The 60,948-nt window shown below is 26.5% G+C and overlaps 13 protein-coding genes and 2 non-coding genes across 15 annotated transcripts; 6 read left to right on the top strand and 9 right to left on the bottom strand.

Annotated features, from left to right (window-relative positions):
- Positions 1 to 1,435: 1,435 nt before the first annotated feature.
- RPN3 (26S proteasome regulatory subunit RPN3, putative) lies at positions 1,436 to 3,293 on the top strand (the record flags this gene model as incomplete). Its single annotated transcript, XM_029006471.1, has 2 exons — positions 1,436 to 2,593; positions 2,946 to 3,293. The coding sequence occupies 2 exons, from the start codon at positions 1,436 to 1,438 to the stop codon at positions 3,291 to 3,293; spliced, it is 1,506 nt and encodes a 501-aa protein (XP_028862956.1).
- Positions 3,294 to 4,835: 1,542 nt separating this feature from the next.
- PmUG01_12026600 (60S ribosomal protein L6-2, putative) lies at positions 4,836 to 5,528 on the bottom strand (the record flags this gene model as incomplete). Its single annotated transcript, XM_029006470.1, has 1 exon — positions 4,836 to 5,528. One exon carries the CDS (start codon positions 5,526 to 5,528, stop codon positions 4,836 to 4,838), a length of 693 nt encoding a protein of 230 aa, XP_028862955.1.
- A 3,861-nt stretch (positions 5,529 to 9,389) lies between these two features.
- On the top strand, positions 9,390 to 11,082 carry PmUG01_12026500 (elongation factor 1-gamma, putative; the record flags this gene model as incomplete). Its single annotated transcript, XM_029006469.1, has 2 exons — positions 9,390 to 9,440; positions 9,847 to 11,082. 2 exons carry the CDS (start codon positions 9,390 to 9,392, stop codon positions 11,080 to 11,082), a joined length of 1,287 nt encoding a protein of 428 aa, XP_028862954.1.
- A 1,035-nt stretch (positions 11,083 to 12,117) lies between these two features.
- PmUG01_12026400 (SprT-like domain-containing protein, putative) lies at positions 12,118 to 15,210 on the bottom strand (the record flags this gene model as incomplete). The annotated part of the gene is made up of 8 exons (XM_029006468.1): positions 12,118 to 12,353; positions 12,540 to 12,701; positions 12,952 to 13,033; positions 13,231 to 13,344; positions 13,655 to 13,732; positions 13,872 to 13,940; positions 14,101 to 14,234; positions 14,562 to 15,210. The coding sequence occupies 8 exons, from the start codon at positions 15,208 to 15,210 to the stop codon at positions 12,118 to 12,120; spliced, it is 1,524 nt and encodes a 507-aa protein (XP_028862953.1).
- Positions 15,211 to 16,902: 1,692 nt separating this feature from the next.
- On the top strand, positions 16,903 to 19,128 carry PmUG01_12026300 (conserved Plasmodium protein, unknown function; the record flags this gene model as incomplete). The annotated part of the gene is made up of 1 exon (XM_029006465.1): positions 16,903 to 19,128. One exon carries the CDS (start codon positions 16,903 to 16,905, stop codon positions 19,126 to 19,128), a length of 2,226 nt encoding a protein of 741 aa, XP_028862952.1.
- Positions 19,129 to 20,025: 897 nt separating this feature from the next.
- On the bottom strand, positions 20,026 to 23,254 carry PmUG01_12026200 (conserved Plasmodium protein, unknown function; the record flags this gene model as incomplete). The annotated part of the gene is made up of 3 exons (XM_029006464.1): positions 20,026 to 22,303; positions 22,719 to 22,922; positions 23,139 to 23,254. 3 exons carry the CDS (start codon positions 23,252 to 23,254, stop codon positions 20,026 to 20,028), a joined length of 2,598 nt encoding a protein of 865 aa, XP_028862951.1.
- Positions 23,255 to 25,718: 2,464 nt separating this feature from the next.
- Positions 25,719 to 27,899, bottom strand: PmUG01_12026100 (conserved Plasmodium protein, unknown function; the record flags this gene model as incomplete). The annotated part of the gene is made up of 1 exon (XM_029006463.1): positions 25,719 to 27,899. The coding sequence occupies one exon, from the start codon at positions 27,897 to 27,899 to the stop codon at positions 25,719 to 25,721; it is 2,181 nt and encodes a 726-aa protein (XP_028862950.1).
- Positions 27,900 to 30,613: 2,714 nt separating this feature from the next.
- Positions 30,614 to 34,240, bottom strand: PmUG01_12026000 (CPW-WPC family protein, putative; the record flags this gene model as incomplete). The annotated part of the gene is made up of 10 exons (XM_029006462.1): positions 30,614 to 30,648; positions 30,827 to 30,884; positions 31,069 to 31,283; positions 31,443 to 31,594; positions 31,862 to 32,360; positions 32,517 to 32,619; positions 32,745 to 32,765; positions 32,901 to 33,032; positions 33,122 to 33,450; positions 34,003 to 34,240. 10 exons carry the CDS (start codon positions 34,238 to 34,240, stop codon positions 30,614 to 30,616), a joined length of 1,782 nt encoding a protein of 593 aa, XP_028862949.1.
- Positions 34,241 to 35,555: 1,315 nt separating this feature from the next.
- PmUG01_12025900 (serine/threonine protein kinase, putative) lies at positions 35,556 to 38,339 on the bottom strand (the record flags this gene model as incomplete). The annotated part of the gene is made up of 1 exon (XM_029006461.1): positions 35,556 to 38,339. The coding sequence occupies one exon, from the start codon at positions 38,337 to 38,339 to the stop codon at positions 35,556 to 35,558; it is 2,784 nt and encodes a 927-aa protein (XP_028862948.1).
- A 5,087-nt stretch (positions 38,340 to 43,426) lies between these two features.
- PMUG01_12025800.1 lies at positions 43,427 to 43,498 on the top strand. Its single transcript has one exon. It is a non-coding gene (tRNA).
- A 2,186-nt stretch (positions 43,499 to 45,684) lies between these two features.
- PMUG01_12025700.1 lies at positions 45,685 to 45,756 on the bottom strand. The gene has a single exon. It is a non-coding gene (tRNA).
- Positions 45,757 to 53,150: 7,394 nt separating this feature from the next.
- On the top strand, positions 53,151 to 53,969 carry PmUG01_12025600 (conserved Plasmodium protein, unknown function; the record flags this gene model as incomplete). The annotated part of the gene is made up of 1 exon (XM_029006460.1): positions 53,151 to 53,969. One exon carries the CDS (start codon positions 53,151 to 53,153, stop codon positions 53,967 to 53,969), a length of 819 nt encoding a protein of 272 aa, XP_028862947.1.
- Positions 53,970 to 55,764: 1,795 nt separating this feature from the next.
- Positions 55,765 to 56,570, bottom strand: PmUG01_12025500 (conserved Plasmodium protein, unknown function; the record flags this gene model as incomplete). Its single annotated transcript, XM_029006459.1, has 2 exons — positions 55,765 to 55,907; positions 56,270 to 56,570. The coding sequence occupies 2 exons, from the start codon at positions 56,568 to 56,570 to the stop codon at positions 55,765 to 55,767; spliced, it is 444 nt and encodes a 147-aa protein (XP_028862946.1).
- Positions 56,571 to 57,452: 882 nt separating this feature from the next.
- Positions 57,453 to 58,534, bottom strand: PmUG01_12025400 (60S ribosomal protein, mitochondrial precursor, putative; the record flags this gene model as incomplete). The annotated part of the gene is made up of 4 exons (XM_029006458.1): positions 57,453 to 57,476; positions 57,622 to 57,720; positions 58,026 to 58,114; positions 58,420 to 58,534. The coding sequence occupies 4 exons, from the start codon at positions 58,532 to 58,534 to the stop codon at positions 57,453 to 57,455; spliced, it is 327 nt and encodes a 108-aa protein (XP_028862945.1).
- A 590-nt stretch (positions 58,535 to 59,124) lies between these two features.
- Positions 59,125 to 60,946, top strand: PmUG01_12025300 (conserved Plasmodium protein, unknown function; the record flags this gene model as incomplete). Its single annotated transcript, XM_029006457.1, has 2 exons — positions 59,125 to 60,655; positions 60,894 to 60,946. The coding sequence occupies 2 exons, from the start codon at positions 59,125 to 59,127 to the stop codon at positions 60,944 to 60,946; spliced, it is 1,584 nt and encodes a 527-aa protein (XP_028862944.1).
- Between the last annotated feature and the right edge of the window lie 2 nt (positions 60,947 to 60,948).

Here is a 60,948-nt window from a genome sequence, read left to right as displayed (position 1 = left end):
AAACTTTACTAATATTTATATGTGTGTCATATGAAACGGAATAAAATGGAATGGTCTTTACATAGTAGTAGAATGTAACACCATGGATTATGCTTTTTTACTTACAAGAAGAAAAAGGAAAAAATAAAAGTATAATAAATATTTAGGCTAACAAAAAGTGACTAGTTTATATTTTTATTTTTTTTTTTAAATCTTATTAAGTCTTAAAGTATGAAAAATATGGATAAAATTGTATATGTTTTCCCATCCATATAGCAATGTATTTTTTTTTTTTCTTTGTACGCTAATTTATGTTTTACTTATTACACAATTTCTTTTTTTTTTTTTTTTTTATTTCACGTGTGCTTGGCATGAAAAATATTACATAGCGCCTGTTTAAGTAAACGGAGTTTTGTTTTTATTCCTTTCTTTCGAGAGCATATTACTACTAAAGAAGGAATGCCATAGGCATGTACGCATGTACGTATGTATGTATGTACGTATGTACGTATGTATGTATGTATGTATGTATGTATGTATGTATGTATGTATGTATGCATGTATGTATGTATGTATTCATATGCATAGATATGCATGCCCCATTATGCTTGAAAAAGCACATAAACTAAAATAAAGGAAAAAAATCAGTAGGTGCTTCATCATACATCTCCGAGTAAGCAACTTCAATCTGTAATTAGTAATATACGTTACGTTATACCACGCTATATTATACTTTTTACGATACATTAATTTTTTTTTTTTTTTTTTTTTTTTAATAACAAAAAAGATAGTTTTTATCATGTTTGCCTGGTCATGACTCGATCGTACACTTTCAAATAATTTTTGTAAAAACGAAGCAAGATTATACCAAGAAAAAAAAAAAAAAAAAAAGAGGTACCATTATATTTTTATAAACCCATATTCTTAATTTTAAATGTTAATTCTTCATAATTAGAAGGATCTGAAGAATTATAAGGACTTGAAGAATTAAAATAATTATAATAACTAGGAGCGTTAAAATAATTATAATAACAAGGAGCATTAAAATAATTATAATAACTAGGAGCATTAAAAATTAAAGTAAGTCACTCTTAAAAGTTTAAGGGGGAAAATTCTTTTTTCACTGATACTTTTATTTTGCTATAATAGGTAGTACGAGAGAAACACACACTGTGTAGCTGTTATGTACATGTTTGTATGTATTGATGTATGTTCGGATGTAAGTACATATATATATTATGTGCAATAGCCCGTACGCGTAATAATACACATTTGCACGAGCGAATAAGAGAGGTAGCATTAGGGAAGAGGCATATGCATATGCATATACATATATATATATATATACGCACATATACATATAATATATACGTACATATATAGATACACTTTTATTCATTTCTGTTCATTTTTTCTCCTTTTCGTTCCGAAGCTTAGACCGAAGTGGAAGAAAGAGATGAAGGAGAAGGTGAAGAAGGTAGAGTACGCAGAAAAAGATGTAGAGATAAAGGAAATAGAAAAGGATGAAGGGAGCAATGTGTTTGTAAATAATCTATTAACAAGTATTAATTACATCAACAATGCTATAGTATTTAAGGATAATAGATATATCCTGCGGATGTTAAAATATATAAAGAGTATGAGATTAAGTATAAAAAATGAGAGTGAGATTTTGATGCCTATAATGATAAATTTAATAAAGAAAATTTTTAAAGAAAATTATCCTATATATACTATATTAGATAAATATATAAATGAGTTTAAAGAAATTCCTAATGTATTAAATGAATTTGGAAATATAAATGAAAAAACATATATATATTCTTTACCAGAAATAGAAGTATTTTTTTATATAATGATACTACTATATTTATTAGACAAGAAATATTATGAAGAAGCAATGGTATTATCAAGAGTAATAGTTAATAGAATAAATAAATTAAATAGGAGATCATTGGACTATATAAATGCAAAAGTTTATTTTTATTATTCATGGGTACACGAGTTAGGTGGTAAATTATCTTATGTTAGACAAGAATTATTATTTATTTATAGAAATGCATGTTTGCATCGTGATATTATGACTCAAACAGTTGTTCTAAATTTAATCTTAAGGGATTATATTAAACATAATTTATATGATTTAGCTGTCAAGTTTATAAGTAAAACATCATTTCCAGAAAATTTATCTTCAAATGCACAATATGCTAGGTACTTGTATTATATTGGTAAAATATTAGCAATCCAATTAGACTATAGTGAAGCACATAGTAAACTTACTCAAGCTATTAGAAAGGCACCTCAAAATAATCAAAGTGCAAAAGGGTTTAAACTAGAAGCGACAAAAATGGAAATTATAGTAGAGTTACTTATGGGGGATATACCAGATAGATCTTTATTTAGTAATAAAATTATGCGCAATAAATTAATTCCGTATAAACACGTTGTTACAGCTGTTAGAAATGGCGATATAAACAAATTTTCCAAAGTTATGCATGACTACAACAAGCTCTTTATGCGCGATGGGGTCTACCTCCTCATTAAGAGAATTCATCATAATGTAATCAAGACTGCCCTTCGGATAATTAACTTGTCTTACTCTCGCATTTCAATCGTAAGGGAGATGAGTGGCTAGTGGCGGCAATATTTACACACGATAGTGCAAAGATGTAATGGCCGTATATCGTGTCTTGCGTGGTACGCACAGGACGATATCCTTGTCATCGCGTAACGCACGAATGTGCCGCACATATATATATATATATATATTTACATTTTGTATATGTATATTTACGTGTATGTATATCTGTGTGTATCTATATTTACGTATACATATGTGCGCTTGTGGAAGTACAATGTTGCTTGTTCCCCGAAAATGCTTCCACCATTCTATCGCTCTAATATTCTTGTGCTATACGCTTTAGCGATGTACGCTTCACCCCATTCCCATTTTTTACATTTTGCAGAGCGATATTGGGAAGAAGATAGGAGTGGAATCTCCCCTGGACATAGTAGGAATAACGGCGAAGGCAATTCACGATGGAGTGATTGAAGCCACAATTGACTATGACAATCAGTATGTAGAATCAAAATCTAATAGTGATGTGTACATAACAGGGGATCCTATGAAAACCTTTCATAAAAGAATAGCTTTCTGTTTACAATTATATTCTGATGCTATTAAAGCAATGCAGTACCCAGATGAAAATGAAAAGAAGGAAAATGAAGAAGCGAAGGAGAGAAAAATTAGACAACAGGAGGAATTGGCGCAGGCAGAGGAGGGCGATCTAGGAGATGACAACGATTTGTTGTAACGGCAGAAGGGTTCACAACTACATGAACGTATATGTGTGTATATGTACGCGTGTATTTGTATGTACATGTGTATATACATGTGTATGTGCATGTGTATTTTTCCCCCTCTTAATGTTTGGAAAATTACCATAAATCAACAGCTTATATGAGGTAGTAACGCTCCCCCTTTTATACTTCCCCCGCATGCATACCTTTTTGCATAATAATTATATATTTTTTTTTTTTTTGCTCCATATTTATCACGCGTTTTATCATGATTTTTCCAGAATTTCCACGGTGATATATTTATATGTATATATATGTATACACATATACATCTACATTTTTATGCCCCACATGTTAACACTGCATTTTGACATACTCCTCATTCCGGCATGCTTCCCCTTTTTTTAAGTTATTATGACAAAAAAAGAAAAGAAAAGAAAAAAAAAAAAAAAACTAAACATGGCTTTATATACAAAAATGTAAATATAACATGTATTGCTTATATATGTCCCCAAGGGATTATCAGAATAATTTTTCGTAAGCAAGTTTTATTATTTTGTATTTCGGTAATATACAAAAAAAAAAAAAAAGAAAAACGAACACACGAGCATAGAAACTGGTACATACACACACACACACACACACCCAAGAGCTCGGCTATTTTTGCCTAAGTAATAAAGAGACGGCGCGCAAACCCCTCCTTTAGATGTACATCAAGAAATGGTCTTCTACATTTGACGTCGAAGTAGTTAGGAATATTATGTGCATGAGGATAATACCTTACAAGGTAATGTATTTTACATATATATAATAAATAACCGTATTTCCGCTTTAATACGTAATTTTCTTGAATCCTGATAGTTGCCAATAGGTTAGTGTTGTTATACACATGTACATGTATATATATACATGCATATACATATATATACATATACATATATATACATATACATATATATATATATACATATAAGCGCATAATTCAATTTTTATACTACTGCAAAGTGAACTTCTCCATTTTATACGTTCAAAACAGGATGCTACTCATAATTGCTCCATTTGAAAAAAGCATAAAACACTATTCATGTCTATCAACCGGTGCGTATAATATTGCGCACATGAAATTATTCTACGTATATTATATTTCTTTTAAAACTTAATTTTTCTTATCATTTTGTTGTTATGTAAAAAGGGCTTCCGTGCAATATGACGCGAGTGTAAAAATACGCATGTACCCATGTACACGTATGCATGTGTGTATATGTGAAAAAAATATAAGCAATGAGACAGTAAAGGATTAACTCGCGAATACAAGCGATTATGTGTACGACTTTGCAACGGGTTCTTCGTTTATAGAAGAGTAAAAAAAAAAAAAAAAAAGAAAAAAAAAAAAGACGTATACACATACCTCATATATGTGCAATGGCAAAAAAAAGGAAAGTATTTACACACGCTTCATATAAGTGCAATGGCAAAAAAAAGGAAAGTATTTACACACGCTTCATATATATGCATTGGCAAAAAAAAAAAAAAAAAAAAAAAAAAAGACTACAAATTTAGAATCTCATTTTATGCAAAGCCATATCATTTCTCAAGGTAAACCTCGACTGCAGATAAGCGGTAAAAACTTTATCTTTCAGAATTTCTGGTTTTAATAATGCTCCAAGACTTTTTTGTATTTTTTCAATTTTTTGTACTTTGGGGTCTTCTTTTCGAAATTGTCTTATTTTTGCAATAACATCATTCATAAAAAGAGCTTCATTTTTATTTTTAAGTAATTTCTTTTGTTTTTTTTTTAAATCCAAAGACTTCAAAAATGAATCATCATTAATATCTTCAGTTAGTTTGACAAATTCATCTTTTAACCCTGAAATATTTTTAAATTTAAAAATGTCCGTTGACGTAACAACTATATATCTTGCATCAACTCTTTTTAATGGTACTCCATTGACTTCATATGGGCCAACAACTGCTAGTAAACCTGATTTTAAAATTTTTGTTATTATACATCTTTTACCCATGTGTTTTCCTGTTAATATTATTGCAATCTTTCCTACCTCGATTGATTTTCTTATTTTTCTTTGAACCATATATTTTTTTTTTGATGCTAATTTCCTCCCATAATATTTTTTAGCTATTGTTTTTTTAGCATTCACTGGAATTAACACTTTTTTCTTTCCTTTCACAATATAGTATTTTTCTCCCTCGTCATTTTTTACACTCGTTTTTGCCTTAACTGGCTTACCCATTGTGATATGAAATAAAATAAAAAAAAAATAAAAATGGGGGAAAACGAACAATTATAATATACTGCAAGTTATGTGTTAAAGCGATAACGAAGCTTGACCTCTTTAAAGGGAAAAACGAAATAAGAGAAATGCCTTTTCAAACGAGAAAAAATGTAAACATATATGCATATATATGTATATTAAATATGTATATATATATATATATATATATATATATATTTTTTTATGTCGTTAAAATTCAGCGATTGTTTGTACATTTACAAAAACGATACAATATACAAAAATTTTAACAAAAAATGTAATAAAAAATGATTATACTTTTTTTGCTATTTTTTTTAATATAAAATGAAATCCGCGCATGTTTATATATACATGGGATATACATATATTGGGGGAGGGGTTGGAAAAAAAAAAAAATGAATAATTGAAGGAAGAATTTTAATTTTTTCTCTTGAAAAGCAATTTAGTTTGAAGCAGAAGATCGTATGGGTGTTTGTTACGCATTCAATATATTATATATACGTATAATAACATACCCTATGAATGTATACATATATATGTATGTAGGTGATTTATATTTTTATGAGTTCACATGCACATGTTCATAAATAAATACTTGTATTTAATTTTTTTTTTTTTTTTTTTTTTTTTTTTTTGGCCTTAGGAGAAAAATAACACAGGTCGGCAGGGTGCAAATCTGTTTTGAGCTCTAAATAAAGAAACTACGTCAAAATAATGAAAAAAATAGTTCAAAATGGATAAAAATGATTAAAAACAATCCAAAATAATTCTCAAATTTATTAACAATTCTCAATATTCCTCAAAACGAAATTAAAAAAAATTAATTTGTGTAAAATTTAATTATGAAAGCAGGTTTTCTATTTTGCATATTTTGCCTTAAAAGAAAAAATAATATTTTATTTAAATGCAAAAATCGAAATAATTTCAACGTATCTGTTTTTATAACCCCTTATTTTATTTCAATTTTAAAAAATAAGCTAAGAATTTTTTTGCTTTTTACTTAAAAAAGGTAAACTCTTTTGTGTTTACAGTATTATGGAAAACTTTTGTTATTCTTACGTACAACAGTATTATCACGTATGCAGTTTTTATGATAATCCATTTACACTTACACAAACAGATGGGGAAAAACAAAACAAAATAAAGCAAAATGAAATTGAAATAGAAAAAATAAATAAATAAAATAATAGGAATTAATTTTTTCTAAGTGAATATGCATTTTGCTACCCATTCATTAATTTTTAACGTTTTTTGCAGCTGTTTATATGTTGTCGGTAATTATTTCGCGCTAGTGGGATTTTTTAACTCCGAATTGTAACTACTGAGGAGCTTAATTTTTTGTTTTTTTTAATTTGTATGTGTACATATATATATATATATATATATATATATTTATACATTTGTATGTATGGCATGTACACGTGCAATTATTTTAAGCCTTTATTAGGAATATTTTTCAAAAGTACACCACTTACGTACCCGTTATTCATTCATTACAAGTGCATAATTTTTTTTTATAAAGGGTCGGGGTATTATCAATATTTTTAATTTGTTTTATTTTAATTTTTTTACAACAAAAATGGGTCCTTCCATAAACATATATACATACATATATATATATATAATTATATACCTTATGCTACTATGCAATGTGTGCGTATTAAGGATACTCATTAAAGCATATATGCTTCATTTAATATGTAGATGAAAAGAGAAAAGAATACAAAAAGAATACAGGACACATAATTCATATTATTTTTTTTCAAACTAAGAATCATTTACTATATCGAGAAAAACACATCTGCAAAATTATAATAAATTTGTAAAAAGCATAATAAACAAAAAAATAAAATAAAACATTGATATAATAAAATATGCACAAAAATGTACGAAATTTCATTTTACGTACATAATAACAATGCCTTTATTAGTATATACACATATATATACATTTATATATATATGTATATACCCATCCTCTGTTACGAATAAGTGAAGCAACACAATTTTTCATACAAGTGTAACGTAACTTTTATAAACATTATATTATAAAGAAAAAATATGAACATGTCAGGAAAAAAAATAATTTTATCCTGATAAAAAGAAAAAAAAAAATAAACAAATTAATAAATAATTAAGTTAATAAATAGATTAATAAAGCAGGGAAAACAAAACCTTCTATATTTAAAGACCAATAGAGTAGTAATAAATATACATAAGTATGTATGTATTTATATACATATATATGGACAGTTTTTTTTTCTTTTTATATTTAATTTAACGCCTGAATGAATACTCTTCCAATTAATAAAAATATAGCTCTCGTAAATTTAATTTATAAAGGTTTTCACTTTATATTTTGTTTAGAAATTTTAATTTGCCAAACAGGTGTTCCTTTAAGAATAATTTTAATATTTTCTTTATATCATCCGTTTACAGTCAATCTTTAATCATGCTAATATAAAGATGTTTATAAAGGTATAAATATTATATACGTACGTTTGTACATTTATCTGCATATATATGTACACGTACATAAATTTAGATTAAAAAAAAATATATATACATACGTATATATATATATTATGTATATATACTTTTTTGTTTAAGATCATTTTTATCGTAATATTAACTGGAGAAAGCAACAAAAAAAAAAAAAAAAAAAAGCAATACACAAAAAATAAATTAAACCAGAGACCCTGAATTTTCATATATATATATATATATATATGTATATAAATATTATGCATATATAATTATCTGTGTTTATGTTCGTTTTTGCGCATTGTTCAGTATTGTGTAAGTTTTTTAAAGAATTATATTATTTTTTTCTTTTTTACGTATGTGAAGAGTTGGCAATGATATATTTACTAATCTGTTTTTTAAATAAATGATATGATTTCACCTTATTTTATTTTATTTTATTTTTTTTTTTTCATCATAATTTTATTTCATCATTTCGTTGCATATTTATGCAAATATAAATGAATTTAATAAATTATTAATGTAATTAAGTGCTTTTAAATGTATTTAATCAAAGATAAATGTAATTGCGCAAATATAAATTTATGTTTATGCATAATTATATGTACTTAAAATTAGTAGTAATAGTTCTTAAAAATTAAAGCGTTGAAGCCCCCAATCGACTATTTGAAATTTACGTAATTGTTTTTTTTATTTTTGTATTATTTTCGAGAACTGTAAAATTATTCGTTTAAACATATTTAAGGAAAATGGATTTTGTAAGAATAAAAATTGCAAAAAGAGAAAATCTCTATGCATATAGTTTGCGTAGTGTAGTAGTATGTACAGTGTAGTTGTATGTATAATGCAGTAGCATGCATAGTGTAGTCGTATGTACAGTGTAGTTGTATGTATAATGCAGTAGCATGCATAGTGTAGTCGTATGTACAGTGTAGTTGTATGTATAATGCAGTAGCATGCATAGTGTAGTCGTATGTACAGTGTAGTTGTATGTATAATGCAGTAGCATGCATAGTGTAGTCGTATGTACAGTGTAGTTGTATGTATAATGCAGTAGCATGCATAGTGTAGTCGTATGTATGATGCAGTAGTACGTATAATGACATAATGCGCGTGATATGCATTTCGTATGAACAAAAAAATGAAGCAACGAAAAATATAAGCAGAGTATGTGATACTCATAAAAGGCATAAAGGCAAAAGCACAGTACCTAATCTATGTGCACTATGCACAGTAAATGTATTATTGTAGGCATTTGTATAAATTAGGGTGTGCATAAATTTAACGGCTGTTTTTATGATTTACCATATTTATACAATATGCACAGCAGGAAAAGAATGTTATCATAAGAAATGAATGCTATTAGCTACATCGAAGTTGTGCATCTGTGTTGATGCATGTTCATGTGTAAGCATATGTACAAACGTTATTGTATGCATATTACGGTGCTTCACATTCGGAGGTGCGTTTGGGTAATTGTGCATATGTATCTTTCCCGCAAGGGAAGATATCATATTGAAAGAAAAAGGGAAAGGGAAAAAGGATAAAGGGGAAATAAAAAACAATAAAATAAAATAAATTAAAAAAAAAAAAAAAAAGATGCATTATTTTGTAGTGTGTATAAAGTGCCACATAGAAAGAGTTACTCATGCTTATGATAAATTAAAAAAATGATGAGACACACACAGACACGCACTTTTACACATACACTCTGCTTTTTGCTTTTGTGATGCCCATTTGCATACACATGTACTTGCATGTTGTTTCCTTATGATTTCTTTTTTCCCTCTCTTTTTTTTTTTTTTCCTTGCAGAAATTACTGGGTCCAAAAAATGATATACGATCAATGAAAGTGCAAGCTGTAGCTTCCTTTTGTAATATAAAGTTGAATATACCTCAGTTCGAAATAGGAAAAGATAATAAGAGTGAAGAATTTTTGAAATATTCCCCATTGGGTAGGTTACCAGTGTTAGTAACACCAAGTGGGAGCTTATTTGAAAGTAATGCTATAAGTAAATATTTGTGCAGTTTGAGGAGAGAACAAAATTTATTAGGAAAAGGAGTATTTGAAGAAGCAGAAGTAAATATGTGGGTAGATTTTAATACATATGAATTAGAAATACCAGTATGTTGTTATATTAGTAATAAATCGAATGAAAAATCGTTAAAGCATATTAAAGATACGTTTACCTGTGTTAATAATCATTTATTATTAAATCAATATATGGTAGGTAATAACATAACACTTGCTGATATTTTTATTTGTGTTATTATTAGTTTTGCTATAAAATCAGGAAAATTAGAAGAAAGTTTAGTTAAGAAATATACAAATTTGTATAGGCTATATGATACTATATTTAATCAAAAACAATTTAAATATTTGTTTGCATGCCCACAAGGTGGTAAAAAAGGAGCCCAAGAAAAAGGTACCAAAGGAATGGATAAAGGGACAAATGAAAAAAAGAAAAAGAAAAAAGGGGAAGGAGATAATAGTGATAATGATGATAACACCAACAATGCAGGTGATTTACTAAGTGATGAACTTACTGAAAAAAAGCAAAAAAAAACAAATCCTTTAGATTTGTTACCTGCTTCCACATTTTCTCTTGATGACTGGAAATATAAATTTAGTAATGAAAAAGATTTACTTAATAATGCTATGCCATATTTTTGGAAAGCATATGATGATAAAGGTTTTTGTTTATATTATATGAAATATGATAAATTAGAGGATGAATGTCAAATATCCTTTGTTGCATGTAATATGGCAGGAGGGTTTTTACAAAGACTAGAAAATAATTTCTCAAAATATTCGTTTGCTGTTATATCAGTGTTAGGGGAAAATAAAAATTACGACATTGAAGGTGTATGGTTATTCAGGGGTACAGAAATACCTTTTGAAATGAAAGATCATCCATCTTTTGAATATCATATTTTTAAAAAACTGGATATAAGTAATAATGATGATAAGAAAATCGTTGAGGAGTACTGGTGTTCCAAAGAGACAATTGCAGGTAGGCCCCTTGTTGACAGGAAAGTTTGGAAATAATGTCGCATATTTTTAGCCATAAAACATTGGTACATTGGTGTGATACAGTCTCTACCATTTGAAGGAAAAGGCAGTATTTTTAATTGAAAGATGTGAAATAAAGAAGCGTAGAAATGAATAAAGTAAAATTTGCTCCGAAATGGGAAAATTTACATGCGAGAATGCATTTGGTGGATGGAGCGGAATGATTCAGATTTGTGCTTCGTAATAGTTGAATTATTTAAATTTGTATATTATATATACCTCCTTTTTTTTTTTTTTTTTTTTTTTTATTATTATTCATTTATTTACTTTTTTCTTTCCTAATTTCTTCCTTTCATTTTATCTGACTTAACTAAAGAACACAGTTATGGATGAAAAAGAGGAAAAAAGAACGACAATTTTGAAGGCGTAAAATTACTGAGAGGTTAGATTCATAGTGTATATTATTAATAAGTACACTTCGTTAAATATGCAAAATGAAAATTGCAGATTTTTTTTTTTTTTTTTTTGCATATTATTCATCAACATGATTCGCAGTTATGTTGAAATTTACGTCTGTTGGGCGGAAAATAAATTCGGAAATATTCCGTTTGGCAATTTGTTATTATGTTTAACTCTATTATATTTTATCATATTGTATTATATTATACTATACTATGTTTTACTAATATTATGTTTTATTTTATTTTTTTCCCCTTTCCTTCCGCGTAAATTGCTACAGTTCTATGCAGTAAAATCTGCACGCGCAGGGAAAAACAAAATTCACGAATACGTACTGTATACATTTATATAAATACGTATGTAAGTGGCCATAAGTACATGCATAAACGTTGGAACGTTTCGGGTAAGCATAAAACGAAATTGATAAGAATGTATTAGGTGAGAAAAATGTACATTTAAAAATATAATACTTTTTTTTTAAAAAAAAAAAAGAGAAAAAAAAAAAAAAAAAAAAAAAGTATTACTGGGGTATAGGCAGGATGAACTGACAAATTGCCTAAAAAAAAAAGCAGATCGAAATGTAATATATTGTTACCTCGTGCTGTACTAAGCTTAGTCTATTTCAAAATATTTTTTGCTTTCAAATGCTTTATGGTAATCAATAGAAATATCAGGGAATGATAATATTTTATCTTGGTTATCGTTAAATAAGTTTTTAATGATGTTAATTATGTCTAAATTATCTTCATCTAATCTTTTTTCTGAAAAACTTTCTTTTGAGTCTAATATAATTATGGCATCGTTAACTGCTTCCTTATCCATATTGTCATCTCTTTTTTCAAAGAATTCTTTCGTATGAGTAGTAGAGGTTGAGGGAGTACAGCAGTCATATTGAAATTTAAGTGGAGTAAAAGTAGTGTGAGTGCATGAGTACAAGAGGTGTGTGTCTATGTTGGTATGTATTATGCATATATAGATGTATATATGTATGCACATACGTACATATACAAACACACGTTTACAGCTTGTATTACCATTTTTTTTTTTTTTTTTCTCCTTTATTTTATCTAATTTATTATCGAATGGAACAACGACTTGAATTCCCTTTTGCTGATCTCCTAACTCCTTATTTTTAACATCCTCGATTTCATTAATTTTGACGAAATTGCCACAACAGTACGATGAGTGTCTTCTCCCTGAACATGTTAAGAATTTTGTTTGTATTTTTAAAATTTCCATTTTAAGGTTTTCTAAATGGCTTCTTCGTTGCACAATTGTGTGTGTGTTGGGTGTGAGGAGGAGGTCAACATATGAAACTTTTTTTTTTTTTTTTTTTTTTTTTTTTCCTGTATTGTTTCGTTTATATTGCCACCTCTCTATTACCACATCTCCATTGCTTCAACTTCATTTTTTTTTTTTTTTTTTTATGCCTATGCCTTAACTTACACCATTTTTCCTTTGGTCCCGGGGGCCTGTTCATGGATCTCTTGACATACCCAAAATGAGGAGGGTAAGTTCGGCAAACCCCCTTTTTGCAAAAAAGAAAAAAAAAGAAAAAAGAAAAGAAAGAAAAGAAAGAAAAGAAAGAAAAAATTTTAAGAATACATAATTTGTTTATCATACTTTTACTATTTTGTTTATTGGTCCATTTTTGTCTATATATTATATGTTTTTTTCTTCTCTTTTTTTATGTATATTTTTTGTGCATTTTTCCGCTGTTTTTACCGTGCACCTCCAGACATGATTTCTATAGAAGTTGACTTCGTTATGAAAACTATGATAAATCGTAATACATAGTCCTGTTGCTTTATTTATTCTGTACATGTGCTTTTTAAATTCCTTTTTTTAAGCGTAATACAAAATGGGTAGTAGCATATTTCGATTGTTAATGTAAACGAAAATGCGAAATTTTTGATCCACACACACAAAAAAAAAAAAAAAATAATAAAATAAAAATAAAGGTAATAAATATATAAATTCATAAATAAATATATGCATAAGTAAATATACGCATAAATAAATATACGCATAAATAAATATACGCATAAATAAATATACGCATAAATAAATATACGCATAAATAAATATACGAATAAATAAATATATGCACAAATAAATAAGCAGATAAATATATATGTATCACTATTACAGGTCCATGTCCATCGTGTCTAGAGTTATGTCTTGTTAAAAATAAAAACGCATGAATCATTTCATGAAGTAACGTCTCCTATAAAATAATATATATGTATATATATATATATATATATATATATATATATATATATACATATATATATATTAGCATAATATAGCACAAGTAAAAGGGGAAAAAAAAAAAGGTTTGTAAGGTGAAAATTAGTATATACTCTGTATTCCTTTATTTTTCTTAGCTTCAGAAGGGGAAGTGATAACCGAATGCAGCAGTAACCCGATTTCTATAAAATAAAAGTAAAGGTCATTAAACCCATTGGACATAAGTATTTGTGTGGAAGCAGAAATGCAATTAAATAATGGTAGCATTTATTCGACTTGAGCGTAAAATGTGTATAAGTGAATGTATGGGTATATGCACAAGTAACCGGGTGTGTAGCATACCTTAAATATACATATCCCTGCGCACAACTTCATTTTATTGCTCCATTTCACTTGTACTGATTTTAATTTGCTAAAAAAATATTTCTCATTATACTCTGAAAATAATTCTTGCAGGTCAGGAAATTCCGTGTCCTCTTTTGAAAAGGGGGCGTGAAACATATGCAAAGGGAAAGATGTGAAATGGTATGAATGGCATATATGTTATGAATGGTAAAAAAAAATAAATAATCCTTTTTCTCATTTTTTCTTTTCATAAATGAAAAGAGTACTCCACAACACAACTAACAAATTCATTTTTCTCCCCCCCTTCCCCCTAAAGGTGAAGCAAAAAAGCAGTGTCGAAGTACGTACAGTAGTAGCAATATACATATCATAAATACTAACCAAATAAATGAAAAAAAAAAAAAATAAATATAATAAAATAAAATAAATTAAAATTAAATCAAAATGGTATATTTTACTCGATTCATCATATACGACTGCATCTTCAACACATTCTACATCGGAAGTGTCATAAATAAGAGACAAATTATTTTTTCCTCTCTTTTTTTTTCTTTTTTTCTTTTTTTTTTTTTCTTTTTTCTCTTTTTTGGAATTAATATTTTCTTTCTTATTATGAGCTATTTTATCCTTATTACAATTTTCATCATCTGATTCTATTTGGATAGAACTCAGTTGTCTAATAACTTCTAATGTGTCGTAGTCCTCTTCCGAGTTTTCCTCTTTTATGCCTTCTTCACAATTAGAATCGTTTGTACAACTAGAATTTTTTACATAATTAGAATATTTTACACAATTAGCATCTTCTACACTTTTTGAATCTTCTACACTTTTAGAATCTTCTATACCATTAGAATCTTCTACAACATTAGAATCTTTCACAACCCTGTACTGTTCTCTCTGCTCCTCTTCTCTAAGGTTATTATATGTCTTCTCTACAGCATCGTTAACTCCAATTGATATATTTACTTGATCTATAATTCTTGTATCATTTACTTGATAATCATAAGAAATTTCCTTATCTGTTAAGGTTTTCTGTCTTCTTTTCTTTCCGCTCTTTTGTAAGTACTCACTCTCAACTGATGTTAGTTTGCTAATCCCATAACTCATTTTAAGAAATCCCTTATCCTAATTGCATATTCTTTGTGTGTTTACTATTAAAATAGTATTGTTATACGCTTCATATATTATCTTACCGTACCATATAGTATACCGCATAATTTCTTATGGTATGGTGTGGTATGGTATAGTACCGTATCGTATGGTATATTTTTCTTTTTTTCCCTGTAAACACCTCTTTCAAAATATGCAAAATATTGAGTACTCCTAGATTTCTTTTATTTTATAAATAGCTTTCTTCTCTTAACAACGATTGACTATTCTTCGTTTTCATGAAGGCAATACGATATTTTGCTCTTTTAAAGACAATGCAAAATGGAAAAGATAAAAACTAAAACATTCATATAGAAGAAACTGCTTTTATTTTAGCAAAGATAAAAATAGTATGATTACAAGCAATAAATGATATAAACAAACGCTAGAGCGGTTCATCATACGTACATATGTATATGTGTATATATACATAGTCTATCACACATCGTTATCATGAGGTTAGGTTAATAATGATATTGAATATTGCACTGCTCAGCTTCTCTTTCCTCTTTTCCTCGAATCGTTATATAAGGAAACAATAAGAAAAAAAAAAATAAAATAACATAATGAATAAAAAATAAAGTAGATGAAAATGTGGATGTCTTTTTTTTTCTCTTTTTTTTTTCTCTTTTTTTTTTCTCTTTTTATTTCTCTTTTTTTTCTCTCTTTTTATTTCTCTTTTTTTTCTCTCTTTTTTTCATTTTCTTTTTTTTTTTTTTTTTTATTCTATTTTCAATTATTATAACAAAGGATGGAAAAGTCTAGAAACAAAATGAAAGAGATTATCCCATCTGATGAAGAGGACTCATCACGACAGTAGTTTTCCCTATTTGTGGTCCTCCTGCTCTTTTAATTCTGCTACACACAAGAGGGATACGCTTTGTGCATTTTTTCCGTTCATTCCATTTCCTCTTTTTTACGCTAAATTGTTAAATTCAGTAAAATTAGAAAAAAACTCACAGTGGCTTGCATCAAAATGTGAGCATCATATATAAAGGCATAAGAAAAAAAAAAAAAAGAAAAAAAAAAAAGAAAAAAAATGTTTTTGCCCCTTTTTCTGACTTGCATGTATAAAGAGAGAATTTCCTTAATTTTTCTTAAGCATATTGACGTAACCTTGAACATTTTTTTGTGTATATCGAATTTTATTTACTCTTTTCATTTTTCAATTAGGTTTTTATATGGTAGAAACAAAATGAAACAATGAACTGGTTAAGAGAAAAAATGGCGAAACAACAGCGTGTAGATGACGACATCATGGTGTGGTCAAGAAAATGTATGATATAGTTGCACAATAAAGAGAATATAATGTAGTATTGGACCGGTTTATATTTTCAAGTGCATGTATTTGTGCTTAATTTTAAGCATGTTAAGGATCTAGTATTTTTTTTTTTTTTTTTTCCCCTGCTCGATGGTATATTATAACATATTTTACAAAATTGGAGTATACAATAAAATTGTACTCTTCTTCTTTTTTTTTTTTTTTTTTTCATCTTTTTTTTATTCCTCGTGTTCCATATATCATGTATATAATTTACAAATTTTTTCTCTATTTTTTTTGATAGAAATATACGAAATATATCTACGTAACTCTTATGCATCATGTTGTAATTCTTTATAAAAATGCTTATCACTTGTAAATTAGTGAGAATGGCACCTTTTTCAAAGAAAATTAATTTATTTCATCCTTACTTGTATATTTTAAAAAAAAACTATCTTAATTTAACAGCAGTGAGTAAGAGCAATTTAAAGTACTGCCACTATGATAATAAAAAGAGGCATATTACAACATGCATCGAAAAGAACAATTTTAAAAAAAGTAGGAAGGCAAATCTGTTTGATGAAGAATTAAAAAATATATTCAAAGAATATCCAATTTTGAAGGTAACTAACAATGGGTGTAAGAATGAAGAGCTACTAATAATAGTGGATGAGGAAAGAAGTGAGTGCAAAAAAATAGGAGATATTATTAAGTTAGACGCTCATTCGTATGGCATAGTTTTACAAATAAATAGAAACAGCATTGTATTTGGTAAAATAAATGAAAAGAGTTTTGAAATGAGTGAGGAAAAAAAATTGAAAAATAAGGATCAAAAGAATGGAAAAAAAAAGACGAGTGAACAAATGTCGGCTAATGTAGAAGAAAAAAAAAATGTATTTTCCCCGTTGGAGTATTTAAATTATATTTTTTTTAAAAAAAATAAAAGCGTAAACTCATATTTAAACTTAGAATTAAATTCTAATATAAATATAAATTTGTTTAGTCAAAACAGCAAAGAAATATACAGCAAAAGAGCCATAAAAAAACAATTATATAGTAGCCTTTTCCTTAACGATATTTTCAATAAAATAAATTATGGACAAAAAGTGTGTGTAATAGGAGGTAAAAATCAAGGGAAACAAAGTGTGCTAAACTCAATTATTTATGAAAATTTGTTAGTTAACTTAATTAAAAAAGATGAAAATTTTTTTATCATTTGCGCAAATAGCTGTAAATCAGAAATTGTTAACCTTTTTCAAAATTTGTATGAACGGTTCAGAAATACGCACAACTGGTCATGTGAAAAAAAAAAAAATTGGTTATATAAAAAAGAGGAGGAGGAGGAGGAGGAAAAAATGGAAGAGATGGAAAAATTATACTCAAAAAATTATATATACGAAAATGTAAAAATCCCAAATGATATAATATTAATAAATTCAACGGCAAAGGACTCTTCCAAAGTTTCAATTTACGTTTCCCCTATTTTGTCCTTATATAATTTAAACGAATATAAAAAAATATATAAAAATGTTATATTCGTTTTTTATAATGTAACCACATATAGTGAAATTGTTTTAGAATTGCAAAACGAAATGAACACTTTAATAAAAAATTATTATCACAGAAATGAAAAAATAAACGAAACCAAATGGTTGTGCGTTTCTGCACTCCCTTTATCTATTTACACCATCCTTTCGAAAATTTTCTCGTTTTCCGTGTATCCCCATTACGTGGTGGATGTTGAGGAAAATGTGCGAGCGGGTCGAGGTATGGACTGCAAGGGAGCATCATCCAGAAGGGTTGCCACAGGCACGACTATTACGAGTTCTACGGATACTAATACCACTGCTATTAGAACGACCAATAGTGATAGCAAATATAGCGGCGTTCGATGCATCGCCCATTGTGAGTACTCGTTAGACGCCTTCATGTACTCGGACATGTTACATATGAAGGAGGAGGAAAGTCCGGATACCATATCAAACAGTGTAACGACTTTGTGTTTTTTTGATGAAGGTGAAGCGGTGAGTAGGATAAAAAATGATGCATTGTCATTAAGTGAAAATAATATATATTTATTAAAAAATGATTTAAATATTATCCCAGAAATAAATATTAGTCATATAATAAAAAATGAGGTAATTGAAAAAAATAAAATCTGGAAAATTATTAAAGATGAAATAAGACACATTTTTGATAAAAGGAATGAATTAATCTCATTAATAGAAAATAAAAAAATAATGAATATATATATAGATCATTGGGAATATGAAGATATGATTTATTATAATAATATATACTACATATTAGTTTATAAAAATTTTGAAATATTTAATTTAAATTCATTTGAGCAGTTAGTCTTTTTACGAAATTTGCTAACATATAATTTCACAAATGAAGTAATATCGAAAAACAGTATTAACACTTATTATAATCAATTCTTTGCATATTATTTTCATCATATTAAATACTTTTCTTTTTTACAAACTGAGTATTTTAAACATTTGAAGACCTTTACTCAGGACAAGAATGCGTCCATGTTTCTTCACACATTAGACACAGTTCTGAAGAATGTCAAACCGGCTTTCATTTACACCCCCCAGATGAAGCAGTAACGTAAGCAAGCGTGCATAAAAAGGAAAAAATTATAGCAGCAAAAAATAGCAGAACGCGTTAACAAAATGGAAATATTGTATTAAGGGTTATCCTTCTGAAAACACTTTTGCGTAATAGCTTTTCCCACTATCTGTAAATAAATTACCACATATATATGTGTAACATTTTTTTTTATTTTTTTTGCATAAGGTCAAAATTTTGAAGTCAGTAAAACTTACAAAGCGTGTATATTTTTACTCATTATATATTTGTGTGAAACTCTTGCAGTTAATTTGGTTTTGCGCATGAAATGTATTGTTGCCTTGTTATTTTGTTTTGTTCAGCCGGTTTTATGTAGTCATCTTATTTTGCATTTTATTGTATCACTTTAATTTATATCTATCTATATCTATATCTTTATATACATATATATCTATATCTTTATATACATACATATATATATATATATATATATATTTTTATTTATTTATTTTTTTTTTCTTTGTTATTACGACATAAAATTTTTTAAAAAAGTGAAAAAAGTGAAAAGTGAAAATATTTGAAAAGTGAAAAAATGTGATAAAAAGTAATAAAAGGTGATAAAAAGTAATGAAAAGTAATAAAAAGTGATAAAAAGTAATAAAAAGTGATAAAAAGTAATAAAAAGTGATAAAAACTGAAAAAATGTGATAAAAAGAGTGCGGTGCAGGAAAAAACGCAAGAGGTGAACGTGTCTACAATGGCACTTTACGACAATGATAAACCAGTTATAACACGCGGTCAATTATGCAGCAAGTTGAAGATGTTATAATGTAAATATATACATAACCAACTTACCCACACGCCCAAGTTAACACTCCTTGGGTATGATAAAAATTAGTACACGGGGTACTCCTTTTTTTCCAATTCGAAATAGCTCATTCGTCCGGCATGTAGTCATCATATTCTCCATTGTCCGATTCTATTTCATTGTCATATTCTTCATCCTCCTCATATTCATCTTCTTCCTCCTCATCTTCATCGAAAGGAGAGTTGATCATGCTGCTATTATTTTCATCGTCTATCTTGTTAATATTTTTAATAATATCAATATTTTTTTCCTTATAGGATTTGTTGATATCCTTCAGTTTTTTCAGGTCATCGAACTGAATTCCCCTTATCTTGTCTTCGTTATCGTCATCGTCTTCATCATAGTCCTGTTTAGCAAATTTTGTGCTTCTTTCACTTCTCTGATCCCTCATTTTTGTTATATCCTTTTTTACATTCCTGTGCATATAGTTCTCCTTTTCCCTCTGCTTCTTTTTCGTTTCGTCACCCTGCTTTCCTTCCTCTTCCTCCTCTTCTCCGTTTACTAATGAACCTTCCGTTGCACTTAGTGCACTCCCTTTGTCCTCGGACGAGCCCCCCTCCTGACCAATACCTGCTTTCAGAACGATATGATCCCTTAGCTCATCTTTCGTATTTTTTAGGACAATTTTGTCAATAAGGTGAGCCATAACATTTTCAATTTTTTCATCATTCACATTAATAATAACGTGAAATACACTAGGCGATCCTAGCAAAATACCTTCCAGTGGTTCAAATATATTATCTTTAAAAAACACGACAACATCTTTACCTATGTTTCTATTCCAGTCTTTTCTACATACTAGTATATTTTTACTTGGTAAGGATGAAACAATTAACTCAAAAAAGGGAAGAATAACAATTTCTTCATCAATTTCTAATTCTTTCAATCTTTCTGCAATTTTTTTAACTAATTGTTTTAAGTCGAATAATGAAATATTATAATTTTTTCCTTCTTCTATGGTTACAAATACTTCTACTTTACCAGCATACCATGTAACATCATACAAATCTAAATTTGATGGTCTTCTTAATTCCTTATATGGATAGTCATACATTATAACATCTCTAATAACTTCTTCAGCTCTTTTCCTCCATGTACATTGAAGTGAGTCATCCCACTCATATAAAATATTGTCAATAGGAGACTTCGGTTTTGTATATAAAATGTTGTCTTCTAATAACCTGAAGTTCTGAAAATTATTTTGAAAGGCATCATCTTCGTTTGTTCCCTTACTCTCTAAATTCATTGTTAATGCTTCATCGTTCATTGCAATACCATCCGCCACAGGATCTCTACCACTATTACAGCCAGCAGTCCTGATACCATACGGCACTTGGTCCACATTACGCAGTGTATCTTGCGATACTGATACCTCACTCATCTTTCTTATCATATCCCTCTTCTCCTCCTCATACTGCTTGTGTTTATAAAAATACAATTTTCTGACTTGTTCAGGAAGTAAGTTCAATTCTTCTTTTGTCAAATTCCATCTGCTTCTTGAACATTTTTTTCTCTCATCCCATTTTATTATTTCTTCTTTCGCTTCTCTAATACTTTTAATAACTTTTTTGTAATACAGTTTTCTTACATCACTCACCGTTACATTGGTTATACTATTTGAAGTATATTCTGAATTACCAGGAGGTACTTCATCCTCACTATGAGGAGAAGCAAGCCCACTTAATTTATCATTGTTAATTTTTTCCCTTCCGATGTCAGAATATATATTTATATTTACCTCTGTTCTCTTTTGTTCTCCCTTATTTTTATCATTACTAGTACTTTTTTCATTTTCTTTCATTCTTTTTTTAAGTTCGTTTTGTTTAAATTCTCTATATCCTGTCTTATTATACGTTATGTTATATTCAATTTCAAGATCAGTTTTATCAAATTCATAGTTATTTTCATTCATTCTTAATTCATTTATGGATGGCCATGGCCCTATTCCACTAAAAGCAGAATCGTACTCAGTGAGATCGTGTTCTAAATCATTTACATCAAAACAGTCTACAGTAGCAAGTTCATCATGTTCATCAATATGTTTCATCATAGAATGATGTATATAATATTCACTTCCTTTTTCAATCTTTTTAATTAAACAAGGATGGATATACTTTTCATATTCTGTATCTTCAATATAATCCTCTAAAGTCGGTTCAGGTAATTCCCCATAAATTTTCACTATTTCATTATTGCTTTTTTTTTTGCATTCATCAATGGACATATTTCCCATTTGGTCATTTTGTCCGTTCCACTGTACTAGCTTCCCTTTGTCGTTCTCTTTCCTCTCACTCTCATTTTTCTGCTTTGTGTATAAGTTGTCCGGCACAGATATATACGGGTATCTTCAAAAGAGATTGGGGAGAAGGGGGGGGGGAGCAAACAAGCCACGCCCATGTGTGTACATAAACTTATACATACGCATATACATATACATATACATACATATACACATACACATAAACATACACGTACACCCATACATATACATGTTTATATATACATGTTTATATATACATGTTTATATATACATATATATTTCATTTTTGTGATACTAACAAAATTGCACACGTGCAAATGATACAGCAAAAAAAGGAAAAATACAGTGGAATGAACATAAAACAATCATAGATAGATATATATGTCTATTCTTATGCTTGCTAATTTCTCCCCAACGATAAGTGGAGAAAGGAAAAAATATAAAAAAAACAAAAAAATAAATATTTGGCTAGCTATACTTCTCATTTCATATATGCTTACATTGGTTCCTCTGGGATGTTATAATCTAGATACTCTTGAGGAATGTGAAACTCCGAAGAATTTGGTATATTTATTGAATTAATAGAAAAATCATTTCCCTTTTTTTTTTTTTTTATACTTTTACTCTTTATTACTCCACATGAATCATTTTTAATAAAATTGATAACATCCTTCTGTCTTGTGTTTATCTTAATGGGGGTTAATCTGCAGGGATTAAGAATTTTCGCATGTGTGTAAATCGTTTAGGAAATATGCTAAGACTAGGTAGCTCTACCAGAGTCGGGACACATACACACGTACACATAAATATACATATGTATATGCACATACATATACATATACATATACATACATATATATGTATATATATACCCGCGTACATTCCTAATCGTGCAAAGCAGAATTGCTTTATTTTTATACCTGTAAGTCCTTCCACCTATTGTGTAACAGTAACAAGCAGACTCAAAAAAAGTTGTACATAAGAAAAAGATCAGAACAGTGCTATATATTTTCCTTACTATGCAGTTAAAACACATTCTACTTTTTTCTAAAATTCAAAAAAAGAATATACATTCTGTCTCATTACAACTCTCCCAGGTATTCTCTGACATTTGTCACATTCACGATATTGGAATAACAGCAATAATTGCAATATTTCGATATTGAGATAATTTCAATGTTGCAATATTCTTACATGTGCAGATTATTTTTTTTTTAGCCCCCTTGTTGTGAATAACCCTACCGCGGAATTATTTTTGCTAATATGCACACACGTTTGCAAAAAAAAATGAGAGAAAAGAACATTTGTCCAGTCATTTATTTGCATATTTACTACGCATTTACTCATATGTTCATAATGTACGTACGTACTTTGTTTCATGTATATTTTTTGCCAAATGTTAAAATGAAAACATAAATATTATGCCTTTAAATGAAAGACGCTTTTCTCATTTTGATGGACAATTGCATTATAACACGTATGTACGTATGTATTTACCTACGTGTACTTAAATTTATATACATATATACACGTACGCATGATCGGCTTTTCATGTTAAAGTGTATGCTACTATTACGCATTATGGCAGTATCAAAAAAAAAAAAAGAAAAAAGTTCCTGACACGTACAGAAAAAATGCAGAGAATCTTAAAAAATGTTTTAATATAAGTTAACCTCCACCTAATCAAAAAAAAAAAAAAAAAAAAAGGCAATTTGCAATAAATAGAAAGCACATTTAAAGAGAAAAAAAAATTTATAGCATATGGTTCTTATGAAAATTCTTAATTTTTAGTATGTAATAACAATCTTTTGAGTCTTCACACAAGTGGGAGTATATATGCACTTACGTAAGATATATGTGTATTTGTATGTATTACGTAAGTATGAAATATGTACGTATGATCGTGGCACTGTTGCTAGACCCTATTTAGCACCCTCTCTTTTCGAATTTTGTAAATTTCACTAACAATATATTACATACGACACAATAAAATGATATAACTTATATAGTCGCACTTGCGCTCTGCCCTATCATCATAAAGGTGAAATTACATAATGGTAGTATACTTAACCAAAATGCCATGAGGATTTTCCTTTTTTAAACTATTCGAGATGGCTAACTATGTATAAGTACACTTAAAAAAGAGCAGCTCATTCGTTCTTTTTTGTATATTATTGTGTTATTATTTATTTTGTTTTAATCACTTTTGGGAGATACGAAAATCCGCCTCCATTTCCTTTGTAAGTGTGTATGTTTAATATTATACAAACATAAATGTTATACGTGTTCGCAAAAAAAAAAAAAAAAAAAGAAAAGAAAAAGAAACAAGACGAAAAGAAAAGATAAGAAAAACACAATTTTGATAATTTTTATTTTGAATAAACCATTTGCTCATGTTTGTTATCTTAAAAGTATATACAACAACAAAAAAAAAAAAAAAAAAAAAAAAAAAAAAAAAATTAACAATTTAGCTAGTTAACAAATATAACTATATAACACTATAACAGTGTAACAGCGCAACAGTGTAATAGCATAACAATGTAATAACGTAACAGTGTAACAATATATATGCATGAATATTTACCATTTTATATGGTTAACCATTTAATGGATACATTTTGAAATATCTTAAAACTGCTCTGCACTTGGGTGAACAAAAAGGGGGAAATAAAAAAAATAAAAAAAAAAAGTACATGCATACGAACATAAAATTAGGTGTATGCACATGCCATCATGAATATTTCCAATGACATGCTGATTCAAAAACATAAGAGCACACATACACATGCATGTACGCCCATGCCGCAGCTTAACAGACTAACGATGTGTAAAAAGTGAAAAGCAAACTGGAAAGGAGAACTTCCAACAAGAACAGCTTGAGTCCGATGAAGAGAAGGGGGGAAAATAAAATTTAAAATATATTCTTTGAGAAATCAAAGTTTTGCTATAATAATTACAACAACGATGAGATAATAGCACAATATTGTTTCGGTCAAAAATATACAAAAAGTTTTGTTTTAAAAAAAAAAAATAAAATAAAAAAAGACGGTTTCCTTTCATATTTATTTGGCAATGCGTATACATATATTTTTTCTTTTTTTATCGTTAAAAGATAGAGGCAAATCTGGTATAGATCCTGATGCATTCAGTTCATACGAAAAAAAATACCTTCAAATTTTCCCTGTAATTGTCGAACTGCGAAATGGTCGAACTACGAAATGGTAGAACTGCGAAATGGTCGATCTGCGAAATGGTCGATCTGCGAAATGGTCGATCTGCGAAATGGTCGATTTGCGAAATGGTCGAACTGCGAAATGGTCGAACCGCCAAAAGGTAGAACTACCAAAAGGTTAAACTACCAAAAGGTAGAACTACCAAAAGGTAGAACTACCAAAAGGTCAAACTACCAAAAGGTCAAACTTCCAAAAGGCCGAACCGCCAAAATGTCGAATTATCTGTTGATAATGCTGACCAACTTAACCCCTGACCATTCCCAACGGTCATAACCTGCTCCTGTCGAGCTTAACCAAATACTCAATATCGTTCGGTGAATTACTTAGCCATTTTTTTGGAGCAGTAGTAGGTAAATACCAGTCGACCTCATCAAGATTTTTGGTAGCGGATGACTTTAAAATTAATTTTAAAAATTCATGTCTGATTTGTTCAAAACTTTGATATACTTCATTTCTTTTCTCTATCATATAACCACATGCTTTAATATTATTCGTTATTTTACATAATCTCAAGAATTTCGATGAGCTGTTATATTTAAAAGTGGCTGTATAGATAACTTTAAAAATTGTTAGTACATGATCCCGAAATTTGGACGAGTTACTTGGTTCGACAAATATTATACAAGAATTATTTTTACCATTGCTATTACTGCTATTACTATTACTGTTACTATTACTATTATTACCACAACTATTAAAATTATTACCATTACTACTATTACTATTATTACCATTACTGTTACTACTTTTACATCCACTGCTTTGCAAAGAATCGGATAAACTGTTAAACATTTCAACAACTGATGGAGAAATTTGCAAATCTTCTTCCCAGTCACAACTATTGCCAATATTATCCATTCGGCACGTAATATAATCTAAAGTACTCTTTGCAAATATATATTTAAAACTATATGATTTGATAAAATCAGTTTTCGTATTTGGAGGTGATATATTCGACTGTGTTACTATACCATCTAAGGTATTATCCTCTTTATAATATTTCATACTTAATACTTTTATAAATTCCACTTTCCTTTTTAAAAATAAATTTTTTAACTTTTCACATTTTAAAGCTTCTTTACTAGCTAACCCACTGAATTCTACACCTACATATCTTCCAACTGTTCCCCATTTCTCAAACATCTGAACAGCTAAGGGATGATTACCATGTCCTATCTCCATTATTGTATCATTTTCCGTTATAGGTGAAAACAATTCTTTATTTTCAATTTTTATTTTTTTTACTTTTGACTTCAACAATTCGCTAATTATATTGACAGCTAATTCTGTCGATATACCAGTGAATGGTCTTACCTTGTCATTACTTTGGGTGTAGTAATCATCCCAGCATTTTTCTTCCTCTTCCGGTTTGAAATCGCACTCCATAATTTGGTACCCCTCGCCACCACCTTCAGTACCACTACTTCCACTGTTCTTCCTGTCATTATTGCTTTCACTAATGCCACTATTACTATTCCCAACGATATTGTTGTTGCCACTACCATTACCATTACCACCGCTGTTACTTCTCACCTCTTTCATCTCACCTAACGTTTCCTTCTTCAAACTTTCCACATTCGCGTTCAGCATTTTGTTTATTTTGGATTTTATTAATCTTTCGCTTCTTTTCAAGGGGCTACATAAGTAAGACACATATTCACTTTTAATATGTTCAGGTAATTCATTCACATGAGATTTATTCATTACCCATTTATCTGCTGTTTCTATTTTTTCATAATCAGATAGTTCCTCTAAATTATATTTCCTTTCTTCTCTTAAAGGTGTATGTGAATGTATTAACAATTCATCATATATATTTTTTTTTTTTTTTTTTTTTCTTTTTCTCCGTTTTATTTTATTTGCACTTGTATTTATAGTATTATCATCATCATCATCAACATCAACATCAACATCAACATCATCCTTATTATTCATTTTTCTTTTATTTGAATAATATCTCTTTTTTGGAGTGCTGTACATTGACGCTTTGTTAATGCTTCCATCATTTTCGTCATTTTGATAATTTTCCACATTAAAAATGCTGTGGTTTTCAAATTTACTAGGTGTGTATACTCTCTTCTTGCTACTATACGTTTTTAAATATTTGGAACTTTCGGTTAAATCTTCTGTTGCTTCACTTGATGTCTTGTTGTACATATTGTGCAACATCATTGTCATCCTCATCATATCATCCGGTATTTCCTTCATATTGCTGCTACAATTTGTACGTTTTCTTAATTCACAAAAAGATTCTTCCCCAATAATAGTTGGTAATTCTTTAAAAATGTCCTGTCCTTTTTGTTCTATTAACATATTATCACTAAAATGATCTTTATCTTTCTTTAGTAGCGATACTAAATTGCTGTATTTTTTTTTCTTATTTATTTCAATACTTTCTATTTTGTTACTCCTTTCTAGGACGTAATCCCTTTCACCCGATGTGTCCATTATACTTGCCCCTACAGTAGTTGAACTTGCAGCTCTACACGCTTATATTGCTAGCGCGATAATTCTCACTGCTTCTATTGCTGTTTCTGTTGTTGCTAGTTTTACTCTTCTTGTTATTGTTATTGTTATTGTTATTTTTTTTTTTTTTTTTTTTTTTTTTTTGGCCTTACTGCATTTTTTATTGTTATACTGTCTATCTAGATGTATATATATGCACATATACGGACATACACATGTATACGTATATATATGTATATTTTTTTTATTTTTTATTTTTTTTTTGCTACACCACTGTTATGTTCCCATTTTTTAATATTACACAGTTAATGTATCATTATTTTTTATGCCACGTTTATGATTTATAATTTTTTATATTATATATATATATATATATATATATATATATATTATTTATTTTTATTTTTTTTTTAACACAATTTTTCTATGTACATACATTCGTTTAAAAGAGACGATTTGCACATCCGTATACCCCTCTAAAATATTCCCCTTCTGAGCATACTAACTTTACAAAAAAAAAAAAGAAAAAAAATGTACACATATCGGATGTTTCCCTGTAACAGTGATCCCTCATTATATGGTTATCATGTATAAGTACGTAAGCAGCGCGCTATCCATTCATGATATGTGTAATATATGTACATGTATTCACATGCGTACATATATGAATATGTGTATATGTTCTCACTAGCTTTCTTTCTTGCCCATTCAACTTGGTAAGCAACTTAAACAAGCGGGAACGTTTTCCTTTAATTTGCAAGAGAAATGTTTTCAAGGACATAAAACAGGTACCAAATAAAAATAGCGATGATCAATGAATATATTTTCTCACTTCATCATTTACAACACATAAATGATGTGCCATTTGGTCGATATAATGATAGTGTGCGCAAATTGTTCAGTTTGTGGTAAAAAAAAAAAAAAGAAAAAAAAAAAAGGGAAAAGAGAATGAAAAAAATATATATATTTGAATCCTCAAAAACTAACCACAATAAACCAATATAAAACAAATTATTGATATATGTCCAAATGGCTGTATGGCCTTTTTTTTAATTCATGGAAAATAAAGAAAAAAGCAGCAAAAAAATGAATGTAAAATGGGAGAAAAAAAAAGTAAAAAGATGAAAACATCATAAAACTTTAAAAATGACCATTTTTCTATTTCGTAATATACATATATATATGTATATATATTACCTCCCTATTTTGCTTCGTATCAATGCAACCTAAACTTATTGCAAATTTTTTTTAAAAAAAAAATCGTATATCCAACCCTTTTAAAAAATGAGGAAAAATAAAAGTAAAAACAAAAAAATGATTTTAAAAATATAAACAAGTACATGTTAAATTAACACATAACTTCTCTTATGTACCTTTTTGAAAGAATTATTTATTTTTTATTTTGTTACTATTGTTTTGCCTTCATATATGAACATGTATTATGTATTACATTTTGTTGTACAACAAAGACGGTAAAAAATAGGCAAAAAAATATTCTAGTTTAATATTTGCGTATGTCATATATGCACAGTACGTATGTATTTACGCATGTTTGTATGTAAGTACCTGTGAATATTCATTTAAATCGTCAAAATAAAGAATAAAAATAAGGATGAAATTTGGTCAAGTTTTACCAAAAAAAATATTTTATACTAGGGGAGTTATTACAATTTAGTTTACTCCTTATTCATTGTGGATTATCCATTCATTCATTTTTTATTTTTTATTTTTTCCCATTTCATGACTATTTTTTAAGCGATTTTTTTTGCACGTTTATTTTAAGTATTTGTGCTAATTTATTAATATGTATATGTGCATATATGTATATACGTATGTATATTTGATGTATGTACGTACATTGGGATCCTATACGTAGTAGATATAAATATATATAAGAGCAATATTTCGTAACTTTTGTTTCAAGTTTAGAAAAATTAAATATGCCCCTTCAGATAAAATAAAGTTATAAAAAGAAGACTATATTTCAAATGACACATGCATATACACATATGTAAATCTAATTAAAATTGATAGAGAATAATGCAAAACTAATGAAACTGTTATGTACATGTCAACCGCTAATTTGTTAAAATAAAAAATATAAGTAATTAAAGCTTAATATGGCGCGAGCTGGTCCAATTAACAAGCACAGGACGTTACGTTATTTTACGTTACGTTATTTTACGTTGCTATGTTATGTTTTTCTTTTTTTTTTTTTTTTTTTTTTTTTTTTTTTTTTTTTTTTTTTTTTTTTTTCTTTTTTTTTTTATTTGATGAGGGGGGAATAATTATTAAAATGACGTTACATATTTGAAAGAGCTGATCCGTGTTCATAGTGCTATTTTGCATATACATTAAGACAACAACTATGGGAACAAAATGATATAAAACTTTTTGTTAATGTAGTGTGAAATTTGACTATGTATATAAACCTGTTTTAGTTTTATATTGTTCACGCAGGTATGAAGTATAACACTATATTTTTGTCTTAAGCAGAGCATATCAGCTATTTTATGTAGTCTCATTTTAGTTCCGAAAAAGTTGCTTATATGTATGTGCGCATGTATGTATATAATTATACAAGGGAAAAAAAAATTATTCTGAAAATTTTTTTTTTTTATGCCTTCACTTTTTTATTTCGTAATATTCATCAGCTAGCTATTTTCATTACATAAATGCACATACATGAATTATTTTTAAATAATTATTCCCGTTTCGGAGTCAATGGGGCCTGCAAAAGTGGCAACAAGGTAACAAGATACACAGGTGAATGAACATATGTACGTATGTACATTAGTTCGTATATGTGTAAACGTACACATATATGTACGTTCATACATGTATATATATATATATATATATATATATGTTCGTGGGTGCCAAACAAAAACCATCCTTCAGTGTTTTACCGCTGTCCCGTTTTATGGAATTTTCAGTCAAGTAATCCACGGCAAGTTTAGTGTATATCTGCAAAAACGTTACAAACAGTAAAAGAAAAATAAGCAAATAATAGAAAAGGGTTTAAAGGTGTAATTTCGAAAAAGGGAGCGAACAATTTTGCTCACATGGAAGGTATATACACATACATGCATGTGTACGTATAACCATGTGAACATATATATTTGTGTACATATATTCTCTAATTTAGTACCGCGGAGTTCTGAATTTCGCCTTCACATGGCCAATCAATGTTACAAAATTTTAAATAATAGTTTTTTTGGCTATCTGAAATATTTTTAAACTGAGATTGTTTTTTACAAATTTTGTTTTTATATCCAATTGGTGCTTTACAATACCCTTCCTTATTAGAAGGTATCCACCCCATAGGGCACATAAATGAGTAGTTACGTTTACACTCGGTCCTATCTGTACATGAGTAAAGGGATGTGCGTGTACATATATTTTTATGTTATTTAATGTTCATATTTAAATGGGGGGAAAATGTGTGAAAAGGCTTAAGACATTATATTTTTGCGTATTTTTTCTCATTACTATTTTATTTTTATTTTGTCTCTCATGAATTACCTTTAAAGGGAAAATCAACATTACAAGCGGTTGAATAAGATTCCTTCTGCTGCAGGTTCATGTTAACAAATGAAACTTCGTCATTGCATATGGAGGTTAGCTTGTAATTCTCAGGAGCTTTACACATATTATTTTCCATCAACGACCAGCCTCTAAAGGGTGAAAGGCATCATAAATTAATTAAAAAAAAAGAAAAAAGAAAAAAGAAATATCCATATTTTTTTCATACGTGGTTGTTGTTTTTTTATTTATTTATTTTATTATTATTTCCTTTCTTCATATTTATTTTATTTTTCGGTTTATTTATCGTCCTTTTTATTTAATTTTCCTATTCATTTATCATCCATTTTAATTTCATTTTAATGTTTATTTATTCAAATTATCTTTAATTTTCTCATTGTGCGGTCGGGGTTGCTTACATTGGGCAGGCCACGCTGTAGTCCCTTTGGCGCGCATTATCTTTGACATTGTAAGGCCAGTTCACTAAGCAAGCAATTTCTACGTTTTTCTTTCCTTCCTCAGTGTTATATTTTTTTAAATTAATAATATTTGGGCAAGGTCCTTTATAATCTTCTGGGGATTTACACTTGTAATCATACAGGTATGTCCAATATAAGGGGCAGATTGATTCAAAATTTGTTATATAACTAACAGACTTACATTTCCATCTTATGCCACATAATTGTTCGAATTTTTTCTTATCAACAATAGTCGTACTAGAAAAGTCTATATCATTTCGGCATTTTTCATTTATATATATACTCCTGCAAATACCTTTTCCTATATCTATCCAGTTAATTGGACAAGTAGAATCATAATCAGTTCCATAAGGACAAGCTAAAGGTATACATGGCCAATTAGCGCCACAAATATCAGCCCAACTCTCTTTTTGATTATCATATAGAAACATTAGCTTATCTTGTACCTAGGTTTTGTTTAGTCGTAAAATGTTTTTACATGGTAGATACTCATTGTTGTTGAGGGTGTTCATATGCAACATGTAAAAATACTCATGCGTGTGGGTTTGTATTAACGTTTACATATGTGTGTGGACACACGCTTATGTAGTATTACGTACTTTATTGCATGGTCCTTCATACGAATTTTGCGGGACGCAACCGGAGCTAGTCCGGAAAAAGTTCAGAGGGCACGGCAAAGAATAATCCTGATCGCATACCTAATTTTTGGTAAAAATTGGAAAAGAAAAAAAATAAAAATAAAATAGTGGTAGTGTTGGTTGTAGTGGTAAGTGCTTCCTTTTTTTTTTTTTTTTTTTAAATCTAAACGAAATACGAGTCTTACGTCTTCTGAGTCCTTCAGTGTCTAAAAAAACGGGTGCATAAAAGGATCACAAAATAAGCAGAAAATGTACCGAATAAATAAAGAAAAAAAATAATTTTTTTTTTTTCTCCTTTTCCTTTTCACTTCTTTATTTTTTTGTTTTACTCTCCTTTCTACCTGTTCAAATTTTTCCAATTCATCGGAATCAAAATTTTTGTAAACGTTGTCCTTATTCATGGAATAGATAACTTCCGCCTGGTACTTCTTTACATTCTTTAATTCAGTTTCTTTTTCGGAGCTATTTTCATTCTAAAAAATAAAAAAAAGCATAAGAAAATATTTAAAATGTTTTCAGAGTTTGCATTAAAGGTATAGTGTGTATCCCCTTTTTACTGCACCATTTTTAGTTCTTTTTTTTTTACAACCTGCTCATCGGAAGAAGAGAAATTCTGAGCCGCTTCCTCCAAGTCATCTAGAAGAAATGCGCTTTCTTCCTTTGCTTCTTCTTCTTCTTCCTGAGTAATTCTTATAGTAACAATAACTTGTGTATTTGCTTTTAAATTAAAAAGAAAAACAAAACGGAAGCGCAGATAGAGACAAAAACATAGAGAGAAACGACGTATCATTTGATTTGTATTCATCTCACTTACTTCACTATTTCCAGATGATGGGAGTTGGTTTATGTTATATTTCTTTTTGATTTCATTTGTAGCCTCATTAACAATATCTGGAAAGTGGAAAGACAAGAGTACATTAGTCAACAAATGATTTTATTTTAATAGCTATTTGTGAATAATGAGTAATCTATGTAACTGTAATAACATTACAATATATTACACTGTATTATATTTAAATTATGTGGAAAAACAGATTAAATATTTTAAGAAAGAAAATTCGTTTGTTTGTTCACCACTCTATTGTCTTTGTTCTTCACAGGTGCACACATATTATTTATATAAACATTTATTTTAGGCTTATTTGTGAGTAATTATTTTCAGACGGTGCATTGTCATTTCTTGCGTTTTATTCATAAGTACATGAAAAAGAAGTTTAATTACGAAGAGCCGCACATATATATATATATATATATATATATATATATATATATATATGTGTGAGTGTGTATGCCCGTTAATATATAGGCAAGCACACGCATAAATATACAAACGTATTTATACGTCACCGGGGCACTAGAATGTATATGTATGTACCTTCTCTCAATGAAATCATTTTAATAAAAAAATCAAAAATTTAATTAAAAAAAAAATAGAATTTTTACTTTTTACATTCTGGTCTGCCTCATTCATTTTTTCTCGATCCTTAATAATGATATCTAAGTTAATTGTGTTGTTTTCATTTTCTTCCTCTAATGACTTATTCTCTTTGGAGTATTTACTGCTTAAATTTAAATCACCCGAAAAAACAAAAGTTTTTTTATCATTTAAGACAACATCTGAAACACCGAGTTTTATTATATTAAGAAAAGACAAGGCGAAAAAGATAATAAATTTTTTCATTTTAAAAAAGAGAAAAATGAAATTAACAAATGTTGTTATATGTAATAATTAATCTAAAAGATTAAGAAGACAAAATTTGAAGCTTTCTTTCTTTTTTTTTTTTTTTTTTTTTTTTTTTTTTAAATTAAGAATAACATAGAATATATTTGTGTGCAAGAAATTGTACTACTATTATGTATGACGTTTTTCTGATTTCTCATTTATTTATTATGTCTTTTGATATTTACTCATCAATTTGTAATGCCAAATGTGTTACTAAATTAGCCATTGAGTTGAATATGCACGATCGTTTGTCCAGATATTAATAGTTGTTACATAGACACATATGCTAAAATATGCTCTTATATAACTTGCATATGTGATTACATTTCTTGTCTCATTTAGTTATGATATCTTTGTTGCTCTTTATTTTTATTTCATTTTTTTTTTTTTTTCCCTTAGCCAAAATGGTATGTAAATGTACGTACATTTTCCTCTTAAAATAGGAAAACAAAAAAAACAAAAAAAACGAAAAAAACAAAAAACACTAAAAACACAAAAACAAATTAGAAAAATGAACAGAAATGGGTATGATAAATATACTGTTCTAATTTAATTTTTTTACCACAAGGTCAAACATTTAAAATGAAGACTGATTATGAGCGTATGATACACAGAAATGTATTCTCAAACTGAAGTTAGAAATGTCTAACATGGTCATAATTTTTTGTTTACCAAATGAAGTTTTTTTTTTTTTTTTTTTTTTTTTTTTTTTTTCATTTGAGATAACAATATCACAGAATAAATGTACAATTTTTATTTCTACAGCTAGAAATTTTATTTTTAAATAATGTACGGTTAAGGAGTTGTTAATAATTAGAAATGTAAAATGGGAGAGAAGAGAACGATGGATATAAGTCTATAATTATATCATATGTATTCCTAAGTGTATCGTACATATGTCTGGTTCATATTCATAAAATTCAATTGCCTCTATGTGTGCAAACGATCTTTGACAATTTTAATCCAAATCGGTGACTAGCCAAAAAAAGGAAAAAAAATATGGTGCACACACAAGATATTACAAAAAAAAAAAAAAAAAAAAAATATAATAATAAAATACAGTACAGAAAAGAACAGTACATTCAAATAAATTACAATTCAGTACGGTACAACATACTGCTCTTCCTGGCAATACATACAACATGGACCCCTGTTACTGTTACAATGGTGTTCTCACTTTAAAAAAAAAAAATAGCTCCATCCTTTGCATCATTTCTCGTTCCTTTTCGCTCGTTATCACTTATTAACACTTGCCACTACCTACCAGGGAGAGTTAATTTTCCGTGAACCATGCGTGGTTGAGAGCCTGTTCAGCAGTTATACGAGTAGAATAATCAAAGTTTAGTAAACTCTTCAACAAATTTCTCGCGTTTTTATTTGGGAGTCCAACTCCCGATGGGTCCCTTTCCATCAAAATTTTCTCGAATTGTTCATCATTACAAGCATTACTGTTGTTACTGTTGTTGTAAAAAAAGTCTTTTCCATGTTTATTAAGCGGTTTAGTAACGTTTCCGTATACAACGTCAACGGGGAAATATTTTTCGTTCGAAGGAAATTGTGCTTTATACTTATGCACACATTTCCAGTCTGAGCATAGAGGAGAAGTAGGTATAGATATTAAAGAATTATATTTATTCGAAATGATATTATAAATAATATTGGAGGTATGCTTTTTTATTTTAATCAGGTTATTATTAATGTAATATTTCAATTTGTTAATAATGCTATTATTATTATATATAGACGAATAAGATGGCTTATTATGAAGTAATATTAAATGGTCCGATGAATTCGACCATGGAGTTAAGCATAATTCAGATAAGCTTTGCAAAAATATAGCTTCTTTTAAAATGTTTGTAGAATATTTTGAATACAAATTTTTAAGTTTCATTTCAATTCTTTTATTTTTGACTTCTAAAGGATTTTTAGTACCTAAGACAAATTGCAAAAATACAATGCCAATACCCCACATGTCATAATATGGTAAACGCATAAAATTATTTTTCATGTGACCAAATAAAGATTCCGGGGGTTGATAACCCTCTGTTTCTTCATTCTCGGATGGTGTATAAAAAAATTTATCATTTGAAAATTCAATAGCACTACCCCAATCACCAATTCGAACAGTGAATGGTGTGCTTGAGGACACAAATATATTTTCCATTTTAATATCTCTATGCGTAATGTCTTTTTTATGTGCAATATTAATTCCGTTTAATATTTGACGTAATAAATCTTTTAACACTAACATTCCTATATTTTGTTTTTTTATACTCCACCATAATTTACTAGGTGTAAGCATTCCTGAGTTATTCGTATCGGTATCGAAAAGATGTTTTGATAAGGAATACCCTTCATTTGCAAATGCTAACCATACATACATATGTTGTTCCTTATTTTCATCAATTTCATATTCTTTAAAATATTCAATAAAACGACTTATGTTATCATAATTTTTTAATTTTTCTCCAAAATATACTTCTCTCATAGCATTTAATTCAGACGTCTGTTCATCTTTATTTATTAGTATTTTTTTTAACACTACATCTTTAAAAGGAAAATCTTTATTTATGTTTATAGCATACCATATTTCCCCGTACGCACCTTCCCCCATTTTTTCTTTTATGGAATAATTTATTTTCTTCGGATAGTACCTGTCTATTTGTAGGTACATTGTTTTTTCTTTTCTCTTATCCGAGCTTGTTAAGAACAGACGCTTTGTAAAATCGATCATTTTGTATTTGCCCACGAACCAGTGTAAGGGGCGGAAGTCTACGTTCGATGGTGCTTTTTTTTTGCTTGTCCCTCCTGCTTCGGTTTCGGCTGCTGTTGTTGCTACTACCGCCGCTTCTATTTCTGCGATTACTTCTTCCTCTCCTTTTACTGCTTCCTTTTCTACTTTTCCTTTTTCTGCTTCTTTCCCCTCATTTTCTTCCTTTCCCTTATAAAGTTCATTACCCGCATGAAGCATATGCTCATAATCATAATACACTTGCACATCGGTTGACTTCGCTTCTGACAGAAGTTTACTAGCATCATCATCAATATGTTCACTTCTTATTTTTAAGGAATACAAATATTTCTCTGCATTAACTATGCAATTTTTGCATTTTAAATTGTTTACCAGCTCTCGTTTTTTTACTATGGTATCAGGCATATAAATAACGTCAACTTCATTTGGACTCTTTAAACTGGTTTTTCTAAAAATATTTTTTATTTTTTTTGTAAGGTAATATTTTGTATTTAATAAACTACTTCTTTCAAAATTGTAATAATTTCTTTTGTCATCCTTCAAAATGGGAGTACTACAGCCACTATAACTCTTCTGTTGAAGATTACCACTTCCACATACATCACTCCTTGTTTTATTCTTCCCGTTCAGTATATCTTTATTTTCGAAGCTGAAAAGGATGTTCCTTTCATCATTGTGTCCTTTCCTGTTCGGCTTAGAATATTGCTCCTTTTCGTTTGTTCCCCATTTTGACACTTCCCTTTTATTAGTGGCATCCCATCTCTTTTCTTCTTTATCAATATTCTCATTGAATTGCTTTGCTTTTTCTCTTATATCAGACGAGTGCTTCTTTATTCCATTTGCGAGAGCAAAATAGGAAGTATATGCAGCATCAATTTTTTTTTTTGTGTCTTTTTTGAGACATGTTAAAAGTTGAATTCCGTTTGCTATTATATTATAATAATTATAAATACAAACAAAGAATTTTTTTAAAATTACATGTGCTTTTTTTTTTTTACAAAAGAGAGAATAAAGGTAAGCTGTAAACGAGCTTTTATAAAACCTTCTTTTTTTTCTTTGTGAATTATCGTAAAATGAGCAAAATGCTTTATTATTCAATGCAGGAGTTAAATACCTTTTTATGCTAAAAAGAAGGAAAACATTTGGTGTATTAAATTCTATCGATTTTTTATATATAGCATTATATTTAAAATTATATAAAAAATTTTCGTCTAATAAGAGTAAAAAAGAGTGATATATGACTATTGTCACTGTAAGAATGTTGCATAATATGGAGGCGTAAATAATATAAGAAAAGAATTTCATTTTCTTTTTTTTTTTTTATTATCCCACCAACAATGGACGAAATAAAATTGAAGAAAAAAAGAAAACAAGATAATGAAAAAAAAAGGGGAAAAAAAGAAAATATGAACAACACTGTAATGATGAACTACCCTTACATGTATATAACAAATTAATTAAACACATGAGAAAACAAAAAAAAAAAAAAAAAAAAGGGAACATTCTTTTTCAATATATTATTAACACCCTACCCCTTTTAATAAAAATATTCCAAAAGGACGCAATTAAATACGTACAAATAATTAAGTGTACATTCGAACGTAAAAAAAAAAATAATAGAACGGCATTTAGAAAATATTTGCCTAATAAAAAAATACATGAACAGACCTAATAATAGTTCTTAAGTTTATTCCTTTGTTCATTTTACCTTTTATTTTCCCTTTTCCTTTTGTTGTTATAATATGTATATCCTAGTGTTAAATTATGTAATTACGTATACGTCACATTTGGGCAAATTTTATTTGAGTAAAAAGAACAAAGCAAATTAAATTAAATTAAATAGCTATAATTGGAGCAAAATGAATAAAAAAAAAGGGGAGCAGCATAAATACCTATAATTCGAGAAAAATGAATAAAAAAAAAGAGGAGCAGCATAAATACCTATAATTAGAGAAAAATGAATAAAAAAAAAGAGGAGCAGCATAAATACCTATAATTAGAGAAAAATGAATAAAAAAAAAAGAGGAGCAGAACAAATACCTATAATTAGAGAAAAATGAATAAAAAAAAAAAAAAAAGGCAACAAAATAACCATAAATTGTATAAAAAAACTTAAATAGCTAGATATTGTAGAAATGTATTACCTGTGCAGGTAAAATTTACATTTAAAAAAAAATAAAATAATGCAGCATTTGTGGCTGAAAACGTAAAAAGTGGGAAAAACACCTTTTCCCATATTTTACGTTTTCACAAGTATGAAAAAAAAATTCAATGAAATAAGTCTTTTCACTGTACACAATAAAGAAAATTGGTAAAAAAAATTCATTCAACTGTTCACATAAATATTTGTACACAAATATGTTTACACACTTAAAGAATGAAATTTTGATGTTTTTAACACAGAACAAATTTTTTATTACACCATTAATTTTACTACTATAAAGGTACATATAATCACTAACACTGTTTATCCTCGTGTTCGGCTATTTTTCAAACTCCATTTAGTATAGACTTATTAATTTGTGTATGTTTTAATTAGAAGCAAAGTATTTTCGGAACTTCTAATTTCTCTACGATTTTTAAACAATGAAATAGACATATAAACCCTCATTTTTTGAGTGAAAACTTGGAAACTGACCAAATACACGTAAACAAACAAACACATACGTATACACATATGTATATACATGTGCATATGTCCATGTTCATGTTCATGTTCGTGGGTGTGTGTGAATATATGTTCTTTCACATCAACAGGTTCAGTGCTTTATTGCTTCCCTTACTTTAGCACTTCAAACGTTTATCCTGCTTTTGGCATATCTAGCAGTTAAAAATTATATACATTGAAAAATTAAACAATTCTTTAAAATAAGAAAATTTTAAGAAGCATAAAAATAATGAACATAATCCAAAAAATGAATGATAAACTAACGCTTAGGTAATAAGTAGAAACTATTACAAAAAAAAAAAAAAAAAAAAAAAAAAAACATTGTTTTTATTTTAAAACAAAAAAATACATATATAGTCAATAGGAACAGAGATTGAAAAATGGACATACTCCTTTTTTTATACCATTAATTATGCTTTATAGCTTCAAAATATATATTTTGGTAACCGTATATTTACAGCTAAATTATTTAAATGAATTCCGTGTATAATATGGCACATACATGAAATGTAAATATAGCCATGATTGCAATAATTATTTTGTTTTAGTATCTTTTTTTTTTTTTTTTTTTTGTTTTTCTTGTAAAAAATAAAAATACATATTTATTTTCTATTTCCCCCTTCAATTGAGAGTATTTTTCTCCCTCGAGAGAAATTTACATTTATTGTTGTTTAAAGCGTTTAGGGTACTAATAATTGTATGTGTTAATTTTTTTGAAAACATTTATATTACATTTCAAAATGTGTGCATTTTACATCTTGTGTAAATATATATGTGCATAAGGTTAATTAGTTGTCTTCTGTGCAAATTTTACGTATAAATGCTCTACTGGAATTATAATTATAAAAAGGCGTTTAAATATTGCACGAGGGGGGAAAAGAATAAAATAAAAAAGAAAAAGTTCTTATTATGTTGGGCGTTCTAAAACTGAAATAAAAAGTATAATTTCTTAAGTGAAGAAAAGCTCAGTATTTTTTGTTATTTTTTTTTTTCAACAAAATAAAGCCTTAAAAAGGGAATAACTTTCGTATGACCATTATAAATTATAATTTTCTTTGTATTGTATTTTTTGCCTTATTTTATTTTTATATTTTAAATAGCTATTTTAGGTTTGCCTTAATTTTTAACTTCGACTCTATGCTAATTTGATATATATAAAGATGAGCATTCCATTGGCATCTTATTTTTAAAATGAACTATTAAATCAAATAGGATATATAATTTTAAACAATTCCTTGTTTTGGTGTAATCCACGAATAAACAATTTTTTAAACTCAATTTTATCATTAACCAAAGAATTAGTAAACGCCTTCTTAAAATGTTCACAAGAGACGGTAAATTTTTTTAAAAAAATAAATAAAATAAAATGTGTTCTTCTTATTAATAGGTTTCAGTAAAAGGTAAAACAATAATTAAATGTGTATGTGGAGATGATGAAGTATAATATAAAAATGAAAATAGCAATTTTGTTAAAGTAGTAAACCATAGAGTTGGTAGAGCAAGTTCGATAATAGCAGAAAATTAGGGCACTCCATAGTGTGTGCGTGTGTGTATATGTGCATTTACGCATATATATAAATATAAATACGTACAAATACATATACATACATATATAAATGTACATATATATATATATATATGTATGAACACATTTGTGCGAGCTCATTGTTGAGCAAATTTTTGATATATGATTACTAATTTGTTTACTAATTAGAAAAAGAAGTATTATTAAACGTCTGTATTTTTAATTCTGAACATTTCTTGTAAAACACCAGCTCGTAAAATAAAGGGTGGTTTTCCTTTTATTTTTTCTTTCTTTCTTTGTTCTTTTTTTTTTTTTTTTAAGGAAAAAAAGTAATTCATTTTCACCTTAATAAAAATAAATGCAAATTTTTTCTTATAACATATATAATTCTCTTTAAAAGCTAATATTATATAAAAAAGAACTGTAAAATGTAAAGGAAATGACAAGTATTTACACCGCAAGTTAGTTAAAATGTTCCCATTCAGTTTTATCGTTTTTATTAATTTCTATTTTTTCTTTTTTCTCTTTTTTTTTTGTGCGTTGTATTATGTATCAAGGAAAATGAATTAAAGTATATTTCTCTTTTCTTTGTTTTTACAAATTACTTATCAAATATAAGCTATACGAACTAAATAAAAACGAACATACACATGTATTATGTGTATGGTGACAAAACGAATTCATTATCCCTGAAGGCACAATTATAATTATTTTTTATTTTTTTTTTCCCCCCTCCCTTTTTGTGAAAAGAGCATACAATTATAGTAAACAATAAAACAATACTTTTATTTTTTGTTCATTTGATTTTAATTCTCTTAGTTTAATTTTTGAGTTTTGTATTTACATTAATGGGAACATTGATACTTTTTTAATAAATTTAACTTAATGATTTATCAATTAATTATAAATTAAATTATTTTATTTTTTTTTTTTTTTTCATTCTACGTTTTCATGTTATAAAAATAACGTAAAGGGTCTGATTGGGGTGGGAGAATACATATTAGCGCTTTTAAAAGGTTGACTCGGCTACATACATATATATATGTTTATATAAACCTGTATTCATATAAATTTATGTTCATATATATACGCGTTTGTATAGGTATGAGCTCATATAGGTATGTGCTTACATAAATATAAGCTCATATAAACGTGGGTTCGCATAAACGTGTTCTTATGCATATAACTGAATTGCTTGTGGTATATTTATACATATATATATGTACAATCTTAATATTCTATTTTTTTTTCCCAAATAAATATTAGGCATATATATATATATATAAATATGTAATCACGGCAATTTTATATAACCCTCTAGTTTTTGTTGAAATGTATAAGCTGGTGAGGTTCTACCATAAGCTGGTATATATAAATTCGTGTTATTGAATGTATGTGAAACTACTATGAATAACGTTAAAGAAACATGAACTATTAACACAAGGTATTATCTTCACAAGGACTTTTACATTTTACATGCATCAAAAACTTGCACAAATGGGGCTCTCTTTTTTTTTCTCCTTGTTTCAGGTCATTAATAATACAAGAAAAAAGCTCTTACTTCTTAACACTCTTACATTCTTACATATAAAATACTTTTACCTTCTATACTCTTGTTTTTCCTATATTCTTGTTATTCATATTTCACATTGTTTTATTTTATTCCAATTTGTTTCGTATCATTTCAATTTGTTTTGTATCATTCCAATTTGTTTTATATCTTTCCAGTTTGTTTTATTTTAATTTTTTTTTTTGTGTTTACCTTCGTTTTTACTAGTTGTTTCAATTGCACTTGTAAGCCCATGTAGATATAGCTTCTGTAGAAGAAAATCAATACTTATAGAATAAACTAAATTATTTTTAAAAAATAGCAAAAATGTTTTGTCCTTTATAAATATAAGAATATGCATAATATTTTAATATAAAATTTAGTAAAAAAAAAAAAAAAAGTAGAGTTTTTATTGTACGCGCGTATATTTAAAAAAAAAAAAAAAAAAATATTATATATGCATATAATTCTCTGTATATATATATATATATATATATATATATATATTTATGTATGTGATAAACGCTTATACCTATATATATATGTTAACAATATACAGAAGTGCAAACCATTAATTTGTAATGATAATATTTTTTAGATGAGGAAAAAATAAAAAATATATGACATATTGATTATACAATTTTATTGAAAGCAGCGTAGCTCAGAGGAAGAGTGGGGGGCTCATAACCCCCAGGACCGTGGATCGAAACCACGCGCTGCTATATATATGTATATAACATAAATAAGAAAATGATATCTTGGAAGGTGATGAAAAATTTAATTATTTTCAAAATTTGCTTTTAAAATATTATTTATTTTGCACAAATTTTTTATTATTACACTTACTGTTAATTTTAATATATAGCAATATAATTAAAGTATTGTCATTCCCTATATAATGATTTTAATTTTGTGTTCCGCTTTTTTTTAATCGTTCAGTAGTGTGTGCATAGCTGCATGTGCTTGAGCATAATAATAATAATGTACTATTGAAAGTTTATCAAATTAAAAAAAATAAATAAACACATCATGACATTATATATATAATATATATATGTACATATAATTATTTATATAATAATGATGGGGGATAAGCGGAAAAAGAAAAGCTTTTTAAAGGAGTAAAGCAAAACGAAATATTCTCACTCTTTATATTTTAACAACTATATGTATATAATATTTATATAATACATTTTTATATAAGCAAAAGGAATCTAAAAGAAAAAACTCTTTTGAGTAATTAAGCAAAATAAATAAAAAAAAAAAAAAATAGTGTTTATAATTTTTAAGTATAATAAACAGCAGATTTATTTATTATGGTCACATAAGAAATGGAAGCGAACTCTCTGACATAATTTTTGAAAAAAAGATTTACTTGCCTTATTGTTGGAAGTTCCTGCGTAAAGGATAGGTTAATATATACATACACACATACATGCACACTTACATACTTACATGTCGTGAGTACGTTTATGTAGCTTTTATTTGCTTAATCATTTTTTAAGTGTATCCCGGTCACTGGCTATTATTTACACAGTTATTACGATACATACTATATGTTGTATTGTACATAGTTACTACTTAAATATTCGTAATCTCTGTCAAGCCAGGATTTCATTAGTGGCTTTTCCCCTTTTAAAGTTGAACCATTTGGAAAAATTTATCACATGCGTATTTTATTAAAATGAAATGTAAATGTAAACAAAACGAACAGCATATTTTATTAATTTGAATTGAATGTTATTCGCTTCTTATCAATTAAAATTTTGAATGAGAACTTCACTTATACGCTTATACATACACATACATAAGAAAAAAAAAATTAGAAGATATACAAGAAAAACATTTATAAATTTTTCCTGAGATTACAGAAAAATGCACAGCTTAATCTTTTTATTAGAAAAAGCTCACAAATGAGTTTACATGTAAAATTATAACAATTACATTTTTATTCTTCCGTTATTCTTCCTTTTTGCGCGGATACAAAATAAGAAAAGTATTACATGAAATTATTTAATATGCGATTTTTTTCTTTTTTCTTTTTTCTTTTTTCTTTTTTCTTTTTTCTTTTTTCTTTTTTATTTTTTCATTTTTCTTTTTTATTTTTTCATTTTTCTTTTTTATTTTTTCATTTTTCTTTTTTCTTTTTTTTCATTCACTGCATAATAATTTATTGTATTCTTAATTTTCCATAAAAAAAAATTATGAAGAAAGGGAGGATATTTCACTTGACGAATATGCTACTTGTCATCGAATTAATCTGTACACAAATTAAAAAAAAATAGTGCCAACAAATAGCCTTGCGTTTTTGCTAAACAACTGTTTTAGTAGCTTTTATTGCATAATAAATATTACAATTATGTATTCATATACAATATAATAAAATAAAAAATAATATAAACCATGAGTAATCAATCATGAATACATTTATTTATAGAATTAGTAATATATATCACGTAAAATTTTATTCTCATTGTATAAGTATAAATATGTAAAAAAAAATACACAAAAAAATAAAGCAGTTCCGTTATGCGCTATTTTGTTTATTATTGCTACACACGTTTATATTAAAAAATGTGCATATGTGATAATACGCCAATAATTTTAATATAAATACATTATTATATGTAATGTATTTATACATGTAACACATTAAGCATTTTATACAAATCTTTTATCTTCGTTATGCACACAACATACAGTAAACACAGTAATACGCCTTCATAATTTCGCTTTTTAAATAATAATACAAAAATAATCTAAATTTTTCTATTACATATGAATAAGGAAACGTGGGTATATATATATATATATATATATATATAGTAGGAGCAAAAATTATTTATTTAAAATTTTTTTTTTTATCTCAAAATATTTGCTCTGTTTTTGTTTTTAAACGTTAATACATGGGCTACTCCGGGAATTGAACCCGGGACCTCTCGCACCCAAAGCGAGAATCATACCACTAGACTAAGTAGCCAACTATTAATAATTATGTTGCGTAAAAAACTATATAATAAAATTTATTTCTTCACTTGTTTACTTTGACTCACATATTCAGTAGTACATTTTTAGTAGTATGTTTTACCTATTTTAAAATTTTTACAAGAACTCTTTTGAAACGATCAAAAATTATTTTATTGTTTTTCGCCCTCTCCCCCTTTTTTAATATTGCTTAATTTAAGAAAAAAAATATGTTATGTGAGTATTTTTAAAAATTACATTTTTTCTGTAATTTTTGTCGAGTTAATCTTATTTTTCACTTGTTTAAGTACTAAATAGAATGTTTTTATAAAATTATAATTTTTATTTTCGTGTACATGTTTCAAAAATATTCATCAAAGTAACATTCATCGTATGCTTCAAAAAATTGCAGTATTCAATTTTTTTACATTTTTTATATAAAATATATTCAATATATACTTATGAACTACGCTTTTTTTTTTTTTTGTTTTTTGTATGGGGGAAAAATTTCCCTTAATAAATCTCATTCAACCCGCAATTAATAATATACTACTCAATTGTTCAAAATGAAAAATAAATTTTATCTATTAACTATATACCTTTATGTGTAAATTTATACATGTGCACATATATATATATGTATATATACATATACGTTTTGTATGAAATCATTTTTTTAAGAGAAAAGCATTGCACAACGGAACAGCACGGTCTGTTATATTCGCATAAAACATTTTGAAATATATTCTTATATACAAAAATTTATAGAACTATCGTTTATTTTGAATTTTAGCTGATGGAATTACTTAGAAAGATTAAATTGTTTTTTCATTTGCAAATGCTTAAGACACAATATTTCTCTTTTATGAAAAGAAAACATTTATTGAGTTTTTTTTGTAATTTTTTAATAAAACAGTAAATAAGAAGTTGTTCATTAAATCATTACTCATTACTCACTAGTTGACTGTTTGTATTTTAAAATAAATTTATAACTCCTCTCTATATTAATCTATAAAAGGTGAGGTTTTCTCGTTTTCTTAGCCTTCAAAAATGCATCCTCCTTTTTCGCTTCGCTCATGTTACACACACAAATAAATATATATATATATATATATATATATATATATATACATACGTACATTTACATGTATAAATATATTTCAATATGATTAATGTGCTGCGAAAATTCATCTACTAGACCTTCTAACGTAGTAGATAGTCGCATTTTTTTTTTTTTTTTTCTCATATGAACAATTTTCTCCGTGCGATGAGACAAAACAAAACAAATGTTAAATTAATTTTACATGTTCACGGTTGAGTTCTTTCTCGTTCTGGTTTTTCGTATACGCTAGCACTACAACGATAATTGTGTTCCACCCTGTCTAGCTATAACATATGTAATTTATAAAAAAAATAAACAAAAAAATGCATTAAGTGAGAAATTCAGAAGTAATGAATTTGAGAAACGAAAAAATTAACGAAGTTAATAAAATGAGTTACAACGAACTTTATAACAAATTAAAAAAAAAGTATATAAATATTTATTTATTTAACCGTTATAACAAGTTGGAAAATTGTCCACTGTTGTATATATGGTGTTAAATTTGCTAAAATTGTACTTGTGTACATGCCACAAAATATTATGTATAATACTTGTACAATTTTGTATATACTTAAACATACACACTACTTAAAATTTATAAGAAAATACTGCAAAATTTTGTTTGCAAAATTATGGATTGTATATTACATTTTTAACATAAACATTGAAAAATTAAATGTTGACAATTCATGTGAACGGCCATTTTTTTTTTTTTTAATTTTACACAAAACTATTACACAAAAAGAAGTGGGAATTTGATTTAATTTTTAATTTAAATGATTAAAAAAATAATAATAATAAAAGATTAACACGTTCGTGTATAAATTCATTGCAATGTTACAAAAAAATTTATTTCTTAATTGCAAACTGTTTTGACTTCGGCTTTACTTTAATTAACTTTTTTAATCAAAAGTTCTTTTCATTAACACTTTTTTTTTTTTTTACAAATGTACTAATTAGAAACAATGAAAAAAAAAAATAATAAAATAAAGAAGAGGACTGAAATGAACAAAACTGAACGAACAATGCATAACATAACAGTAAGCAGCTTCCTAAACTTTAAATCAATTATTTGAATGTTCGGAAATATTGTGAAGTTCACATTTAGGTTACAAAAAGGTAAGAATTGAAATTAAAAAAAAAAAAAAAATATATATATATATATATATATATATATACTTACATAATTAAAAGATCATGTAAATTTGAACACTACCATTTATATTAAATCTAATAAAGCAAGAAAACAGGGGAAAAAAAAAAAAAATTGTTCCACTTTTAACTACTTAAAAAAAGGCGCAATAATGAATACTCAAAAAATGAGTCTTTAACATAATTAAAAAAAAAAAATTTTAGGTAACGAGAAATAATGAATATGAAAGCGGAAAAAAAAAAGTATAAACTTTAATAGTACAACCATAAATATATGATGTAATGGACTCTTATAAGCACTATATATACATATATATATGTATATTATTATATTTGTATAGCTGCATTAATATAAATGTACACCCTTTTTTATACTTTGAATCATTTAATTTCACTTGGACAAAAAAAAAAAAAAAGAAAAAAATGTTTTTCAGTAGAATTAAGACTTTATGATAATTTTCGTAGAACGCGCCATTTGTTTACTTTTAGAAAATTGTCCCTTCACACATTTTTTTATTCCATATATATATAAATGTATTAATAAACTTAAGGGAAACCTCATTTTTTCGTAACACCATTAAAATTTAACGTCTTATTTAACACTTTTACATGTATATATATATATATATATATGTATATGTATATATATGTATGTATAAATTTATATCCTATTATATTTTAACAGTAATTAACTTAAATTTTTTTTCCTAAAATTTTCTCCTTTTTGTATATTTGTGAGTGCTTGTAGTAGCATTTCGTAAAAAAAAAAAAAGAGTATACAAAATTGTAATTATATGAATATACATATATATATATACATATATAATTTTATATAAAAATACATTTTTACATGTACATATTACATGTGTTCCCTTTTCTTCTGGTTATTTCCTATTTCTTTTATTTTCAATTGAGAACTGTAAAAAGTGCTTTAAAGTACATTAATATATACATATATAAAAATGTATACATATATATGTATATATATATATATATATACATATATATGTATACTACTTTTGTATATATACGTTGAAATCTTGCAAAGGAATTTTTTTTTATTTCATAAATATAATTAATAATATAGTAAGACTGAAAATTACATAAATAACTTTATCCACCTACTCACATTATATTATATATATATATATTAAATATATTTTACGATTATTATGTAACTGCACTATTCTTATGTATGAATTTAAAAGAAAATTAAGAAAATGTAAAATTGCACAAATTTTCATATAAGTGTATAAATATAAATATATATGAATAAATTTTATTACGTATTTATCGAAAAAATACTCACAATAAATAGTCTTGTGAAGTTTTAATTAAATTTATATATTTTTGTACATTCTTAAGAATATTAAATTTAAATGCTAAAATTGCATGAACACAATTTTTAGAAGTACTGTAAATTATGAAAAAAAGAGAAATTTTTTTTTTTCACGCTACAATATATGTATGTATATACTTATATATATATATTATATATACATTTTAAAATTTTAAGAATTTTATAAAAACTATATTTGTTATATAACCCAATGTAAATTTCCTCCATCTAGTTATAGTTATTAAAACAATTCTTGCTTTAATTTTATTTTATAATTTACATAGTAATATGTATATATATATATATATATATATATATTATACATATCAATTATTGTAATAAATATTAAAAAATAGAATATTGTAAAACATGCTTTTCACCATGTATGCAATGTTTGTCTATAATCATACATTCTTTTAATACATAATACATATGATATATACATTTATATTTATATATATACATTTATATTTATATATATATATATATATTTATATATATATATATATGTATATATATTTATATGCATCTTTTATTACTATTACATATATATATATTTATATAATTATTATATTTATATATATTTATATATGTATGCAATTAATTACCAAAAAAAATTTTTTTTAATTTTTTAATTATATATTAAAAATAAATTTATATAAATACAAAAAAAAAAAAAATAATAAAATAAGAATTCATATTTTGAAAAACATAAACATTTAATTTTAATTCTTTTAACTTAAAATTAATTTATTTATTTTATGATAATTCATTAATAAAATGTACATACGGAGTATTAACTAATCATGTATAGGAAAAAAAAAGAAACAGAAGGTAGAATAACTCAATAGAGATATAAATATATATATATATATATATATATATTACATGTAAAATTACTCTTAAAAAAAGAATTTACATAAAAAAAAGGAAATAAATTATATTATATATATATATATATATTATATATGTATTGTATATACATTTATGCATGCTACGTTTTTGTAAATTGGAAAAATTAAATTAAAATATTTCCCGTGAGGGACTATATTATATACAACATAAAAGAGTTTTTTAAATTTACATATACATATATATTATATATATATAATTATTTTACGTTCAAAAAAAAAAAAAAAAAACCCAAAAATTAAATAGCATAGTAATATATGTAAAGCAAATATTAATGGAAATTTAGGTGTTTTCATGAACTTTTTTGATATGTATATATATTTATATATTTATAACATATTACATATATAAAAAATATATTACTTATATATATAATAATATGTATATAATATACATATATTTATTAATTTACTCATTTCCATTGTGCTCATTGAAATGTTCTTTATGCATAAGTTGAGAATATATTGTGAACAAATAAAATACAAAGTTATATATGAAAAGAAAATCATATAAAATTATAATAAAAGAAAGAATGTAATACATTTTGTATATTTTACATGGTTTATTTTTACGTTTTATATTAGTAGTATACATTTATATATATTATAAATATATTCAGTTTCATATATTTATACTTGTTTTATTACATATATTTATTGTTAAGAATTAATAAATACATATTATTGTTGTCTAATAAATATTATGCATTATTATACAGATATTTTAATGATCCTTTTCATTTTTATTATAAGAGAAAAGAAAAACACTATATATATAAATAAATGTACAAATATATGTTTATAAATATATATATTTATAACTATGTAAACATATTTAAAAAAAAAAAAAAAAATCCTTAATTAAGGTACTATTTAATAGGATGCTTATTTTATAGTACAATTTTTTGACTAATAATTTTTTTTTTATGCATTTTGTTAAAGCTTATTGTCTCACATATATATATATATATATTTACGTGAACGTAAAAACATTAGGTTTTTACTTATTTTCAATAAATATATCAACACAAAGGCATATACACACAAAAACATATATACATTATAAATAAATAATTATATAATCATGCAAACATACATACATATAAATAAATATGCATTTAAACATATATACACATAAACATATATACAAAAAAGCATAAATACATACAAGAATACATATATACAAGCATACATATATACCTGAATATATACATACCAGCATACATACATACCAGCATACATACATACCAGCATACATACATACCAGCATACGTACATACCAGTATACATACATACCAGCATACATACATACTAACATATATACATGATAACATTTGTTCATTGAACAGTTAACAATTTTCATTTATTTATCATACTGAAGATTTTTCTTTTTAATTCATAGCATTTTTAACAATTTTAAAAAAAGGAAAAAAAGAAACACATTTAAATGTATCTCTTTTTTTTTATTTTATATTATTTTATTCTTTTTATTATTTTTCTGTTTTATTCTTTTATTCATTTATTTTTTTTTATTTTTTTTTGTCAGAATAATTCTTTATCTCAAAATTTTAATATATATCATTTAACATATTCATGTGAATTTTTTAATTTTCAGAGAAATAAAATTTCATTTTCCATATTGTAGTTACATAAATATTTGTTAAAATTTATTTTAAAAGAACTTTTTCATGCCATATGACAACGTGTAAATGTATATATATATATATATATATATTTATATTTATATATTTATATATATATATATTTATATATTTATATATTTATGTTATAGTAATACTTTTTTGAATGTTATTCTTTTATATATAACGGATTATTAATAAATTTTTAAAACATTCATCTTACAACAAATTTATGTGGAAATATTTTTATTATAAATTATAAAAAAAGGAATATGAAAAAATTTTGACACATAATTTATGTGTGTATGTGGCCTATTTATGTTTCACTAAACGTTTATACATATGTGTATATTTATACGTACATATTTATATATATATATAAGTGTATAGGCATATATATAAGTACATATGTATATATTCTCTCTTTTGATGTTCATATTACCTTTTTAGCATGTTATTATAGTTAACGTGTATATATAGACATATATATACTTATGTTATATATATATATATAAAAAAAAAAAAAATTTACTTGTAATAAGAATAAAATATGCTATTTAATTTTTATCCATTGTTCATATGAACCTTTTTCTTTTAATTGTACTTATAATATTTTACTAATAAAAATAAATTAATCTATTTCACACCTTTTTACTGATTTTTTTATTTTACATACGTGTATATATATGTATTATATATGTATATATATGGACCCATTTTAATTGAAAAGAAAAATTATTAATTTTTTTTATATATATAATTAAAACACTTAATTAATAACACATTTATGTTGCTTTACCTCTCTTTATTAACTTAAAAAACAAAAAAAAAAAAAAAAAAAGACAAAAAAAGGAAAAGAAGAAGTAAGAAGTAAGAAGCAAAAAACAAAAGCTTTAAAGTTCACTTTTATTTTTTTTATTTTTTTTCATTTTCCCGACCCCGAAAAATATATAGTTACTTTTTTTAAAAAGATAATTAACTGTTCATATTTAAAAAAAAAAAAAAAAAAAAAAAAAAAGAAGTTATAAATTATAACTTGTAAATTGCAACTTGTATTACGTGTGAACTTTCAAAAAGTGAAGATCAAAGAACAAGAGGAACAAAGTAAAACTAATATTAACATAGTAGCAACATAGGAGCAACATAGGAGCAACATAGTAGCAACATAGTAGTAAGGTGTAACAGTAACGAGGCAGAAAGCAGTAGAACAAAATCAAGTGAAGGGATAATTGTAATAAACCAGAAGATATTGGGCATATAAGAATAATGGAATTGCTAAATATAAAAAATGAGGACAATGTGTCATTGCGCACAATGAGATATTCGGACATACAATTTGACACAAGTGATATTTCGTCGAATGAAGAATCGTCATTTTTCTCAGTAGGTGATTTTCCGAACGAACTACATAGCAGCTTTGATGATATTTCAGATTATATATTAGTTGATGAAGCCGATTTGAAACGAGATCGTTCAGATAACACGAGCAGTGAGAATAATGATATAATGACAATGAAAGGTGCGTGTATAAAAAGAAATGGTACTGTAAAAATTAAAAAGGAAATGAAAAGTTCAAGTTTTATGGAGGGAGGAAGCAAAGGAAGTAGTGAGAATACTAATAACGAGGATAACAAAAAGCCAGGTTTGTGTAGGACATTAGGTACAGAGGGGAGGAAGAGGATGTTAAAATTATTAAGGAAAGCTTATAAGTATAATGAAGAATGTAAGATAATTATGAAAAATAAAAATCCACCTTTGTCTATTAGTTATTTACCGTATTTTAATTTGTCTATGTTATGGCAACTAGCAGAAGATTTTGGTGTATATAATGAAGCTTTAAAAATACACAGGGAATGTATAAAGAAGAGAAATACAAATGTAAGGTTTAAATCAAATGGAAAAGGTACTCCTAATTTCAGTGGTCAGGATGTAAAAAAAAGTGCAAAGTCTACCAAGTTAGAATGCTTGTCCGATTATGCTTGCACAAATATAGATACACAAACAGGGGAAGATTATGATGTAACGAATACCACGTTGAATGATGAGGCACATGGAAAAAGGAAAAGAAAAAAGAATAGCTTCTAAAAATAGGTTCACACACATACATATATATATTTTGTATGTATCAGTGTGTGTATGCATATATGTATGTATATTTTGAGAAGTAAATGCTGTTAAAAAGGAATAATGTGAACACTATTTCCCATGCTCGTATTGTAACATAAAACTGTTGTAGGAATTTATTTTAAAAAGTTCATTCATGTTATTTTTCTTTTTATTATATTGTAGGTTTATTTATGCTATAAATTAGCTATACTATGCTATACAATTTTTGTTAGCATATATATATGCACATATGTATGTACATACATATAGAAACCTCATGTTGTAAACATTTTTAATTTCCATAGCAGTCACTTTAAATTCTATTTATAGTTGTATATATTTATATATATTAAATATTATATAGGTGTGTATATCTCATTGATATAAGTAAATATATTGTGTATATGAGTGTTCATGTGCATATTTTTGCATACATATATGTATATATATATATGATTATATTGTTATATTGTTATATTGTTATATTTATAATTTAATCGGGGACACTATTTTTTTTAACAAAAATTTTTTAACATTACTTTAAATGCACTTTTATATATGTATGTTATAACCTGTTAAATTTTATTTTTTCCCCCTTTATTACATATCACGGGTATTAATTGACATGATGCATATATAATTGCATATATATATTACTCTTTTCACGAATTACCGTGTCCTTATAATTTTAAGTTTTAGTTTTAATATTGTATTTCTTCCATATATATATATATATATATATATATATATATCTAATATTATTTCACTTTTTGGTATTAAATGTACACAGTTTTTTTATATAAAAATTCATATTTACACATGAGTCATCTTTTGATTTTTCATTGCCCACCCAGGAAAAACAAACTTATATCTTTATTCACATATATTATATATATATATATATATATATATATATATATACATATATACACACATGTACGTACCTACATGCAGTTCTTGCGCATTACATTTTCAAGTGCTCACTTTTAATTGTTGCTCTCATTTATCATATCGATGATTAAAATTATTTTATTTTTAAAAAGTATGTCTTATTTTAAGAATGGAAGAAGAAAAAAATTGAAAAGGACGAAAATTAGGAAAAAAGGGAAATAAGACAAAAAGATAAAAAGAAGAAAATATAAAAAGACGAAAAGACAAAATGATAAAAATAACAATAATCCCTTATTTTTTTTTTTAATATAAAATAGTAGTAATTTAAAACTAACGCAATAACTTCAATTTATATAGAAAAAGCTTTTAAAAAACTTTTATCAAAAAATTAAAAAGTAACAGAATAACTATGTGTTAGTTATTGAAAAATAATAATTATAAAATTTTTATATTTTTTTGCAAATTTGCGAAGGCAGAGACCAATATAATATGTTGGATAGACTTATTTTAGTTTATCCTTTGATATGTGCATATACCTAGGCACGCTTTATTCTTTTTATGAATTTTGCATGAACTTTGGGATAGCTTTTTAAAATTTTTGCGTTTTCAAACGAAAAGATGGAAAAAAAAAGGGACAAGCACGTCTACGAATATATGTATGTATGTACGTGTTCATATGTTTATATTATGTTCATGGATAAGCTCACATGCGTTTACCCAAATATGCAAATAACTACATGCTGTGTAAATGATTAAGGTACTCTGTACCTTTGCCGTCTTTTCTTCTTTTTCCTTTCATACAGAAAGTCGAATAAAAAATTAATTAAAATGTATAAAATAAAATACGTAAATTTTTTAGTATTTCGTAGTCAAACTTATTCTTTTATTCGTTATTTTTCCATTTACTAAATACATTTAATTTGTTGTTTACTAGCATCCTATAATATATAAAATACATCCAAAAGGATATATGTAAATAAAATAAAATATTCATTGATATATTTAACATCATCTTGCTCCCAATTCCTAAAAAATAAAATTACAAAAGTGGATTACATGAATGCGCACAGGGAATTTAATTCGTAAAATAGAAAAGAAATCATACACACATCTGTATATATATTACACACATAATATTATACACATAATATTATACGCATATATATTATACGCATATATATTATACGCATATATATTATACGCATATATATTATACGCATATATATTATACGCATATATATGCAAGCATGGCGGTAATCACTAATAACACCCTCGTTATGACAAAACTACATTTTACTCTTTCTTCATGCCTCAATCAGTTATTGAAATAAAAAAAAAAAAAATTCCAAAAAAAAATGTACAATAGACACTTTTCAAAAAATAATTACCTGCCCATTCTTCATTATCCATTTGAATAAAAAAAATATTATTTTTGGGGTCATAACTTGTTTTAGGAACACCTACTAATGCTGCTCTTGAGAAATCATGATTTAAATCTAAATATCTTGAACATCGTTTCGTTTTTTTTTTCACTGAGTTTATCATTTCTCTACATTTCCAATAAAAAACACCTCCATGTGTTGGTTTACTAATATAAATTAATTTTTTCCCACTAGAATTATTTGTTGCATTTATTTTCATTCCATTATTTCCATTTTTTAACAATTCATTAACTTTATTTTTGCCCATTATATCAACTTTGGAAAAAAAAATTTTATTTATATTCATTTTTATAATTATATTTTATTATTCTAATTGTTTACTAATGCTTCTTATTATTGCTTCTTATTATTGCTTCTTATTATTGCTTCTTATTATTGCTTCTTATTATTGCTTCTTATTATTGCTTCTTACTATTTCTTCTTATTATTGCTTCTTATTATTGCTTCTTATTATTGCTTCTTATTATTGCTTCTTATTTTTTTTCATTAAAATATTCTGTATATGGGTAAATATAAATGTCAAAATATTATACCATATACCTTTATTTCTTTTCGCAAAAAATGTCTCAACACATTTTACGTACACTCATTTCTTCATATATTTCTACGCAGCGAGTTGCACATGCACGTGCGCGTACATATACATATATATATATGTTAATGTGTATATGTGTACATGCATATGTGTATGTATATACATATATGTATATATGAATGCACGATTTATTTACTTTTTTCATACGCTAACTATTCAATTTTATATATTTATTTAACTATTTGAATGTTTAACATGAATTTTGCTTTGTACCCTTTTTTATTGCACACCCGAATGTGTACACATGTATACATATATATATATATATATTGTACAGAGTAATGTTTTCTTCTTTTCAAGCAATATTAAAATTCCACATAAAAATAAAAAAAAAAAGTTCTGAACAGGACAGGTAAAAAATTTATAGTTATATTTTTTTTTTTTTAATCCCTTAAATAGATAAAACATATTGATAAAAAAAGTTGCTGCATTCTCGTAATAAAAACGTGCAAAATAAAATAAATTTTTTCTTTTTTTTAAAAATTTTCTTAGTTTAACAACACAATTCCAATTTTGCTAAAAGCTTATTCCCCTTCAATAGCCGATATATTTAAAATACTGCTTAAAAAAAACATAAAAAAATACAAGAGTGTTTATAAAAAAAAAAAAAAAAAAAAATCTTACATTTATTAGTTATGAAGATATTTTACAAAATTAATTTAACTGCAAATATACATAACACGTGGGCATAAAATTATCTTACGTCTTTTATTTTCTTCTTATGGTTTCCTTTTATTAAGAAGCAATCCGTTTTCTCTATAACATTCGTGTTGCAAATTGATTCGATCTCCTTTTTCAAAATCTTTCAAAGAGAATAATTAATTTATAAAATTTTCATAAATGTGTAGAGCATAAGGTATATAGAAAATTGCTTCATTGAATGAAGTACAACAAATTATAAATTGAGCACTTCGTAGCATTTATAGACATATATATATGCGTATACGCATGTAACTACATAAGTATGTACGTATAAAAGCACCGATAATCGTACGCTAAAACAATATATAGTAAAATGCATCATAAACAGATGAGATAACATAAAAAGGTTTGTGCACATATTTATATACAAGCAGGTACGCACTATATCAACAGTTTTTCGCTTACCTCCTTATTTCCTTTAATCTTTCTAATGACAGTCACGACTAGATTCTTGTTATTTTTGTATTTTAGAAAGACTGGTAAATTGTCCGATGCTGAAAATAACAACAAAATGTGAAGCATAAAGTATAGACATTTTTTTTAATATATATAATACATACATCATATATATGACGTATATCACGTGTGTTATATACTGTGGTAGTATTACCCCTTGTTCCATAAATCAAATAAACAAATTAACACACACGCGCGTACTATACCAAATGAAATTATATCTAATTCCTTAAAGTTGTTTCTTCATATAGTGCATACATACATTATACATACATATGTTTGAATAAATATTAATTTATATAAGTGTATGTATGTATGTATGTATATATATATATATGCACACCCGTTCTTCTTATATAGAAAGGAATTCGGTTTATCTTCTTTCTGTAAGCATTTAGGTATTCATTATAAATGCTGAAATGAAACCTCGGCACATATACAAATTTAATGGCGTTCATAATTTTTTAATTACCAAAAAAAAAAAAAAAATTACAGACTTGTATATGCATGTATACTTGTATGTAGGTATACGTATTTGTACATGTAAATAAATATGCATACACAAATATATACACATATTACAAATCCTCATATACATGTTGTTTTAGCTATAAAATAAAATAAGCCCTTTCACTGGAATGTAATTTTTTTTTTTTTTTTTTTTTTATTTTTTTTTTTTCTCGAATGTTTAAAAAAACATTTCACATATTCGCGATCGGATAATTTTTTTTTTTTATGTACTTGCCCCTGTAAAGGGTTAAAAAAATATGGGGGTAAATATAAGGGGTAAATTCAGCCTATATTTAGCCTTCCGCAGGGTGCAAAATTTTACTGCAAAATTAAATTCCACAAAATTAAGGATAAATAAGCAGGAGGGTTAGCAGCATTTTCATGTAAACTTATGTACATATATGCATACGCATATGTACGTGTATGTATTAACGTATTTCCACACAGAAAGGAAATCTATATCTCGCTCGTACAGTTAAATAGATGTATGTTAAAACGCTTCTACGAAATGAAGATATAACAGAAAGCTTCAATAAATATGTACAAGAGAATAAAGAGAAATCAGTTATTCGTGCTGGTACTTAAAAATGACATAAAGACTAAAGTAAATAACACGAGTAATACAAAAAATATAGATTACGAAATAATAAAAACTGTTATTCGTAAGGAGAAGGAAAAGAATTTTAAAAACATTTTCCTTAGTGTGAGTTTAATTAATATAAGTATTTTTATTTTTACATTTCATAATTATTATAGTAAAATGAATAATAATTATTATTGCCATAATGATATAACTATTGCTGATCATATTGTGTTAAATGAGTTGGTTAGTTCATTGGGAATAAATAATTTATCCGTATATTTAGAGAACAATTTTTACAAGAGACTCATTAGTAATATTCAATGTGATGAGTACTCCTTTAAGGAAAATGCACTTCTGGGCTTGTTGGAACTGATATATAAAAGTAGGACTGCCTTCATGAAAATTGAAAAGGGGAAGCGCAAAAGTAATCGCTGCAGCGGTAGTAATGATCGTAATGATGAACCTGATGAAGATGAAGGGGAAAAAAGTTTCGATGTGCTTGCGTATATCTTTGAAAAGCTGCAAGGTGGATATTTAGAGAGTACCAAAAAAAAGATTTATTCGTGTATTTTATTTTATTATATAAAATATTCGAGTGAGGTTTTTTTAACGTACGAACAGATACAAGAACTAGTATATAATGAAAATTTATTTTATTGCCTGAACAGTCAGAGAGAAGAAATTATATCCTATCTCTTGTTTAAGGTTTTAAAAAATGACAAATGCATTTCGGAAATATATGAAAGGGAAAAGAAATTTATTCAAGCACTTACACAACAGAGGGGTTATCAGACTGATAAGACTGATGAGAGTGATGATACTGATAAGACTGATGAGAGTGATGATACTGATAAGACTGATGATACTGATGAGAGTGATGAGGCTGATGATACTGATGAGAGTGACATAAGTAGTACTACCAAACGTGAATGTAACAGAAACAAAAATAGATCCGTAATACATTTTTTATTATCATATAATAAAAACAAGGAAATAATAAATGAAGACTCTATATGGAAATTATACTATTCATTGAAACAAAATAATACCAATTATTACAAACAGAAAACCCTATTTTTATTACAAAATTATCTTAATAATATTAATGTTCCTTTTTCTTTTTTTTTTTTAAAGCAGAACAATATTACAAATACTGTTATTAAAAAAAATAGTTACAACACTATTATGAACAAAATTTATTTGAAATATTTTGAAAATACAGTTTTGTATACATTTATTTTTTCTTTTCTTCTTCATAATATGAACGCAAAGGAGTATAATTTGAAATCTTATTTTCATATATGTAAAGATATATGTAGAAGTATATATAGCAATTGTTTGATCAATTCCCTTTTTTTAGTAGAAAAATCAGTCATTAATAATCTAAATGGGCAAGCAGACAAAACCCCAATTTTTATCACCTCCCTTTTTTTCAACCTGTTTAATTCCATGCTTTTTTCCCTTTCCATTTACAAGTGCAAATATGGTATTTATAAAAAAGAACAAGTGAAGGCAGGAGCGCATGAAAATAGAAGGAGAGAACGCATGTACACAAAAGTATATATGTATGTAAATGCGCATATTGATGTATGTACTTATCTGTACATGCACATGCGCATATTTACAAGCCTATGCATACATATGCAACATAGAGAAGACCATTTTTCAGACCGATGCTTTCTTACTCTTACTCTTTCCTTTTTTTTTTTTTTTTTTTTTTTCAGCATTGGCTCCTCTACTGTTCTCACAAATGGTTAAAGACAATTTTTTTCTTTAACT

The sequence above is a fragment of the Plasmodium malariae genome (assembly GCF_900090045.1).
Source record: "Plasmodium malariae genome assembly, chromosome: 12".
Taxonomy (NCBI): domain Eukaryota; phylum Apicomplexa; class Aconoidasida; order Haemosporida; family Plasmodiidae; genus Plasmodium; species Plasmodium malariae.
The sequence above is the reverse complement of the archived record's forward strand: the minus strand, read 5'-3'. Positions and strand labels throughout refer to the sequence as shown.